The following is a 71,207-nucleotide window of genomic DNA, read 5'->3' as shown; positions in this document are numbered from 1 at the left end:
CCCCAGAACCCCAGGCTCCAGCCCCCCAGGCCTGCACCTCAAGCCTCCAGGCTCTGACCCACTTCCGTGCCAGGCCTTTCCACGTTCCTTCCACCAGCACCTATCAAGAGCCCACAGCATCCACGATATTTGCAAATATATCATTCTATAGAAAACAAAGAACTCTCTCACCCAAAGGAAAGAATGGACATTAAGGTTGATTACGCCCAGCTCCCAGCCAGTCCCAGACTCTGGCCGATCTCCGGAATTCCTTGCCCCAGTCATTTAAAAGATAACCACTATGAACAACCTTGGAGAAGAACAGGCCCCCTTAAGACAACAGCTTTCCACATATATGCCTGTGTATACGTACTCTTTCCTTGGGTCAGTGCTGCTGCTGCTGCTGCTGCTTCTGCTGAGTCGCCTCAGTCGCATCCGACTCCGTGCGGCCCCGTAGACGGCAGCCCACCAGGCTCCCCCGCCCCTGGGACTCTCCAGGCAGGAGCACTGGAGTGGGCGCCGTTTCCTCCTCCACTGGGTCGGTGCTGCAGCTCACTAATCTGACTGCTGCCGCTTCTCGCCTCATTGAAAGTGATCTGTTCTGTAAAGTGCCAGTCTTGTTCTTTCTCCAAACCTCGCTTCCCCTAATTCCCTTACCCTGCCATCTCTACAGCACTTTACAAGGAACTTCGCTAAACTTGCAGTGACTTGCCGATGGCCTGGAAAGCACACAGCTGCCAACCACGCCCATGTCCCTAGGCCTCGAGCCTGGCTGGCACCTCCCTCCAGCCCCCCAGAGGTAGCCCAGGGCTTGGCCAGGTCAGGGGAGTGTGTGTTTGGGGGACCCTCTGCCCCCACCTCCAGCCGTCCTACTGGGAGCCGACCCACTAAGCAAAATGACCTGTTTGCATCTAAGCAGAGTGCCAGGGACAACGCTGTGCACGGTAGCCGCTGTTTCAGGCAACGGCCTTCAAGAAAAAGCCATTTCCAACAGGCCTGTCCTGCTGCCATCCACCATCACCTCAGCTGACTCAGCCCTGTGACTCTGACAGGGGCCCGGGGACACAGCCTGCTGCACGCGATACAAGCTGCTTCAATGATGAGATCGCAGTTCAGAACTCACAGGAGAACAGCCATCGTTGCCCTTAAATGTGAACAAGATGATGCCCCGTGGCTGAAGGAAGTGACCACCCGCCGGGGGCTTTCAAGCCACCACGGGACCCACCTGCGTCTGCTCGGGATGCCGGTGAGAGATCCCCACGAGGCTGGAGCCTGGAAGGCCCGGCAGGCTCCGTGTCCAAGGGGAGCTCTTTCTGGATCACAGACGTGGCCTCAGGGAGGAGTTGGGGGGCCAGCGGCAGGGGCTCTCTGAGTCTTTACAGAGGACCACGACCTCACCGTGGGGGCTCCACCCTCCCGACCCCATCACCTCCCGGAGGCCCACCTCTGGACACCATCCCCCGAGGTTTGGTTTCAGCAGGTGAATCTGGGGGACACAGGCCTTCAGCCCTCGGCGTGCAGAGCTGTGTGCAGAGCCGCTGACGTCCAGAGCTGCCCTGTAGGGAGAGGGAAGCGGAGCTCTGCTGGCGTGTGAAGACAGGTCAGTACACGTGATCATAAAAGGTTGTGGCTGCGAGCCATGAACTGCGCTGGGATTCGTGGCCCCCAGGGGAGAGGAATTCGATCCGGGACCAGAGAGGAGGCTTGATCACTAGGAGGTTTGCATGGCAGAGTTTGATTAAAGTGCAAAAGAGATAGAGAAAGCTTCTGACAGAGACATCACAAGGAGACAGAAAGAGTGCCCCCTTGCTAGTTTTTAGCAAGGCGTTGAATACCTGTTGGCAAGCTGCTAATCAGATAAAAGAAACACCTCAAGACTGAGAGAGTTGCACCAGGCGCCTCTCCCACAATATGCATTTAGAGATAGAATGGCAGAAGCGGACTCATCTCCGGCCAGAAAACAATTGACAGGAGTCTTGAAGAAAGAAAGGTTTCCAAGCAAATACACAGTTTCATTGACATAGCTTAAGAAAATATTTCCATAAGAAAAGCGCACTGGTTAGCTCAAGGTCTGAGATAAAGGTAAGTTCAGGTAGAACCAGGTGTCGTCATGACAACGCAGGATTAAAGCTGGCTCCTTTAATTTTGTGCAGGGAAGTAAAAAACGTCTGCCCCTTGGAATTTATTTCCTCCTGCCTCTTGAGGACCTCTGGCCTCCCTGCCGAGCCTGTTAACCTTCTCAGCCACACAGGGCGGCCGACCTGAGACGGTGAGAGTGGCTTTGCTGGACACAGCCAGACACCCCACCCAGCTGTGAACCCAATGCCTTCAGGCCCCATCTCCCAAGGCCTTTTCTCCACTCTGCCATCCTAAACCTTCCGTATTTATGAGCATGAATTACTTTTATAACAGAAAATGGTAAACCATTTTTAAAATAAGTTACAATCGTCAAGAAAAAATCAGCTTCATAAAGTCTAGTTGTCTAATCAAATGGTAAGTTTCTTGCCAAAAAAAAGCCAGTTTGAGCTTTTGTGCAAGAGATTCCCCTTCCAATGTTAATATTGTGAAATCCCAACATACTTGATCTCCCATAATCAGAAGACTCCACGATCCTTACAAGACACTACTGTGCAAATTAGGATGATCATTTCTGAGCCATGGAAAAATCAACTGGGGACATCATTTTTTAACATTTGTTGTTAATCTGGGATATAAATGCCTTTAATTTGGGATTTCTCTTCCAGCAGCTAATTTTAGATTAGCTGTTAGAGTGAGCGCTTCCACATGGAGAGAGTTTATGTTTATACCAGCTGACAGGAAGCTTCATCTCAGAGCCAGGAGGGGCCAGAGCTGATGTGAACGTTCGGAGCCATTTTTAACGCAGGGGTGTCTGTTATTCTTAACAGAAAGGAGCATACTTCAAATAGTAACACCAAAATCCCCAACGTGAACATTTTCTCTTCAGGATTTGCGGCATTTGTCTTGGCCTCTAAAGAAGGCCCTGACTTCCTCTTTCAAATCCCATTTCATTTCCCGCTTTTCCCCCGACACTATTATGTTTTCAGAGTAAACTCTCTAAGGTTTCTGGCCACACAAGTGAAGAAACCAGTGTGACTGACTGGTCGTCCTTGAGAAACATGTAGACCCCAGCTTCCTGAACAGAGTCCCCAAATGCTGCGTTTCCGAGATGTCAAAGGTGACATGAGGGGGCAGGGACGGGGGTGGGACTGTTAGGGGAAGCACCCTGAGACCACCCACCCTGGCCAGGCACCACAGTAGCCATTTGCAAGAGTTGTTTCATGACAGGAGATCCTGGTAAGGAACACGGAACTAATAAGCCACCACCAACTGGAAGAGTTTGGGAAAGGTAGAAAGGAGACACCACATGTCTGACCACCTCCCAGAATCCTCTCTGGCATCCATCTTGGCTGATCAGGGCGTGCACCACCAGGAAGGACTCTGAGTCAGAATGATTGGCTAAAGACAACCCGAAAACGAATCCCATCACCATAAAACAGAGCAGCTCTCCTGGGTTCCCTTACCCTCCAGCTCTCCCCCTGGGCGCCCCTTCCCAATAAAGTCTCTGACTTTGTCAGCACGTGTGTCTCCTTGGGCAATTCATTTCTGAGTGTCAGACAAGAGCCCAGTTTTGGGCCCTGGAAAGGATCCCCTTCCTGCAACAGGGAGGGGTGGGGCAGGTCCTGTGGTTCAAGGAATTTTCCCTTGTTTCTTGTTAACGGACGCTTCGCACATGTGTCCCACATGCTGGCGTCCATACAGCGATGTGTTGCTTCATTATTTACTCCTTGACCCCCTGCTGGAGACTCACCCTCCGCAGTCCCTCTCGGGAAGTCTGCGGTCAACAAGCGCTTTGTTTTTAGCCCAGTTTTTCCAAGTGCACTGTGATCCGTTGACTCTAAGTAGCCACTGATTGAAAACGTAGCACGTTTGCGCACTAAGGAAGTAGGAGAGCAGCAGGCGCGGTTGAGTAAGCTACGCCACCACCGCTGTGCGGTACCGGACGCTGCTGTTGTTGTGTTGCTCAGTCACCGAGCTGCGTCTGGCTCTTTACCACCCTATAGCCTTCAGCAGCCCAGCCCTCCCTGTCCTTCACCATCTCCGAGTTTGCTCAGATCCCTTGTGGCTCAGCTGGTAAAGAATCCACCTGCAATGAGGGAGACCTGGGTTCGATCCCCAGGTTGGGAAGATCCCCTGGAGAAGGGAAAGGCTCCCCACACCAGTCTTCTGGCCTAGAGAATTCCAGGGACTATACAGTCCCTGGGGTCACAAAGAGTCGGACATGACTGAGCGACTTTCACTGTCTCATGTCCAGGAGACATTGTGACTGTAAACTGTTACAATGCTCTAACGACCATATTAGGGTCTGGTGACCTCTGCTCCCCCTCCAGGCACATCGGTTACCTGCAGCACCGGGCACACCCCCCCAAAGTCAGCGGTGTGAATGGGCCTCTGTATTTGCTCAGACTCCAGAGTCTGCACTGTGGGCCTGGGGTGGGGGGTTCCCTTGCCCACTCCAGGGCCCTTCTCTGAGCCACCAACACGAGCGGCCGTGAATATGGCTGGTCACAGACCGTGCTCCCTCATGTGTCTGCTGGGCTGCCTGGGGGAGGTGCGCTCAGGGCCCTTCCCAGTGGTCTCAGGGCTCCGAGCCATCAGACGATGGAGGCCTGGGTGTGCCGTGAGAGCCAGAATGAAAGGCACCACGCCTGAAGGATGTCCAGGGCCACTAGAGGTCAGGGGCCTGGAGGGAGAGCAGCTTGGGGAGTCCCCAGACCTGAGTCTAGCTCCTCAGCCCCTTGGTGACCCCTGAACTGCACTGAACTCCCCTGGAGGAGCCCAAGGGCAGGAGAGGAGGGATCCTGGAGACTGAAGGGCTGAGTGGATGGCCTCCGCCCTGGACCCTGGAGTGTGGTGCCTGAGTCTCTCCAGGCTCAAGGCAGGGGGCTGACTCTCCACTGAGATGCTGGCAGAAACATGACTCACAGCCAAGAGCCAAGGGGAAACTGAAATAGATCCGTCCTAACCGGCAGTGAAGCCAGCCCCCACGAGCTCAAGACCCTCCAGCACGCAGCCCAGAACTTCTGAGGGCGTTGGGGGAAGCCAGCTCCAGGAGGTGTCCGTCACAAGGCCAGGGACACAAGCAGAAACAGGAACACTGGCTCACAGCTAAAGGTCAGTCAATAGGAGGAGACCCACCAATGAGTCAGAGCCTAGCCAGTAAAGGGGCATTAAAATAGCTATGAAACACGTGCTAAAGAGTCTGCAGGTAACAGACACACACAAAGAGCAGGAACTTGCAGAAGAGATTTAGAAACTTTTCTAGAAAGATATTCTAGACATGAAAAATATAGTATTTAAAGTAAAAAAAATCATTGATTGGGATCAACATTAGATTAAACACATCAAACTAAAATACTTGCGAATGTGAAAGCAGGTCAATAAAAAAAAGATTTATTAAAAAGTGAAGAAAACCCAAATGACCTGTGGACAATATCACATGGTTTACACATGTGCAGTTAGAGTCCCAGAAAGACAGAGCAAGAGAAGGGTGGTACATAAAAATTACTTAAAACAAGTGGTGAAAAAAAGGATGTTTAATGAAACTTGCTAAAGATGGTGAGGTGAGGGTCTGCCCAGAGGAGCGAACAAGGACCCTCTCCAACGGACAGCTCCCCTGCCCAGGAGGCCAGCAGAGGAGCGTTTAAAGGGCACCTTTATCTTAGACTTTCCCCCATTTCCGGGACAGTCTTTGCTATTCTGCCGCTGTGACAACACCCAAACTCTGGGTTCCTTTTGTCTACTAAGCAGGTCTCTCATGCACAACCCAAGTCAGGACACACCAGTGGACCCCTCTCCCATTTTCCCGCAGTGAGTCACTGGGCTTGGCCATCACTCACCCGTGTTACTCACCTGCCACTCACCCATGCACACAGCTGTCCTTCCGAACTGACTCAGAACAAGGCTCACGTGTATTCAGCTCTCACCCTGTGCCAGGAACTGTGCTAAACATTCCACATGGAAGGTGAATAAATTCATTAAACCTGCCAGCCCTCCACGCACGGGCACCATCACAGCCTCTGTGCCAAGTGGAAGGAGCCCAACCAGGCCAGGAGGGGCCCCTGGTCTAAACACCGTCTAAATCCACCCTTCCTGCAACATCCAAGTGCTGGAGCAAATAGAAAACAGGCTGAAGCAACCGTGCCCCTAATTCCCCCAGGCCTGCTTCGCTTTAGGAAGGTGACAGGAGCGGGTTATGTGTCCAGTGGTGTCAGAAAGACAGAAACACGGGACGGGGGCCGGGACCACGGCGTGAGGTGTTCTGTGGGGAGTCATGTGAGACGCCCCATCACAGAGGCACAACTGTGCGCCCCAGCTAGCAGCTGCCCTCAGAGAAGACACTTGAGGAACCCCTCGGGGCCTTCTAGGAACCTGCCCCCCGGCTTCCCGTCTCTTTTCCATTCCTTCTGCGTTTCAGGCTGTTTCTGAAACTCAAATAAAGAAAACTTCTAGAGTCTGAGAGTGTGAGGAAGGGCTCACCCCTTCTGTGGTGAGTGGACCTGGGAGACGCCTCCCCTGGGTGACAAAGAGGGCCCTGTGGAAAGCAGCGAAGGGTCAGTGGCTGAAATCAGGAGGAAAGGTGGCTTCAGAGATCAACACGCCTGAGAGGCCGCGGAGGGACAAGCTCGGGACAAGCTCGCGGCAAGTCGGCTCCAATGACCCCCAGCCCCTCCCCCTCCCGCCACCGCCACCAAGCTCTTGCTCCCACATCCTGGTTTCTGCAGGCGACTGCTCCCCCCACACCCCACTGGAGCCTCACGGGAAACTCTGTGAGATGGCTGCTTTTCCATCCTTTACATAATAGGAGGGGCTGGATTAGAAGTAAAATGATCGCCCCTTACAGGGCTAAAGCAGGATTTGACATCCCAAACAAGTGTAAAGGAAGTCTGGAACAATATCCGCTCATAAATCCCAGATTATTTGCATATGAATAAATGCAGAATTAATTCAGAAGAAAAGAGGTTCTAATATTGATAAAGAAAACTTCGGTCATCCAATTATTTATAACAGAACAGACGAGGTAGAAGGCCCTTTCAGAAGCCTTGGACGCCAAGTCTGTGATGAGCCTGTGATGAGAGGAGGTTGTCCTGTAACACTGAGAAGGAAGGTGGGGCAGACCGGCTTCTGATGAACAGTCGTTAATAAAGCCGAGTGACCCCAGAGATCACTCTCCCAGAGAAACTCTCACTGTCACCCAGACTTTGGGGAATTTCCAGGATGGCCCCCTAAGAGCCCATGGAGCCTCTATAAATCCTGCAAGGGAGAGAATGCACTCCCACACACGTTACTGCAAAACAGCAGGAGAGAAGGCTGCCTGGGCCGAAAGAGGGCAGCAGGGACGCCCTTGGGCCCGACTCCCACCGTCAGTGGCAAGGGCGGCATTTTCCCTCCCTGCGCCCCCTTCCCACCCTCAACAGCGCTGGGCGGGAGGGTGAGGTTGTCACAGATTCCACGCTAAGGACCCTGCAGTCAGCTTGGGACTGCCTTGCACCTAAATTGAGGCAATCTGGGCACAGAAGTTTCCACCTGGCCTGAGAGGCTGGTGAATGGGATTTGGGGAGAGAGCCTGCTGGTCTGGTTTGACTCTTTGCTGGAGGCGCCCTCCTTTAACTTTTGCTTTTCCTCTGACGCCCTCTTCAGGGTGTTTGTGAAAAGTGCCCCGAATCTAAGGCCTCTGGGTGAGCTGTGCTCAGTCTCTGGGCTATTGACATGGAGCTGGGGCAGCTGCCAGACCTGGGGTGACGGGGGGACGCGCACTGGCCGCCTCAGCCGGCCCAGAGCTGGGTCTCAGGGAACTGTGGCCACCCCAGAGGACAGACAGGTCCCCGTCGGAGCCTGAGTCCCCTGTGCGGTTTGCCTCCGTGGGGCGGGCACCGCTGTGGGTGAGCTTGCTGGAGCCCCTCCTTTAAGTTATGGGAAGGAAAGAGGCACCGAGCGTGTGCAGGTCCAGTGAGAGGCCCCTTGTGAGACCCAGAGCGCCGTGCTCATACCAGGAGAGGCCTGGCTCCCCGCCTGGCGGGACTGGTCAGTCACTGAGGGGCCCCTGGCCTCTGCCCAGGGCGGCCTGTGGTCCTGCGTGTGGAAGCCTGGCTGGACTTCCCTCAGGGGGAAGGGCTGAGCTCGCCTTTCAGCAAGTCTCCCTCAGGCCTCCGAGGGTGGCACAGCACTCAGCTTGTCCTGGACCCACAGGTGCTGGTCTTGTGAGGCGTCTGAACAAACACAGGCTTTCAGAGTCAGCAGGAGGCTCAGCCCCTCTGCGCTGAGTTCAGTGTCTCAGACTTCATATGGGGACAGTCGCTGAAGGCCAGGCCCACAGGACTCAGCAGGAAAGTCTCCGACGGCCAGGACCAGCCCAGAGGACGTGGGAGCAGTCCTCAGTGTGGCGAGAGCTGCCACACTTTATGGGTGAACGTTTGTATGCTTACACACTTTATGGGTGAACGTTTGTATGCTTACACATTTTATGGGTAAACGTTTTTACAAGAGGCGAGGGGACCTGTGGAGCTGGAAGTGGTTACTGAACAGGTTTGGGGGGCTGGGATTTGGATATGTGTATGTCACCCAGCCCAGACTGTCCCAAGCTTTCTGGGCAGGTTGGCCAAGGAGCTGATGGGAGCAGACAAGCCACATGGCTGTGTCTGAGCAATACGATGCTCTGAGCGGTGCCCTGGCCTTGCTCTCTGGACACCAGCAGCCACTGGAGGCAGGAGCCAGACTCTGGCTGGGGGTCCCGGAGCCCCGGTGAGCAGGAAAGGACGGCTGTGTCTGGGTCTCCAGTTGGCAAGGGGTGAGGTGATGCCATTGATTTCTCAGATGACAGGCACAGACGTGCCCCTGAGCTGCGGTGCTTGTTGTGTGCTGACGTTTCTGGAATCAAGGTACATCTCAGAACCAACACCAGAGGAAATCAAGCAGACACACGCTCACACTCCTAGCCCAGCCCTGTGGCCTGGCGCAGCTCCCTGCCTCTGTCACCACACACCGCGAAACCATAACTTCAGTTTCAGTCCCTAATTATGACTTCAAATAGTTTCAAAACCCCTTCAGTCTGAAGCATTAAAATAAAAAGTTAGTGGCATACCACTGACTGTGAGCTGACGGCCGAATGGCAGGGAAGCCCAGAGCCCAGGCCTTCCAGCCCACCGTCCCCTTCCCACCCCCTTGTCTGCCCTGTGTACAAAGGCTAAGGAAGCAGATGGGATGTGCGCTTCTCTCGATGCCGGGAGCCTGACACTGGCTGGGCTGAGGTCCCAGGCGATGCCGGGAGCCTGACACTGGCTGGGCTGAGGTCCCAGGCGATGCCGGGAGCCTGACACTGGCTGGGCTGAGGGTCCCAGGTAGGGCCGTGCCTCCCGCACAGGGACAGGCCGTCCCTGACCTGCAGCAGGCACACTTCTGGCTTCCTCGTGGGCACAGCGCACTTCTGAACGTGAGTGGATTGTAGGGCGTGCCCACCAGTGCAGATGGCACAGATGCTCCTGTGAGAACCGAGGGACGTCGCCCCGCACCTGGACAGATTAGCCAGCTGTTAGCGGCTCTGTTCCTTCGCTGCAGACTGAAATCTTAGCAAAGGGCCAGCTGGCTTGCAAAGCACAGGATGGATCACGGAAAACAGATTTGTGCAACCCACCAGAGCTTCCAAAAAACAGCTCGAAGGGCAGATAGTGCAGAGAACAGGCCAGGAGTTTCTTTTATACATGATAGGCTTGAGCATTATGGGACGGGTCATATTCTTGATTTTATTTAAGAATAATTATGCTTCACTAAGCCTTAAAGCTACCTCTAGATTATCTGACGCTCTATTTCTAATGAAAATAAGAGAAGTGCAATTTCAATATACCCCTTATGTGGCTCATTTAAAAACCCAGACATTGGGAAACATCTTCAGATTTTACTTTGCATCCTCAAAGTTACCTCCTAAAATCACCCCAAAAAACACACCAAGAAGAACTCAGTGTCCACTAGAATGGAGTCCTTGGAGCAGAATGTCCCACTAGAATGGGGTCTTTAAGGTAGAATGTCCCACTAGAATGGAGGCCTTGGTTAGAATGTCCCACTAGAATGCAACCCTTGGGTAGAATGTACCACTAGAATGGAGGCCTTGAAGTAAAATGTCTCACTAGAATGGAGCCCTTCAGTAGAATGTCCACTAGAATGGAGCCTTTGGGTAGAATGTCCCACTAGAATGGAGTATTTATCTAGAATCTCCCACTAAAATGAAGTCTTTGGGTAGAATGTTCAAAGGAATGGAGCCCTTGGGTAGAATGTCCCACAAGATAGAGCCCTTGGGGTAAAATGTCCCACTAAAATGAAGCCTATGGGGTAGGATGTCCCACTAGAACGGAGCCCTTGGATCAGAATGTCCCACTGGACTGGAGCCCTCAGTTAGGATGTCCTGCTAGAATGGAGCCCTTGGGTAGAATACCCCACTAGAATGGAGCCCTTGGGTAGAATGTCCCACTAGAATGGAGTCCTCAGTTAGAATATCCCACTAGAACAGAGCCCTTGGTGTAGACTGTCACACTATAATGGAGCCCTTGGGTAGAATATCCCACTAGAACGGAGTCCTTGGGTAGAATGCCCCACTAGAATGGAGCCGTTGGCCTAGAATGTCCCACTAGAGAGGAGGCCTTCAGTAGAATGTCCCACTGGAATGAACCCTTGGGTAGAATGTCCTGTTAGAATGGAGGCCTTTGTGCAGTAACACAGAGCTAGTAACCTAGTTGTTAGTTCTTGCAGAGCAGGGTGTGGGCCTAAAATGTTGCAGAAAGGCAGGCACCGTCTCTGGGTCTTGCAGGAAATGTTGGTCAGGTTCGGTGCTACTGAGGTGCTGACCCTCTCCGTGGACAGACCAAACATGTCTTTGGGACAACAAGGAAGCATAGCAAGAGGCAGAATTTTCATCCTGACTGGATAAAAATATCTCATAAAAAAGACAATGGTATAGTCACATGCAAAAGAATGATACTGGGTCCCTATCTACTTCACACTATGCACAAAAATTGACCCAGAATGGATCAAAGAACTAAATTTAAGAGCTAAAACTAGAATATGCTTAAAAGCATACAGTAAGTCTGCAATTTCTTGTCAGGCAAAGCCTCTTAGACATAACACCACAAGCAGAAGCAACGAAAGGGAAAAAACTGGATATCATCAAAATTAGAAAATTGTGTTACAAAGTAAACCATCAAGAAAGTGAAAAGACAACCAACAAAATTAGAGGAAATATTCGTAAATCATATATTTGATAAGAGACATATCTAAAAATATATGAAAAACACTAGTCAACAATTTCAAAGATAAATTGCCCCACTTAAAAATGGTGGAACATTCTGCATAAACTTTTCTGTAAAGGGCCGATATGTGTGAATGGCTAATAAGCACATGAGAAAATGCTCAACATCACTGGTCTCTCAGTTCAGTTCAGTCGCTCAGTCGTGTCTGACTCTTTGCAACCCCATGAATTGCAGCACGCCAGGCCTCCCTGTCCGTCACCAGCTCTCACACTGAGACACCAGTGCGCACATGGGTTATAATCAGAACATCAGACGGTGAGTGTTGGCAAGGATTCCACCCCAAGATGTGTACCCAAGTGAAATGAAAACACACAAAAACCAGCACACAAATACTCCCAGGAGCACAGCAGCCCCAAACTGGAAACAATGCGAATGTCCAGATGATGAATAAATAAAATGTGGTAGATCCATACAACTGAATAAAAAGAAATGGAGTGCTGATACACGGAAGAATCTTGTGAACATCATCATGGAAGTGAAAGAATCCAGTCATAAAAGGCCACATATTATATGCGATTCCATTTGTGTGAAATATCCAGAATGGGCAAGTCTACAGAGACATGAAGTAGTTCAGTGTCCATCCTGGGCTGGTGGGACTGGGGACCATGGGGAGAGACTGCTGTTGGACAACTGGGCACGAGGTTTCTTTCTGCAGATGCAGGAATGTTCTAAAGCGGGGCTTACAGCACGCTCACCCTGAGCTGTGCTGGGCCTGCGGCACAGGGGGTCTGCACTGCAGCGCACGGCTCTCCACTTGTGCAGAGCGGCCTCAGGAGCTCTGTGGCATGTGGGGTCTCAGTTCTCAGGTGAGGGATGGTGTCCTCCTCCCCTGCACTGGAAGGTGGAGTTTTAGCGCTGGACCACCAGGCAAGTCCCAACTCTGTGGTTTTAATACCGAAGTCATTGAACTGCACACTTAAATGGGTGAACTGTATGTGAACTGTATCTCATAAAGTTGTTTAAAAAGTAAGAAAAAAAGACACAGGAAAGAAATCCAGCAATATTGAAGATATTTGCCTCTGGATGGTCCAAATACAATTATCTTTTTATTTACTTAGTTTATTTGTAAATCTTTATTATCTTTTTAACTACAGAACAGTGTGAGATTATTTATTTGTTGAAAAACTGGATATGTATCTCCAGCTCTTGGTGAGTCCTTGATGTGTGACAGGTTATATCTTCATTCAAGTAAAACTGTGAGCAAGAACCAGTAATACTGTATTGTGTTGAGTCCAAGCTCACTCTGTTCGCTGCACGACAGGCCCGTGAATCCGAGAGATGAGGTGTTGAGGCAAGGAAGAGACTTTAGTCGGGGAGCTGGCGGACCAACAGGATGGCAGGCTAGCACCTCAAAATGACCATCTTATTGGGGTCTGGATGCCAGGCTCTTTTACAGATCAGAGAGAAAAGAGCAATGAGAAACTAGAGTCAAAAGGCAGAGTAGAGAGGGAAAGGCAGTGGGGAAGTCAAGCAAAAGGGTCTTTCAGCTCAGTTCAGTCGCTCAGTCGTGTCCGATTCTTTGCGACCCCTTTAATCGCAGCTCGCCAGGCCTTCCTGTCCATCACCAACTCCCGGAGTTCACTCAAACTCATGTCCATCGAGTCGGTGATGCCATCCAGCCATCTTATCCTCTGTTGTCCCCTTCTCTTCCTGCCCCCAATCCCTCCCAGCATCAGGGTTTTTTCAAACAACTCAGTTCTTCACATTAGGTAGCCAAAGGGTCTTTAGTCTTGCAAAACGTTTCCAAGGGAATGTCCAGCCTTCGGAAGAGGTCTGTTAACCTCTTCTATTCACAGGTGGGCAGGGATGAACTATCTCTCCTTGAGCTGAACAAGGCACTTTAGTTTACAGTCGAACAGAGGGGCAGGGTCCTGCAGGCAAGCCATTGAGTATGATTGTAATAATAAAAACAAGCCAAAGAAACAGTTTCCAACATGGAGTCAGAATTGGCTTCCTCCTTCAACTATAAGATGATACCACCATATTTAAGAGAATTCTTCTCTTCTAACCACTGTACACAAATTGAAGAATCCTGACAGATTTAGAGCTTCAGCTCGGCCCTGCTCACACAGCCTGAGGACTGGGCTCTACGGGGAGGCGGCTGCTGACCCAGAGGGTGGAGCCACTCCAGGGCTTAGGGAGGTGCAAGGGGCGGTTCCGCGAACATTTGCAAATGTTGGGCATAGACGCAGGGCTCAGAGCAGCTCTCTGCTCTGCTTTGCTATGTCTGTCATTTCAGACCTGTCACTTCCTGGGTTTTGACACCACACCACACAACACATTGCTTCCCCAGACCGATCACACGGAAGGAGCAAAACCCTCAGCAGGCGCAGGCAACTGTCCAGAGGACAGAGCCCAAACCCGCAGACCAGACCCTGGACCAGTCTTGTTTACTGTTTCCTGTCTTGATTGCTTTTCCTCAAATCTCTTAAATGTAAAAAAGGAACACAAGATTACAAATAGCTAGATATAGAAGCCAAATTACATTTAGGTACTTTAGTCCATTCAGGAAAAAAAGATGAATGGAGGGCTGAACACTTCCGAAGTGAAGCTTTCACACTGAAGCAGTGATGCTGACCAGGTTCTCTCTGCAAGAGATCCCTCCAGCGGCCCCCACTCCCTGGAGCTCATGCACAAGTGGGCAGAGACCCCGAGGCTGACACGGAGCAGCCAGAGGGCAAAGGAGGCTGAAGCTCCAATACTGCGGCCACCTGATGCGAAGAGCCAACTCACTGGAAAAGACCCTGATGCTGGGAAAGACTGAAGGGAGGAGAGGGGGGCGACAGAGGATGAGACGGTTGGACGGCATCACCGACGCAACGGACCTGAGCGTGAGCAAGCTCAGGGAGATGGTGAAGGACAGGGAAGCCTGGAGTGCTGCCATCCCTGGGGTCACAGAGAGCTAGAGATGACTGAGTGACCGAACAGCAGCAGGAGGCTTCCAGAGACAGGACCAGGGGAGGCCCCAGAGAGGAAGTGGCTCTGAGCTGGCCACAGCAAGGGCCACACAAGCAGGCGCAGCAGGGCACAGGGCTCTAGGAGGACCCTGGGCAGCTGAGGGGTTTACGAGAAACTCGGAGAACATCGGCCAGGGGGCCCCGGGAGCCTGTGTTCTCTGCCAGCTCCCAGTTCTGGCTTTAACCCTCCTGTCGCTGGCACAAAGCAGCAGCTGCTTGTGGCCCAGAGAGGAGAACAGACCCCTCCCCGTGCTGACCGCTCACCTGTCACCATGTCAGTGATACTGGGTGTGGGCAGAGGCCATCAGCCCAGGGCTCTCCCGCCCCGAAACTGCTAGGATAACTGTATAGACAAGAGAACTTATACACTCAACAGCATCTTTACACAAAGCTAACTGTTAACACGAAAGCATAAAGCAAACGTGCCTCAGCAGACATTCCAACACTTCCAGTAGAAGCCGCCCAAGAAAGTCCTAAGAAAACACAGTGGGAGGTCATCTCATGGGAGTCAGGTCTTTAATTTAAACCAGTGAATATATCATTTTATATAAGACTAAGAAAAGTGTTCATTAAAGTACATTTTCATTTGGAGTGTTTAAAAATCTAATAATAAATTTTACAAAGCTGTTTTGAAAACGAGTAGAAATATCGTTCGAAAACAGTGTCCGTATGGCTCTCTGTGACCTTTGGAGTTTAGTATACACTAAAAGGTTTGCTGTTTCCATTCAAAAATAGTGATTTATTTATGGCGTATTAAGTTTGAAAGATGAATTCTGTACAGACACACGCCTTCTATCGATACAAATGTCCATGCGTCCGCTGTAAGCTTGGAGCCACCGCACAACTTCACCTCGGGGTCCCGCCACCTACAGGGCTTCCCGCAGCAGCAGCCGCAGCCTCTGCAGCTCGTCACTGGCCGGGGCTGCCCACTCCCGCCGCAGGTACTGGACCTCCATGCTGCCAGAGGCTCTGGCCAGCACCAGAGCCAGGAAGCCGCCGCGGGTCTTCTCTGCTTCCCCTACAGCGGTCATGGCCACCAACCTGAAATCAAGAAGCACATGCTGTGTGATCCGGGGTCACCTGATTACCCACCTCCCCCGGGGGCAGCAGGAGGGACAGAAACGCTGAGAACACAGCGGGCAGCTCCCTGACATCAGTCTGGGCATGGCTTTCTGGATCTGACTCCAAAAGGAAACAGGTGGGATGACTGAGAAGGTAGAAGAAGCCAAAAACAAGCAGGAAGGGCCACCTAGAGATGGAGAAGACACCTGCCGATCCTGCGTCTGTTAAAGGGTTAATATCGAAAAGATACAAAGACTCATACAACTAAACAGCAAAAAACCCCACCAGTAACCCAATTACAAAGTGGACAGAAGACCTGAACAGACATTCTTCTAAAAAAGACACACAGATGGCAAACAGACATGTGAAAAGATGCTGAACATCACTAATCAACAGGGAGATGCAAATAAAAACTACACGGAGATATCGACATCAGAATGGCCATCATCAAAAAGATACGAAATAACAAATGTTGGTGAGGACAGAGAGAGAGGGGAGCCCTGGGTCACTGCAGATTGGTGAAGACACAATGGAAAACAATATGGAGGCTTCTCAAGATTTAAACACAGAACTAACACAGATCCCTGTATGCAGGTCAGGAAGCAACAGTTAGAACTGGACATGGAACAACAGACTGCTTCCAAATAGGAAAAGGAGTACATCAAGGCTGTATATTGTCACCCTGCTTATTTAACTTCTGTGCAGAGTACATCATGAGAAACGCTGGACTGGAAGAAACACAAGCTGGAATCAAGATTGCCAGGAGAAATATCAATAATCACAGATATGCAGATGACACCACCCTTATGGCAGAAAGTGAAGAGGAGCTAAAAAGCTTCCTGATGAAAGTGAAAGTGGAGAGTGAAAAAGTTGGCTTAAAGCCCAACATTCAGAAAATGAAGATCATGGCATCCGGTCCCATCACTTCATGGGAAATAGATGGGGAAACAGTGGAAATAGTGTCAGACTTTATTTTGGGGGGCTCCAAAATCACTGCAGATGGTGATTGCAGCCATGAAATTAAAAGACGCTTACTCCTTGGAAGAAAAGTTATGACCAACCTAGATAGCATATTCAAAAGCAGGGACATTACTTTGCCGACTAAGGTCTGTCTAGTCAAGGCTATGGTTTTTCCTGTGGTCATGTATGGATGTGAGAGTTGGACTGTGAAGAAGGCTGAGCACTGAAGAATTGATGCTTTTAAACTGTGGTGCTGGAGAAGACTCTTGAGAGTCCCTTGGACTGCAAGGAGATCCAACCAGTCCATTCTGAAAGAGGTCAGCCCTGGGATTTCTTTGGAAGGAATGATGCTAAAGCTGAAGCTCCAGTACTTTGGCCACCTCATGCGAAGAGCTGACTCATTGGAAAAGACTCTGATGCTGGGAGGGATTGGGGGCAGGAGGAGAAGGGGACAACTGAGGATGAGATGGCTGGATGGCATCACGGACTCGATGGACGTGAGTCTGAGTGAACTCCAGGAGTTGGTGATGGACAGGGAGGCCCGGCGTGCTGCGATTCATGGGGTCGCAAAGAGTCGGACACGACTGAGCGACTGAACTGAACTGAACATAGATCCAGCAATTGCACTCCTGGGTATTTATCCAAAGAAAATGAAGTCAGTATCTCAAAGAGATATCCACATCCCCATGTCCACTGCAGCACTGCTCACAACAGCAGGACCTGGAAACAACCTGAGTGTTGGGGCAACCCCAGGGGCACAGGAGGATTCATACTGGGAAAGTCTCCCTCACGTGGGCCACAGCATCCTCAGCACCAACTCTGGCCCCAACACCAACAAGGCTCAGCTGTGAGTCAGTGTGCAGCCACGGGAAGGGGTCTGGCTCCCGCAGCTCCTCTGTCAGCCATTGGTGACAACACAGACGGACCCTGAGGGCATCACTCGAAGTGAAATCGGTCAGAGGACAGACACTGTGTGATCTCACTCACACGTGAGCCTCCCCCATCTAAACAAGCTCAGCTCCCAGAGAACTGACTGGCGGCCAAGCGAAGGGGTGGGGCGGGCCAAACGGGTGAAGGCACACAAGCTTCTAGTCGTTAAACAGCAAGTCACGGGAAGCAGTGCACATGAGAAATGCACTTAGTAACCACTGCAAATCTGAAGGTTGCTGAGAGAGCAAACACTAAAAGTTCTCATCACAAGAAAAGAATTCTGAAACTACTGGGGTGACAGATGTAGTCCTTTGAAAATATATGCAAATATAAAACCATTATATTGTACACTTGAGACTTGCATATTTTACATCAATTATACCTCAGTATAAATGAAAACCAATAGATAATAATTCTTTAATCCTGAGACTATTTTGGGCTATTATGAAATAAACCCATTTAAAAGTGGCTTTTTCAGGACTTAAATATAAAAATAATATTTAAATTTAATATATAAATAAAAGTAAATATAAGGCTGGAGAAGGAAACAGCAACCTACTCCAGGATTCTTGCCTGAAGAATCCCATGGACAGAGAAGCCTGGTGGGCTACAGTCCATGGGGTCACAGAGTCAGACACGACTGAGAGATTAACACAACACAACAACAACAATAAAGCACGGTGGTCTCATACATAAACCAAGATAGAAGACAGTCAGTCATGCGTCTGCAGAAAGTCACCTGTGGCGTCTCACCCTGGCTTTCCCAGACTCACCTGTCTGGACGGATGGGCTGCCTGGCCACAGGCCCCAGATCGCTCTCCAGGAGGTCCCACACGTACACGCAGGATGTATCGTCCTGCACCAGAAACACGGCCGGCCTCGTCAGGGACCACTGCAGGCCAGTGACGGCGCGGCCGGAGGTGCTGTGGTCCCACTGCAGGAGCGGGCGCTCTGCCGTCAGCCGGTGCAGCCTGATGCTGCCGTCAGAACAGCCGGCCTGGGGGAGGCAGGGAAAGCGCATCACAGTTCTCTCTCTCTCAAACCAAGCGGCCAAGGAAAATTCTCAGAACATGAGCTTTCACACTTACCCAGCAAAAACATTTGGTTTATTCTTTTGTTTCCCCAAACATAAAATTGTAACATTCTATCTTGTTCTCACAAATTATACAGGTGGGGCATTTGGAGATCCTGACACACTCTGTACCTCCTCCCCTCCAAAGAGGGCTAATAATCAGTGAATTCAGTGAGTATATAAATAGGTGTTTACTTTTTAACAAAGCTGAATACCATTGATTCAAACATAGGACATTAAGACTGGAAAGACTGACTTTAAAAAAAAAACCCACATACATTTGTACCAATAATATGGCTTTATATTCCTGTTCAATTGAATTCCCCATAAAACAAAACTTAGCTGGTCTAGCAAAAGAATAAATTTTAGCCTACTAAAATTAATTCCTTTTTATTCAATATATTTAACTCTTCACATATTTAATCTTTCCAAGAAAGCGAAGGCAAGAGACAGCAATCACAAAAGGTTCTGTGAATCCCAAAATGGAGGAAATAGACTTAGTACAGGTAACAGGAACCGGGTTTGCACTGCTGGGAGGGCGGGGAGCCCGGAGGCCAGCCTGGGACCGGGGCGTGAGATGAGAGGACACCTTGACAATGTCCTGTACAGCGAGCACTCTGACTGCCCAGGCCTGGCATCTAGGTGTCTTCCTCCTAACAGGAGCCAAGACTCCTTGGAGGAATGGCTGACCCCAAGGGTTCCTGTACCAGAAAGCAAGAGGCGCTCACAGATCCAGTGCCCTTGCTCCAGGGGGACTATCTGAGAGCACAGTAAACACAGCCAGTGACTCTGAACCCACAGAGGACACTGAAATCAAGCCCTGTGTCCATGTTAAGAAAAAAAAATACACAAGGAGGAAAGGAAGTCTTCCGACCAGGGTGGCTCACATGGACTAAACAACAAGGTGAGAGAACCTGTGGGGACAGATCTGCCCTGGGGACAGAACCTCCCTGGGACAGAACCTCCCTGGGAACAGAATCGCCCTGGGGACAGAACCTCCCTGGGGACAGAGCTGCCCTGGGGACAGAACCTCCCTGGGACAGAACCTCCCTGGGACAGAACTTCCCTGGGAACAGAATCACCCTGGGGACAGAACCGCCCTGGGGACAGAACCTCCCTGGGACAGAACCTCCCTGGGAACAGAATCGCCCTGGGGACAGAACCTCCCTGGGGACAGATCCGCCCTGGGGACAGAACCTCCCTGGGACAGAACCTCCCTGGGAACAGAATCACCCTGGGGACAGAACCTCCCTGGGGACAGAACCTCCCTGGGGACATAACCTCCCTGGGGACAGACCCTCCCTGGGGACAGACCCTCCCTGGGGACAGAACCTCCCTGGGGACAGAATCGCCCTGGGGACAGAACCTCCCTGGGGACAGAACCTCCCTGGGGACAGATACTCCCTGGGGACAGATCTGCCCTGGGGACAGACCCTCCCTGGGGACAGAATCGCCCTGGGGACAGAACCTCCCTGGGGACAGAACCTCCCTGGGGACAGATACTCCCTGGGGACAGATCCGCCCTGGGGACAGAACCTCCCTGGGGACAGATCCGCCCTGGGGACAGACCCTCCCTGGGGACAGATCCGCCCTGGGGACAGACCCTCCCTGGGGACAGACCCGCCCTGGGCACAGAACCTCCCTGGGACAGAACCTCCCTGGGAACAGAATCACCCTGGGGACAGAACCTCCCTGGGGACAGAACCTCCCTGGGGACAGAACCATCCTGGGGACAGATCCGCCCTGGGGACAGAACCTCCCTGGGGACAGATCCGCCCTGGGGACAGAACCTCCCTGGGGACAGATCCTCCTTGTGAATAGAATCGCCCTGGGGACAGATCCGCCCTGGGGACAGAACCTCCCTGGGGACAGAACCACTCTGGGGACAGAACCTCCCTGGGGACAGATCTGCCCTAGGAACAGCACGAGCTCAGTCCAGGCGTCCCCCCACCCAGCCCTGGCTGATCAGATGGGGAAAGAGGAGCCCACGGTCAGGACAAGGCCTGCCTCTAACCACGAGGAGACACCCCCAGCCTCGGGGCGTCAGGTGCCCAGGCCCTCTATGAGGTGCTGAGGCTGTTCCCAGGCGAAGGCAGTGAGGATGGGACACAGTAAGCGGACAGGACTCCTGACCGGGGCCACGATCCCGCTCACAAAGGACACTGGTGGGGCAGTCACGGGGCTGCAGTCAGACCTGCAGAGAGCAGGCCCGACAGACTGAGCTGTGAGCACAGGAGATGGCCATGCAGACCCTGGGGGGAGCGCCCTGGCCACACGCAGGCCACCACACGGGGAGTGCTCTGCGCCGGCCCTGTAACTTCTCTGCAGACTTACACTGGTCAGAATAGAAGCTGTGAAGAGGACCCACACAACAGCGCAGTGGAATGAACCGTACTGACCACGCAGATGGGCACTGACCACGCACACGGGACTTCAGGAAGCCAGGAGGCAACGCATCCAGACCCAAGGCTGGAGATAACAGCAGATGCTGCCAAGGCGTCAGAGCTTACAAACAGGCGTCCTTACCAGGAATACAGGCTCCTCAAATGGTGAGAAGTCAATCACGGTCACTTTCACGGGCCTCGGGCCCTGCTGCTGGGGCCGGAACAGCCTGGGAGACACTCTGATGTCCCGTCTGCTGCCATGGCTGATGAGGCCCTGGGTGGGGGATGAGGCAGGGTGGGAACCAGGCAGGGTAAGGCTCGTATTCTCGGAACTATTTAAACAACATTTTGATTAGAGCAAACAGGAAGCTAAGCTCCAATGAAGATACTTATTAAGCCACTGTAGTTATAGAAAAAGGTCTAGACAGTTACTCACCACGTCTGTGCCGACAACAAAGTGATTAGGGTCCGAAGGCAGAAATTTAACGTTCAGTGTCTGCACAGACCCCCAGGATTCGTAACCTTTACGAGAAAGGCTGGAACACAAAGGCAGAGATGAATAGATGGGCAGTCTTGAAACCATCAGGGCAGAGGTGACACCACCGCCGCCTGCCGCCCGCCGCTCGATGCGCCTCCACTGCCATCTCCAAGCTCCAGGCAGTCCCTTCACCCATCCTGTCACTCACTCACTCGCTCGCCCACACTCCACGTGTCGCCTCCAGCACGCCCCGTGTGTGCCATGCCACGGGGACAAGGGGACGGGCCACCAGGACCCCTCAGCAGAGGCCCTGCAGCCCCAGGGTTCCCTCCACCCCAGGGATGCTCACATTCAAGGACTGACGGAGGGAGCTGAGGCTGGCAATGTGGCTATGAGCTCCAGGGTGGGGCAGCTCCCTGTCCCCCTCCTGCCAGACGCCAGCCTGTGGGCTGCAGTGGCCACAGGTCACTGGTCTGCACTTAGGGGCCCCTAAGGGGAGAGGCGCCATGGAGCAGCTGACGGGGCACCCTCCATGTGGCCAGCGTGTGGACGAGGTCTGAGGGGATGTTTGCTGCATCTGGACAGGGGGTGCGCGTTCTACAGGGGAGATCCAACATCAGCTCCAGGTGACACTTTCTTTAAAGCAGGTGAAGATCAATGCAATGCAAGGCACAAAGTGACAAGGCCCTAACGGAGACAAGAACAGTCTCACGGTAATTCCACGAGGGGCTGGGACTGGAGTCTGCAGTTTATTAGGTGGGTTTTTGCAAACGTTAACAGATTCCTCGTTATACTGAAAGCAATGGCAGGTAATGTCTAACCACAAAGCACGCATGGACTCATTAACACAACCCAGGGGTGCTCCAACTGACGGCAGCAGGGAGGCTAACATCAGGACTCGCCTGGCCAATCGCAGGCTGGGAGCCAGCCCAGCTGCAGTGCGTGACAGGAAGAGACAGCTCTGGGAGACAAGTTAACATGATACATAAATACACACAACATTCATATAGCCAGTAAGGTTTTTGCATCACAGTAAGTTATTTGAGTAAAAACAGAAAACTGATCTCTGAATAAAACTTTCATGTCAATGTTTCCAGTTTCTCAACCTCATCTATTTAATTTCAGGGCTATATTAAAACTGGATGAAAACCAGTCAAATAGTACCAATTCATAAGATAAAAAATATTTTGATCCAAGAGAAAATGTTAGCTGTAACACCTGGCAATTGCATCTGTTACACTGACTCGTTAATAGCAGATGAGTTAGCAAATAAACTACTCAGCAGAACTACAGTGTGGGACGCCAGCATTCTCCAGTGCCAGTCTGGCCATGATTTACTACCTAAGGCTGTTTCCTCCTGTGGGAAACAGGGCTTTATGGGCACAGACCTACCTGTCACTCAGCTGGATCGCAGCGCTGTGTACCAGTTTTATCCGTCCTCCAGGTATTAAACCTACAGACAGAGTAAGGCACCTCTTAGTACAAGTTACACCATAACCCAAGTAATCAGGAATAAAGGCACCTCTTAGTACAAGTTACACCAGAACCCAAGCATTCTGGAATTCCTTTTCAGTGTTTAAGGTCAGTGCTGGAGGAACATCAAAGGCAGGGCGGTGAGGACTACTCCCCCCTCACGCAGGGGAGGGCCCTGCAGGTGCCTCAGATGAATTAGGAGCTGGCAGCTGAGGGCCTGGCAGGAAGAGGGCTGCTGGAATTAAAAAGCCTTTCCATTTTTAGATTTGATTTTAAAGGGGCAATATACTTCTAAAAGCAAAAAGTCAATATTCAACAATCTTCCAGTTCCCCACAGAAACCCTCCTCTGGAAATCTCCTCCCACAGGTCTGGGTTACCTGTGCTGGCGGGGATGTCCCTCAAGCCCCATCCCGCCCCAATGTCCCCTCATGCAGCCCTGCTCACACAGCCCTGCTCACGGCCCAGGGAACAGAGCGGACTGCATGAGGGGTGGAAAAAATGGCCCCTTGGGAGTGAAAGGTTGTTGTTGAGTCATGAAAGATGCTGGGATACTTGGCCGCCAGAGATGAGGCTTGATCGCTCAGAGCTTTTGTGTGATAAAGATTTATTAAAGTATAAAAGAGACAGAGACAGCTTCTGACACAGACATCAGAAGGGGGCAGAAAGAGTGTCTCCCACACCCCGCTGGCCTTCAGCAGTGTCTTATATTCCTATCAGCAGGCTGCTAAGTAGAGAAAGGCAATGTCTCAAAACTCAGAGTGGTACCATGCCCCTCACCCACAACATGCACTTTGAGATAACATTGGCACCAGGTGAGTCGTTCCGGGCCGTAAGACCAGTGACATGAATCTTGAAGAAAGGCAGGTTTCCGCGCAGAGACACAGTCTCTCCTTAACACATAGCTTAGGAGAACACTCGCGTGAGTAAAACCTACTGGTTTGTCAAGTCAGTTCTGAGTCTCAGGCAGAACTGGCTTGAAGAAAGACAGAGTCTAGGGTAAATACACAGTACATTAACATAGCTTAAGACAAACATTTCCATAAGAAAAATGCACTGGTTGGCTCACAGTTTGAGAAAAGTTAAGTTCGGGTGGAATCAGGTGTCATTATGGCAACACAGAATTTTAACAGAAACCTCTTTTAAAATTTGTACAGGAAAGGGGAAAAAATATAACACTGGTTTCCTCCCGCTGCTTACCAGAGAGGTGAAAACGTCTGCCACTTGCAGCCTGTTTCCACCGTTTGGAGACCCCTGGCCTCCCTGCCTGTTACCCTCTCAGGAGGGACCCCCGCAAGGCCCCGCGGCAGCACCGGGCTCCCAGCAGGGGCCCTGCTTGCAGGAGACACCCCTCCTTCATTTCTAGAAGTCAGAGGCAGTCAGAGTGGCTCTGGTCCTAGTTTTTGGCCGGATCTGTGGGCGGATCAGGCGCCTGCAGCCTGGTCACTAAACAACCAACTGGGGCTCTGAGAAGCGCAGGCTGGGCCTCCTCAGTGCCTGAGCCCTGGGCATCAGGACAGCGAACTACCAGCCAATCCCCTCACCACCACCTGGGGCTGGGGCTGCGGCCTCAGAGGCCTCGGGGGCCAAACCAAGGGCTCCGCAGACACTGCAGTCACAGGGATGCCCTGGGGGATGAGAAGCAGATGCCGCACAGGCACAGAGAGGACACACGTCCTCCTGCGACAAGGGCGTCAGGCCCAGGCAACAGCCGGCAGGTGGTGAAATACACTGCTTAATCTCCATTTTCCATGCAGCTAGTTACTGATTCTTCAAAGTGATTCTGGGTATCCCTAATCTTTACTGATTCTAGCAAACGCGGACTGAAGTCAGTTTTTATTTTCAGTTACCTAAGTCACTTATAGAACCTGCAGCATCCGCCTTCTGTAATTCAACCACCACCTGAAACAGAGCATCAGAGAGGAGGGTCGGCACACAGGACGACCAGGACGCAGTCCAAGAAAGCACAGCTCTGATCAGGACAGCACTTCACACAGCACGCTGAGGACACAGTCGCTCCAGGAGGAAGACTGACGTCTGCCTGTTATAAACCCCGGGCTGTGACCTGCTTCTTTCCGCCCGTGACAGGCCCCGAAGCTGTCCCCTTCCATTCCTCGTTCCCTCGCGAGTTCCCTGCAAGCTGCCTTGTCCTGGTTCCCTGGCTGAGAGCTCAGCCACCCTCACATACACGTCGCCCCCTGCCCTTCCCCACCCCCGCATGCATCACCTCCTGTCCCCCGCCACCGACCACGCGCCCGACTCACCCACACGTTGAGAAGCCCGCTTTCGTCCAAGGAAGCGACGAGGAAGGACAGGCCTGCCATCTCTGGTGAGGGCACAAGTGGGGAAGGCCTGGCTCGTAACCAGAAGCCACACCTCATCACTGGAGCTCAGATTTACAGAAGCGAAGGACACGTACCTTCTTGAGTAGAAAAGGGTGAAAGCACACAGCTCTGCCTCTTGCAGACAGACCCCGCGATGGGCTCTATTGCCTGGAGGCGGCTGCGGTGGTTCACGGACGCCAGGACGCCGTCTGCGGGCAGAGCACGGGCAGCGTGTGCGCACGGCAAGCCACGGGGCGCAGCCGCCTGCACAGGCACGCGCGAGTCCCCCAGCGCCCGGGCACGCGTGTCACCGTGGACCACAGGCCACATCTGCCTGGGACAAGAAGGCGAGCGGAGTCCCTCAAGCCCCGTGTCTGCACAGCTGCAGGTGCAAGGATAGACACCGGAGGGGGGGGGCACTCTCCACAGCAGGAGGGGGTCCCAGAGCCAGCGGAAAGTGCTTCCCAGGCTGGGGCCCCAGCGGCCCCCAGCTTCAGGAGGAGACGGAGGCTCGTGGCCAGAGCAGAAGCAGCTTCACAGCCCAACAGAACAGAGCTCCTCTGACCTGGCAAACCCACCTACAAAGTGCCCCCTAGCAGAGAAAGACAAAGCGCACACAACGCTACCACAGAAACGACAGAAAATGCAAAGGAAAGCGTTTCAACCCGAGAAGGTTCTCCCTCCAAAAAGGAGCATGAAACCGAAGGCCAAAGTCCAGCACCCGAACGACATCACGTGCCACCAAAAACCACTCAGAAATCCATTTAACAAACAAAGACAGACCTCGGAATCAGAAACCTAGACCAAAAACGGATTTAAACACATCAGAAAGAAAGTAAGAGTTAGGGTTGGGATGGAAGAAAAGACAAAGTGCTCTTCGGGATGGAGAATGACAGGCTTCAGACTCATCGAACTGGAGGCCCCTGGGGAGGCGTTGTCCGACTCAAAGTCACTAGAACTCTGAAGGTTTTAGTGACAATGTTTACATAGCAAAAAAAAAAAAAAAATGAAGGAAGCATTTTAATGGAATATTAAGTTTCAAATCCTAAGCATTTTGGTGTTTTGAACATGGTGGTGAATTCAAAGGTTAATTAGTAATAGCACCAGCAGTTAAAAAATACATGTTCTTAAAAGATACCTTTTCCTATAGCATCAGATCTATAGTGAAGTGAAGTCACTCAGTCGTGTCCAATTTTTTGCGACCCTGCGGACTGTAGCCAACCAGGCTTTTCCGTCCATGGGATTCTCCAGGCAAGAATACTGGAGTGGGTTGCCATTTCCTCCTCCAGGGGATCTTCCCAAGCCAGGGATAGAACTCAGGTCTCCTGCATTGCAGGCAGATGCTTTACCGTCTGAGCCACCAGGGAAGCCCTTATCTGATCTATAAGGTACCTATAAACACACACATTCTCAACAGTGGCAATTTCACCCCCAAAGGGGCAAAGATCAAGTTGTTGGGGCACAAAAGAAACCTTGCCCTTTTATGCGTAAAACACAGACAAACTCACAGTACGTAAACAGGGGTGCAGTATATGAACGGAGTTCCCCAGAGGGGCCCAGGAATGGAAAGTTGAGGGCTGGCCTGGTGAAGGGCTGGAGACAGCACAGACAAGTCTACACGGCACGGCACTGAGAACACAAGGGCTCTTAAAGCACAGCAGTCAGCAGCAGCACGTCGATCCACTTGCGTGCGGAAGGCCCGCACAGATACCCCGTTGAAGAGACACTCGGCACCCTGCGTCCTCAGGGATGCCTGCTGGAGCAGAAAGGATGCCGGCCCGCAGCGAGGACCTGTGGCTGTGGTGCCCACGGTGCAGATGCCTGTCCTGACTGCCGACAGAGGGAACTGACCAGAAGCAGCCGACCACTGGGCGGGTAAAGCCACGCGGCGCCCACGGGGGCCCTGCCCAGTGGAGGAGTGACGTCCTGACCCCGCACACCTGCAGGCACTTTGAGAGAAGGAAAGCAGACTCCCAGGTCTGGACACCACAGAGTCTCGCCCTCACCATGGGAGAAGACAGAGACAAAACCTCGTGGGGATGGAGAGGGTGAGGGACGCAAAGTCAGCGGGGTAGCGGGGGCAGTGCCATTCTGGGCAGGAAGGTGGAAGTACTGGAGGCGATCTGGGTGCTGGTCCCGTGTGGCCAGTGTAACCACGGACAAGCCTCCCATCTCCCTGAGCACCGGGAGGGGCCCAGACGGGCCTGCATGGGACACGGCCACACAACATGGGGAAAAACCCAGACACAGTGCCTGGCGGGGGCGGGGGCGGGGAGGTCACGCCTGTCCTCATTTGAGGTTGTGGTTTCGGTTGTGCAACCATGGTTGGGCTTAGACTGCAATCGGCTATGGTTGTAACTGGGGTTGTGGTTGTGACCAGCTGTGGTTGTGACTGGCTATTGCTGTAACTGTGGTCGTGGTCGTGGTTGGTTGTGATTGGCTGTGGCAGCAGCAGCCTGGCATGAAGTATGCATCTGAGTCTAACTCGGGGTCCTGATGGGCCCACTGGCTCTGGGTCCTTCCAACCCCGAGGGGCACTACCTCTCCTGTCCTCCAGCCTGGGCTGTAGGCGCACACAGACCAACGACCCTAGGCTGAGCAGGCCCGGCGCCCCTTCGCTGAGGACCTGGAGCCCCCGAGCCGACAGGACAAGCAGCCCACCACTGCCCAGAAAGATGCTGTTCCCCCAGCTGGCGCAGGCTTCCTGTGCCCTTAGGTCAGGGCGTCCTCTGGGGCCACCTGCATGGAGGACGCAAAGCGGCCCCACAGCTGCTCTGGGGACCCGCGCCGGTGGGCAGCGTCACTGACCCGTGGAGAAGGTGGGGGTCCTGAACGTCCAGGAGCACCCGCTCAGCGTCAGGCGGAGATGGATCCTGGGGTCCTCCCTCAGGTCCCACACGACCACCGAGCCGTGCAGGGTCCCCGCAAACAGCAGGCAGGCTTTCACGGGGCTGAAGCAGCAGCACGTGACCTAGAGAGCCGCACAGAGAGCACGGCTGGGGGGACGCGGTGAGGAGCCAGGGCAGGGGGGTGGGGGGAGGCGGGGCCATGTGGGAGGCGGGGCTGAGTGGGAGGAGGGGCTGAGTGGGAGGAGGGGCTGAGTGGGGGGGGGCAGGGACCGGGAGGCGGGGCCGTGTGGGAGGCGGGGCCGTGTGGGAGGCGGGGCCGTGTGGGAGGCGGGGCCGTGTGGGAGGCGGGGCCGTGTGGGAGGCGGGGCCGTGTGGGAGGCGGGGCCGTGTGGGGCGGGGCCGAGTGGGGGCGGGGCCGAGTGGGGGCGGGGCCGAGTGGGGGCGGGGCCGAGTGGGGGCGGGGCCGAGTGGGGGGCAGGGACTGGGAGCCAGGCCAAGGATGGGAGCTGGGCCCAGTGCTGGGCAGGGCTGGGTAGGGGGCAGAGACGGGGAGCACCATCCCCGTGGACTCTCCATCCGGACACGGCGGGGGGACCGCGGCAAGCGGCTGGTGCCTCTGAGGGTGCCCTCCTCGGGACACAGGGATGGTGGCCACAGGGTGTCCAGCACAGCAGAATGGCCGGTCATTCATAGTAAACTATTTTCAAGCCCCCAGCACCAACAAGCAGTGGAATGGAAATCAAATGGTTCTGAAGTCAAGAACCACAAGACCAGAAACAGCTCTCCCCTGCACCCTGCGGTCACCACGCCACAGCCCCGCTCACCAGGGGCCAAGAAACACACGCGCTAAGGACTCGGAAAATCCCAGGCACGGGAAGAAACCTCTAAGGCACCCATAACCCAAACCAAGCAAGCTGGGAAGCTTGCTTCTGCGACCCCAAGGACGCCAGGCTGGTGCTTCCACTAACCCACAGCCGGGATGATGCCCACCCTCGGGGCCCTGGGGACTGTGGTCCTTCCTGTAAAGAGCTCCTGAGCCTGTCACCCTGCACATGGCAGCCAGGATGGAAAGCCATGACCCTGGACTCCCCTCCCTGGGGCCCACCCTCTCAAAGTCACACCCACAGCCCCCCCAAGCTGTACCTTCGACTCACACACCAGGACCTTCTGCGGCCCCGATGGCTGCCGGACATCCCACACGCAGAGCACGTGTCTGTGGTCCAGCAGGGGCACCAAGGCCTTCCCCGGCAGCCCGTGCACGGACACCACCATGCGCCTCTGAGCCTGACACGCGTGCAGGCAGGACACTCTCCGGTCTGAGGACAAGACAAGAAAAATGCTGCAGAACCCACATTACATTAACACACAGGACTACTCCAATATGTTTCAGCTTAATGAAGAAGACGTGGTCTTTCAAAGATACCCTTGCCTGAAATCGGAGTTTTGATGAGTGGCCAAGCTCAACTCGAAAACATCCAGGTGGCCGCATTTGCAAGAAGCCACCCTCCTCCACAGGCAGCACAGCACTGCCCAGGACCCCACCATCCACCATCTACTCCCACGGGCCGGGGATGCGGAGGGGACCTGGGGGAGTGGGGGATGGGGGGTATCATGTCTGCCCCATCAGGCGCCCCTTCTCCACCTGCAGCGGGGCCCCAGCTGGCCTCCTCCCAACACCTGCCCTCGGATGCACCGTCCAGTGCCCTTGTTCATCCTGTGTTGCAGGGTTTCTGTCTATCCACTGGGGCTCCAAGGCCCGGGACCTGCCCATGCGCCTGAGTGTCTGTGGGGTCCACAGAAGGACAAGCGGGTGGCCGGTGCTGGACAGCCCGCTGACACTGAGAGGGCCCACCGCTCCCTCCAAGCTCAGGTCCAGGACAGGACCCAGGCTCAGGTCATGGGCACCTGCATCCCAACTTCCCTCTTTACCTCAAAACTCACTTTACTAAAACAGACATGAGAAAAACCTCCGCTCTGCACACAGCTGGAACTAAGGGGCAAGTCCCGGACAACACACCTGCCCCATCCTTCTCTGAGGACGTGTTCTGGGCGAGTGTGGCCTTCCCCCCCCGCCACCCGCTTTCCCCACCTCCCACCTCCCCATACCACGCCCCCCCCAATCCCTGCCCCAATCCAGGGCTCTTTGATCCCTCCTCAGCTGAGGAAAGCACTTCTTAAACTCCTGTTTCCTGGGGTGCGGAGGGAGGTAGGTTTGTGGGCTTCTGTGTTTTCAATGCTACAATCTATTGCTTTTCTAATAGGATAACACAACTTTTAAAAACAAAAACATGCTCAAATAACACATGCTTGTTAACTTCATGCCATTGGTGCTAACGGTCAGTGCAGAGGGCTGGACGTGAATCTGAATCTCCATAGAAACTTCTAGAACAAGTGGCAGTCACACACCAGGTCCCACTGGCCCAGAGGCGCCCTGCAAAGCCGACCGCAGGGCCAAGCACGGCCCGCCCTCCTGCACTCAGACCAGGACCCTGGCCCCACCCAGGCCCTCAGCAGCCGGCAAGGCAGAGACTCACTGAAGAACTGGACACACACAGTTTGCTCAGCTTATGGTCACAGGCAGCTACACACCGTATGTGCAGACACAGGCTTTACCGGGGTAGCATTTGTGCTGTGGCCACGGATCAGCTCAGATCTCACCACACGACTCCCACCTGGACTGCCCGCAGATCCCACCACCCCTCTACCGAGAAACCAAAAGAAATTAAGAGACGCAGGACTGAAAACAAATGTCCCCTTAAATCACTGAACATCCCTCCCATGAGGACCGTGACACACACGCTCGAGGCTGCAGAAGCCGAACCTCTGCTCTGTTCAACAAACCCCTCCCAGGATGCATCCGTGAGGATCACCATCTCGGGGTCCACGCCCACCCTGAGGGCCACGTACCCTGCAGGAAGGGCAGGCTGGTGCCCAGCCGCACACAGCTGTCGCTGAAAGGCAGGGTGCAGTCCTGCGCCTGGGACGCCCAGCCCGGCTCCGCGGCCGCCCGGTCCTCTTCAAGCAGAACTGCTATCACCTGCAGCAGACACACAGGCAGGCCTCCATCAACGCTCAGATGGGCTCATTTTCAAAGAAAAAGCAAAACCCACAAAGCACCACCTAAACTCACCCATCCCTTAAGTTAACCAAGTCCCAGACTCATGGAAATGAACAGAAGGAAGCTATACTGTCCCCTCTGCACAGCAGCAGAGACTAGCAAGTAAAGCCCCCTCTGTAAACCCCAGACACATTACCCACAGCAACGCAGCCTGCCCGCTGGGCTGCGGTGAGGACCAGCGTGACGCCAAGTCCTGCCACTGCCTTTGTGGGTGGTGGGTTACACTCAGGACGACCATAGGGAGGGAAGGCAGTGGTCACTGGGACCCTGAAGTACACGGGACCACGTGTGCCCTCTGACCTTTGTATGGACTTTGAAAATTCCCATAACCAGTCTTCAAAGTCACGAGTTTACTAGTTTTAAAAACCCTAGACCTGTGCTCGCCTTGCCAATTTAGTTATGTCTGTTCTTCTGTCTATATTTATTCTAAAATGCAGGCAATCAGTATTACTGTTCAGAATCCAAACAGCATGTGCAGCACTGGGTTCCCTGTCCCCAGTGGAGCACACCTGGCAGGCCGCCCGCAGGAAGCTGGACAGACGGGGTGTGTCGACCTTCGGGACGATGGCAGCATCTCTGGGGCCACTCCGCTCACTCCCTGAAAAACAGGTCACATCAACCCCTGCTGAGGGGAAACCCACCGGGTGGGCTCCCAGCCAAGGCTGCACACCCAGAAGGGCATGCCTGAGAACCAAGACCCCTAGAAGGAGAAGCCAGGAGGTCATGTCTCATTCTCCAGAGGTCAGCTCCTCCTCATTCCTCACAGGAAACTGCTCACAGAAAGTCTGTAAGCAGAGTCCTATGCAAAGCATCATTTTACTGTGGACGTGTTACGTTTAGGATCTTGGTTCATTCCCAAGGCAAACCATTCAACGTCACAGTAATCCAAGTCAATGCCCCATCCACCAATGCCACGTTGACCAGTTCTATGAGACCTACAACACCTTCTAGAACTAACACCAAAAAAAAGATGTCCTTTTCATCATAGGGAACTGGAATGCAAAAGTAGGAAGTCAAGAGATACCCAGAATAACAGGCAACTTTGACCTTGGAGTACAGAATGAAGCAGGGCAAAAACTAGTTCTGCCAAGAGAACACACTGGTGATAACAAACAGCCTCTTCCAACAACACAAGAGAAGATTCTACACATGGACATCACCAGATGATCATTACTGAAATCAGATTATACTCTTTGCAAAGAGCCTCTTCCAACAACACAAGAGAAGATTCTACATGTGGACATCACCAGATGATCATTACTGAAATCAGATTATACTCTTTGCAAAGAGCCTCTTCCAACAACACAAGAGAAGATTCTAAACGTGGACATCACCAGATGATCAATACCGAAATCAGATTATACTCTTTGCAGCCAAAGATGGAGAAGCTCTATACAGTCAGCAAAAACAAGACCTGGAACTAACTGTGGCTCAAATAATGAACTCCTTATTACAAAATTCAGACTTACATTGAAGAAAATAGGGAAAACGACTAGGCCATTCAGGTCCGACCTAAATCAAACCCCATACGATTATACAGTGGAGGTGACAAATAGATTCAAGGGCTTAGATCCAGTAGACAGACTGCCTGAAGAACTGTGGACAGAGGTTTTTAACACTGCACAGGAGGCAGTGGCCAAAACCACCCCAAAGAAAAAGAAATGCAAGAGGGAAAAATGGTTGTCTGAGGAGGCCTTACAAATAGTTGAGAAAAGAAAAGAAGCACAAGGCAAAGGAGAAAAGGAAAGATATACCCATTTGAATGCAGAGTTCCAGAGAATAGCAAAAATAGATAAGGCCTTCTTGAGTGAACAATGCAAAGAAATAGAGGAAAACAATTCAGCACCACCAAACCAGCTATTCAACAAATGGGAAAGGATCTTCTCTGGACAGAAAACACAGAAAAGGTTTATAAACTTGAACCCAAAACAACAAAGTAAATGGCAATGGGATCACACTTATCAATAATTTCCTTAAATGTAAATGGGTTGAATGCCCCAATCAAAAGACAAAGACTGGCTGAATGGATACAAAGACAAGACCCCTACATATGCTGTCTACAAGAGACCCACATCAAAACAAGGGATACATACAGACTGAAAGTGAAGAGCTGGAAAAAGATATTTCACACAAATGTGGACCAAAAGAAAGCAGAAATAGCAACATTCATATCAGATAAAACAGACTTTAAAATAAAGGCTGTAAAAAGAGACAAAGAAGGCCACTACATAATGATCAAAGGATCCATCCAAGAAGAAGGTATCAGTTCAGTTCAGTCGCTCAGTCGTGTCCGACTCTTTGTAACCCCATGAATCGCAGCCCGCCAGGCCTCCCTGTCCATCACCAACTCCCGGAGTTCACTCAGACTCATGCCCATCGAGTCCGTGATGCCATCCAGCCATCTCATCCTCGGTCGTCCCCTTCTCCTCCTGCCCTCAATCCCTCCCAGCATCAGAGTCTTTTCCAATGAGTCAACTCTTCCCATGAGGTGGCCAAAGTACTGGAGCTTCAGCTTTAGCATCATTCCTTCCAAAGAAATCCCAGGGTTGATCTCCTTCAGAATGGACTGGTTGGATCTCCTTGCAGTCCAAGGGACTCTCAAGAGTCTTCCCCAACACCACAGTTCAAAAGCATCCATTCTTTGGCATGACCACTGCAAAAACCATAGCCTTGACTAGACAGACCTTAGTCGGCAAAGTAATGTCTCTGCTTTTGAATATACTATCTAGGTTGGTCATAACTTTTCTTCCAAGGAGTAAGCATCTTTTAATTTCATACAACAATTATAAATATATATGTACCCAACATAGAAGCACCACAATACATAAGGCAAATGCTAAAAAGTATGAAAGGGGAAATTAACAGTAACACAATAATAATGGGAGACTGTAATGCCCCACTCACGCCTATGGACAGATCAACTAAACAGAAATTGGCAAGGAAGCACAAGCTCTAAATGATACAATGGGCCAGTTAGACCTAACTGGTATCTACAGGACATTTCACCCCAAAACAATGAATCTCACCTTTTTCTCAAGTGCACACGGAACATTCTCCAGGATACATCACATCTTGGGCCATAAATCTAGCTTTGGTAAATTCAAAAAAATTGAAATCATTTCAAGCATCTTTTCTGATCACAATGCAGCAAGATTAGATGTCAACTACAGGAAAAAAGCTACTAAAAATATAAACATAAGGAGGCTAAACAACACGCTTCTGAATAAACAACAAATCCAAGAAGAAATTTAAAAAGAAATCGAAATATGCATAAAAATGAATGAAAATGAAAACACAAGAACCCAAAACCTATGGGATTCAGTAAAGGGAGTGCTAAGGAGAAGGTTCATAGCAATACAAGCTTACCTCAAGAAACAAGAGCAAAATCAAATGAAGAACCCCAGGGTTAGTAGAAGGAAAGAAATCATAAAAATTAGGGCAGAAATAAATGAAAAAGAAACAACAGAGACCATAGCAAAAATCAACAAAACAAAAAGCTGGTTCTTTGAGAAGATAAATAAAAGAGACAAACCATTAGCCAGACTCATCAAGAAACAAAGGGAGAAAAATCAAATCAACAAAATTAGAAATGAAAATGGAGAGATCACAACAGACAGCACAGAAATACAAGGTCGTAAGAAACTACCATCAGCAACTATATGCCAATAAAATGGACAACGTGGAAGAAATGGACAAATTCTCAGAAAAGTATAACCTTCCAAAACTGAACCAGGAAGAAATAGAAAATCTTAATGGAAATCAAAACTGTAATCAAAAATCTTCCAAAAAACAAAAGCCCAGGACCAGATGGCTTCACAGGTGACTTCTACCAAAAATTTAGAGAAGAGCCAACACCTGTCCCACTCAGACTCTGGCAGATTGTTGCAGAGGAAGGTAGACTTCCATACGCATTCCATGAGGCCACCATCACCCTAATACCAAAACCAGACAAAGACGCCGCAGAAAAAGAACTACAGGCCAATATCACTGATGAACATAGATACCTCTTGAGAAATCTGTATGCAGGTCAGGAAGCAACAGATAGAACTGGACATGGAACAACAGACTGATTCCAAATAGGAAAAGGAATACGTCAAGGCTGTATATTGTCACCCTGCTTATTTAACTTATATGCAGAGTACATCATGCAAAACACTGGGCTGGAAGAAGCACAAGCTGGAATCAAGATTGCTGGGAGAAATATCAATCACCTCAGATATGCAGATGATACCACCCTTATGGCAGAAAGTGAAGGGGAACTAAAAAGCCTCTTGATGAAAGTAAAAGAGGAGAGTGAAAAAGTTGGCTTAAAGCTCAACATTCAGAAAACGAAGATCATGGCATCCGGTCCCATCACTCCATGGGAAATAGATGGGGAAACAGTGGAAATAGTGTCAGACTTTATTTTGGGGGGCTCCAAAATCACTGCAGATGGTGATTGCAGCCATGAAATTAAAAGACGCTTACTCTTTGGAAGAAAAGTTATGACCAACCTAGATAGTATATTCAAAAGCAGAGACATTACTTTGCCGACTAAGGTCCGTCTAGTCAAGGCTATGGTTTTTCCTGTGGTCATGTATGGATGTGAGAGTTGGACTGTGAAGAAGGCTGAGTGCCGAAGAATTGATGCTTTTGAACTGTGGTGTTGGAGAAGACTCTTGAGAGTCCCTTGGACTGCAAGGAGATCCAACCAATCCATTCTGAAAGAGGTCAGCCCTGGGATTTCTTTGGAAGGAATGATGCTAAAGCTGAAGCTCCAGTACTTTGGACACCTCATGGGAAGAGTTGACTCATTGGAAAAGACTCTGATGCTGGGAGGGATTGGGCGCAGGAGGAGAAGGGGACGACCAAGGATGAGATGGCTGGATGGCATCACGGACTCGATGGATGCGAGTCTGAGTGAACTCTGGGAGTTGGTGATGGACAGGGAGGCCTGGTGTGCTGCGATTCATGGGGTCGCAAAGAGTCGGACACGACTGAGTGACTGAACTGAACTGAACATAGATGCGAAAATTCTTAACAAAATTTTAGCAAACAGAATCCTACAACATATTAAAAAGATCATACATCATGACCAAGTGGGCTTTATCCCAGGGATGCAAGGATTCTTCAATACTCACAAATCAATCAATGTGATACACCACATTAACAAATTGAAAGATAAAAACTATATGATTATCTGAATAGATGCAGAGAAAGTCTTTGACAAAATTCAACCTCTGTTTATGGTAAAAAAAACCCTCCAGAAAGCAGGAATAGAAGGAACATACCCAACATAATAAAAGCCATATAAGATAAACCCAACGGTGAAAAACTGAAAGCATTTCCCCTAAAGTCAGGAACAAGACAAGGGTGCCCATCCTCACCACTACTATTCAACATAGTTTTGGAAGTTTTAGCCACAGCAATCAGTAAAGAAAAAGAAATAAAAGGAATCCGATTGGAAAAGAAAATGTAAAACTCTCACTATTTGCAGATGACAAGATCCTCTACATAGAAAACCCTAAAGATACCACAAGAAAATTACTAGAGCTAATCAATGAATATAGTAAAGTGGCAGGATATAAAATTAATATGCAGAAATTCCTTGCATTCCTACATACTAACAATGAGAAAACACAAAGAGAAATTAAGGAAACAATTCCATTCAACAAAAAGAATAAAATACTTAGGAATAAATATACCTAAAGAAACAAAAGAACAGAATGGGAAAGACTAGAGATCTCTTCAAGAAAATTAGAGACACCAAGGGAACGTTTCATGCAAAGATGGGCTCGATAAAGGACAGAAATGGTCTGGACCTAACAGAAGCAGAAGATATTAAGAAAAGGTGGCAAGGATACACGGAAGAACTGTACAAAAAAGATCTTCATGACCCAGATAATCACGATGGTGTGATCACTCATCTAGAGCCAGACATCTTGGAATGTGAAGTCAAGTGGGCCTTAGAAAGCATCACTATGAACAAAGCTAGTGGAGGTGATGGCATTCCAGTTGAGCTCTTTCAAATCTGAAAGATGATGCTGTGAAAGTCCTGCACTCAATATGCCAGCAAATTCGGAAAACTCAGCAGTAGCCACAGGACTGGAAAAGGTCAGTTTTCATTCCAATCCCAAAGAAAGACAATGCCAAAGAATGCTCAAACTACCACACAATTGCACTCATCTCACACGCTAGTAAAGTAATGCTCAAAATTCTCCAAGCAAGGCTTCAGCAATACATGAACCGTGAACTTCCAGATGTTCAAGCTGGTTTGAAAAGGCAGAGGAACCAGAGATCAAATTGCCAACATCCACTGGATCATGGAAAATGCAAGAGAGTTCCAGAAAAACATCTATTTCTGCTTTATTGACTATGCCAAAGCCTTTGACTGTGTGGATCACAAGAAACTGTGGAAAATTCTGAGAGAGATGGGAATACCAGACCACCTGACCTGCCTCTTGAGAAACCTGTATGCAGGTCAGGAAGCAACAGTTAGAACTGGACATGGAACAACAGACTGGTTCCACATAGGAAAAGGAGTATGTCAAGGCTGTCTATTGTCACCTGCTTATTTAACTTATATGCAGAGCACATCATGCGAAACACTGGGCTGGAAGAAGCACAAGCTGGAATCAAGATTGCCAGGAGAAATACCAGTAACCTCAGATATGCAGATGACACCACCCTTATGGCAGAAAGTGAAGAGGAACTAAAAACCCTCTTGATGAAAGTAAAAGAGGAGAGTGGAAAAAGTTGGCTTAAAGCTCAACATTCAGAAAATGAAGATCATGGCATCTGGTCCCATCACTTCATGGGAAATAGATGAGGAAATAGTGGAATCAGTGTCAAACTTTATTTTTTGGGGCTCCAAAATCACTGCAGATGGTGAATGCAGCAATGAAATTAAAAGACGCTTACTCCTTGGAAGCAAAGTTATGACCAACCCAGATAGCATATTCAAAAGCAGAGACATTACTTTGCCGACTAAGGTCCGTCTAGTCAAGGCTATGGTTTTTCCTGTGGTCATGTATGGATGTGAGAGTTGGACTATAAAGAAAGCTGAGCACCAAAGAATTGATGCTTGTGAACTGTGGTGTTGGAGAAGACTCTTGAGAGTCCCTTGGACTGCAAGGAGATCCAACCAGTCCATTCTGAAGGATATCAGCCCTGGGATTTCTTTGGAAGGAATGATGCTAAAGCTGAAACTCCAGTACTTTGGCCACCTCATGTGAAGAGTTGACTCATTGGAAAATACTTTGATGCTGGGAGGGATTGGGGTCAGGGCGAGAAGGGGACGACAGAGGATGAAATGGCTGGATGGCATCACTGACTTGATGGACGTGAGTCTAAGTGAACTCCGGGAGTTGGTGATAGACAGAGAGGCCTGGCGTGCTGCGATTCATGGGGTCGCAAAGAGTCGGACACAACTGAGCGACTGAACTGAACTGAACTGAAAGAAACAAAAGACCTCTGTATAGAAAACTATAAAACACTGATGAAAGAAATCAAAGAGGACACTAACAGATGGAGAGATATACCATGTTCATGGATTGGAAGAATCAAAATAGTGAAAATGAGTATACTACCCAAAGCAATCTATAGATTCAATGCAATCCCTATCAAGCCACCAATGGTATTTTTCAGAGAACTAGAACAAATAATGTCACAATTTGTATGGAAATACAAAAACCTCGAATAGCCAAAGCAATCTTGAGAGAGAAGAATGGAACTGGAGGCATCAACCTGCCTGACTTCAGGCTCTACTACAAAACCACAGTCATTAAGACAGTAAAATACTGGCATAAAAACAGACATATAGATCAATGGAACAAAATAGAAAGCCCAGAGATTAATCCACACACCTATGGACACTTTATCTTTGACAAAGGAGGCAAGGATATACAATGGAGAAAAGACAATCTCTTTAACAAGTGGTGCTGGGAAAACTGGTCAACCACTTGTAAAAGCATGATACTAGATCACTTTCTAACACCATACACAAAAATAAACTCAAAATGGATTAAAGATCTAAACGTAAGACCAGAAACTATAAAACTCCTAGAGGAGAAAATAGGCAAAACACTCTGTGACATAAATCATAGCAGGATCCTCTATGACCCACCTCCCAGAGTACCAGAAATAAAAACAAAAATAAACAAATGGGACCTAATTAAACTTAAAAGCTTTTGCACAATGAAGAAAACTATAAGCAAGGTGAAAAGGCAGCTTTCAGAATGGGAGAAAATAACAGCAAATGAAGCAACTGACAAAGAATTAATCTCAAAAATATACAAGCAGCTCATGTAGCTCAATTCCAGCAAAATAAACGACCCAATCAAAAAATGAGCCAAAGAACTAAACAGACATTTCTCCAAAGAAGACATACGGATGGCTAACAAACACATGAAAAGATGCTCAACATCACTCATTATCAGAGAAATGCAAATCAAGACCACAATGAGGTACCACTTCACACCAGTCAGAATGGCTGCAATCCAAAAGTCTGCAAGCAATAAATGCTGGAGAGGGTGTGGAGAAAAGGGAACCCTCTTACACTGATGGTGGGAATGCAAACTAGTACAGCCACTATGGAGAACAGTGTGGAGATTCCTTAAAACACTGGAAACAGAACTGCCTTATGACCCAGCAATCCCACTGCTGGGCAAACACACAGAGGAAACCAGAATTGAAAGAGACACGTGTACCCCAGTGTTCATCGCAGCACTGTTTATAATAGCCAGGAGATGGAAGCAACCTAGATGTCCATCAGCAGATGAATGGATAAGAAAGCTGTGGTACATATACACAATGGAGTATTACTCAGCCATTAAAAAGAATACATTTGAATCAGTTCTAATGAGGTGGATGAAACTGGAGCCTATTATACAGAGTGAAGTAAGCCGGAAAGAAAAATACCAATACAGTATACTAACACATACATATGGAATTTAGAAAGATGGTAATGATAACCCTGTATGCAAGAAGGCAAAAGAGACACAGATGTAAAGAACAGACTTTTGGACTCTGTGGGAGAGGGAGAGGGTGGGATGATTTGGGAGAATGGCACTGAAACGTGTATATTACCATATGTGAGACAGATCGCCAGTCCAGGTTCAATGCATGAGACAGGGCGCTCAGGGCCGGTGCACTGGGATGACCCTGAGGGATAGGATGGGGAGGGTGGAGGGAGGGGGGTTTCAGGACGGGGAACACATGTACCCCCATGGCTGATTCATATCAATATATGGAAAAAACCACTACAATACTGTAAAGTAATTAGCCTCCAAATAAAAAGAAATTTTTAATAAAAAAATAATGATAAAACTTTTAAAATACTAAAAAAAAAGAATCTTGGAAACATCTCAAATGAAACAATAAATCTTATGGTGCAAGAATAAAAAAAAAAAGATAGATTCCTCTCAGCCTTCCATCTATTAACATATATAAACTTTCCTTATTATCTAGCCTGTTTTTAAATTACTAGCATATCTTCCCTATGCAATAATTTTGTCATTTTCTACTTTTTTGACCAATAAACAGTTTTAAATAAAAAAAAAAAAGAAATAGAGGAAAACAACAGAACGGGAAAGACTAGAGATCGCTTCAAGAAAACTGGAGATACTCAAGGGGAGATTTCACGCAAGGACGGGCACGATAAAAACATAGACAGGAAGGACCTAACAGAAGCAGAAGCAATAAGAAGAGGTGGAAAGAATACACAGAAGAGCCATCCAGAAAGCTGTTAATGACCAGAATAACCATGACGGTGGGATCACTCACCTAGAGCCAGACATCTGGGAGTGCGAAGTCACGCGGGCTTTGGGAAGCATCACTATGCACAAAGCTAGTGGAGGTGACAGAACTGCAGCTGAGCTGTTTAAGACCGTGAAAGACGCTGCTGCTACAGTGCTACGTTCAATATGCCAGCAAGTTTGGAAAACTCAGCGATGGCCACAGGACTAGAAAAGGTCAGTTTTCATTCCAATCCCTAAGAAAGGCAATGCAAGGAATGTTCAAACTGCTAGCAAGATTATGCTCAGAATCCTTCAAGCTAGGCTTCAGCAGTATGTGAACCGAGAACTTCCAGATGTACAAGCTGGATTTAGAAAAGGCAGAGGAACCAGAGATCATATTTCAAACATTCACTGGAGCAGAGAAAGCACGGAAATTCCAGAAAAACATGTTTCACTGACTACACAAAAGTCTGTGACTGTGTGGATCACAGCAAACTGTGGAAAATTCTTAAAGAGATGGGAATACTAGACCACTTTACCCATCTCCTGAGAAACCTGTATACAGGACAAAAAGCTACAGTTAGAACTGGACATGGAACAACAGACTGGTTCCAAACTGGAAAATGGGTACGTCAAGGCTGTATATTGTCACACTGCTTATCTAACTTACATGCTGAGTACATCACGTGAAATGCCAGGCTGGATGAATCACAAGCTGGAATCAAGACTGCTGGAAGAAATAAGTCTCAGATATGCAGATGATACCACTCTAATGGTAGAAAGTGAAGAGGAACAAAACAGCCTCTTGATAAGTGTGAAAAAAGGACAGTAAAAAAGCTGGCTTAAAACTCAATGTTCAAAAAACTAAGATTATGACATCCAGGCAAATCACTTCATGGCACATAGAAGGGGAAACAGCAACAGACTTTATTTTCTTGGGCTCCAAAATCACTGTGGATGGTGATTTCAGTCATGAAAATAAAAGACACTTGCTCCTTGGTAGGAAAGCTATGACAAACCTAGACAGCATACGAAAAAGCAAAGATATCACCTCGCTGACAAAGGTCTGTATAGTCAAAGCCATGGTTTTTCCAGTAGTCATGTATGGATGTGAAAACTGGACCATAAAGAAGGCTAAACACCAAAGAATTGAGGGCTTTTGACCTGTGGTGTTGGAGAAGACTCTTGAGAGTCCCTTGGACTGCAAGGAGATCAAACCAGTCAATCCTAAAGAAAATCAATCCTGAATATTCATTAGAAGGACTGATGCTGAAGCTGAAACTCCAATACTTTGGCCACCTGATGTGAAGAACTGACTCATTTGAAAAGACCCTGATGCTGAGAAAGATTGAAGGCAGGAGGAGAAGAGGGCAACAGAGGACGAGATGGTTGGATGGCATCACCGACTCAATGCACATGGGTTTGAGCACACGCCAGGAGATAATGAAGGACAGGGAGGCCTGGCGTGCTGCAGTCCACAGGGTCTCAAAGAGTTGGACATAATTGAGCAACTGAACAACAACGTTTAGGTTTGTCACTTCTTAGGACCAGGCTTCCCTGAGGGATGGGAGTGACAGAGGTCACTCCTCAGAGCAGACAATCACCCAGCAGCCGAACATTCAGCACAGACGCAACTGATAGGAACCAGCGGGAGCAGGACTCGGCATCGTCCAGGGCCTTCCACCTGTCTCGGCGTGACACACCTGGAGAATGCACTTAGAGAAGAGAATTCTCCAAGAATGTGAACCACTGAAGAGCACGGGGTCTCTCAACAGCGCCTCTGCAGGTGCTGGTTTGGAGTCAGGCTCTTTCCTCTGCTCGGGAACGAGTGTCACGAGCCCCGATCAGGGCCCAGACCAGGCCTCCAGGCCGGGGTGGCATCTGCAGACTCACTGGCATCTCCACAGTCAGCTCACACGCAAGCACACACGAGGGCAAGGAAAGAACGAGAGAGGGGACGAGCACAGCCGCCAAGGCCGAGAGCAGAGGCCGTTACCCCCGGACACAGCGGAGCCTTCCCCCGGGTGCTGAGTCCACACTTCCCGAGTCTCCACTTCCTCGGTCTGGATGTCCCGGTCCACGCTGTCGTCATTGCACTGAACGTAGGCCTGAGAAGGAAGGCAGGCTGAGTCAGCCGTGGGTCTCCGCCTCAGACCCATGTCTCATCACTGAAAAGAAAACAACTAAATTTTTTAAGTTAAGGATGACACTGTTCTTGCTTCCGTCAAAATTAAGTATCATGGCATGAATAACAATCATGCAAAGACTGCTTATGTCTTAAACGTTTGAAAAATATGGGCCTAAATTTCAAAAGTATTCTCAAAAGTCACATCAAACAGTTCAGCTCCAGTTTGAAAATACTATGACCCAGAGACTTCCCTCATGGTCCACAGGTTGGGAATCTGCCTTCCAGTGCAAGGGACGTGGGTTCCATCCCTGGTCAAGGAGCTATGATCCCAGCTGCCTCAAGACAACCAAGCCTGCACATTGCATCTGCTGGGCCCAACTACTGAGCCCAGGCGCTCTGGAGCCCACGAACCACAGCTAGAGAGGAGCCCACACACCACAGCTAGGATCCGGTGCAGCCAAAAGCAAATAAACAAAATCTTTACAAACTCTTAGGACCTAGTCTGCCAATACCCTAGTCTCTAACAACATAGCAGCTCTGCAAAACTGGACACAAATTTGTTTCAAAAAGGTACATGCTTCAGTTTTGATACTAACTAACAGCTTTGAAAAATTGATGCTTTTGAACTGTGGTGTTGGAGAAGACTCTTGAGAGTCCCTTGGACAGCAAGGAGGTCCTAAAGAAAATCAGTCCTGAATATTCACTGGAAGGATTGATGCTGAAGCTGAATCTCTTTGGCCACCTGATGTAAAGAACTGACTCATTGGAAAAGACCCTGATGCGGGGAAAGATTGAAGGTGGGAGGAGAAACGGAAGACAGAGGATGAGATGGTTGGATAGCATCACTGACTCGATGGACATGAGCTTGAGCAAACTTCAGGAGATGCTGAAGGACTCGGAAGCCTGGGCGTGCTGCAATCCACGGGGTCACAAAAAGCAGGACACGACTGAGCGACTGAACAATAACGACAAAAAGCTTTGAGATGAGGAAAATAAGCAAAGTTAAAGAGTTTACTCAAGGTCAGAGTGGGTCAGCTGCAAAGCCAGGGTTAATCTGTCAGCTTCTTAAATGTCCGGCTGTGACCCTCTTCCTGTTAAAAGATTATTGACAGACACACCCAAGAGCATGTTGAGGGATGGCTCCATGGGGCAGGAGAGAAACAATGGAGGGACTGCTGACTTCAGGACCTCACCACCCCGGAAGGCCAGCCAGCTCACAGTCAGTGGCCGCAGGTGAGACGGGCAAGGGAAGAGTGGTGTGGGGCAGACTGAGCAGCGCTGGGGTCAGAGAGCGTGCAGGGATAGATCACCTAGTTCACCTGGAGGACAGGCAGTGAACAGAGAGACAGGCAGGCAGATAAGGGACGAGGTGCAGGCAGCATAGGCCAGGTAACAGAGAAAGCCAGGCAGATGAACAAGGGGCCTGCAAGGGGGTGCAGGGGGAGGTGAGGGGCGTCCAGGGACGGGTGAGGGGAGGCTGGTCAGGTGAGGCAGTGCAGGGGCAGGTGATGGAGGAGCATGATAAGGTGAGGGGGATCCAGGGGCAGGTGGGGGAAGCCTGGTCACATGAGGGGGTCCAGGGGCAGGTGATGGGGGAGACTGGTCAGGTGGGGGGGTCCAGGGGCAGGTGATGGGGGAGCCTGGTCAGGTGGGGGGGTCCAGGGGCAGGTGATGGATGGGCCTGATAAGGTGAGGGGGATCCAGGGGCAGGTGGGGGGAGCCTGGTCAGGTGGGGGGTCCAGGGGCAGGTGATGGGGGAGACTGGTCAGGTGGGGGGGTCCAGGGGCAGGTGATGGAGGGGCCTGATAAGGTGAGGGGGATCCAGGGGCAGGTGGGGGGAGCCTGATAAGGTGAGGGGGATCCAGGGGCAGGTGGGGGGAGCCTGATAAGGTGAGGGGGATCCAGGGGCAGGTGGGGGGGGGAGACTGGTCAGGTGAGGGGGTCCAGGGGCAGATGATTGGGGAGACTGGTCTGGTGGGGGGATCTAGGGGCAGGTAGGGGGGACCCAAGGGCATTTACCAGAGGGCCTGGCCAGGGCTGCATTTTCCTGAGTAAGGGCGAGTGGAATGGAACAGGCAGGAGGGACCCTGAGGCAAGTTCAGAAGCTTGGGAGCTCGGGGAGAGGTGGGCAGGGGGCCACTCCAGCCCAAATCTTGGAGCCTTTGCACCTAGGGTCACACACACAAGACGCTGCAGCCCCTTGAGGACGGGAGCAGGTGACACTCGGTGACTTTCAATAAAGCCTCCCTTCCCAGGCGGTCCTCAGAGCCTGCGAGGGAGCCACGTCCATGGCCAGGTGCCTCCAGAGCACAGGCTCCGGGTGAAGAGTGTGCTGGCCGCCCCGCTCGGATGCCGGGGCCGCGCGCGCCACACCTCAGGCCCTGCCACCGCACTGGCCGGGCCCCTGGCGGGCGTGCTGCGCTCACCTGCTTGGTGTCCTTCTTCCCGAAGTTCCGGATGTACATGTCGTACTCGTTCACAGGCGGGAGGGCAAGGAGGGAGAAGGTGAAGGAGAAGTCCATGTCGATGAGCCGGAGCAGCTTTGTGCTGCGCATCCTGGAGGGAAGAGCACGGACGGGAACTGGGGTGGGGGAGGAGACGGGGGCAGGACAGAGGCCGCAGCCTGGGGGGCAGGGACGCTCAGTCACCACGCTGGGGCCCCCTGTGGACAGCGAGGCTGCAGGGCCGAACCCCCACCTCCCACTGCTGTCGGTCCCCCTCTCCCTGCTCTGGGGGTGCGTCCAGCGGGGCGAGCCCCCGCCAGCCTCACCCTGGCTCCCTCTGCTGCAGAGGGCAGGCACTCTTGGGGGAGGCGGGGTGGGGAAGGCTGCTTCCTGCCAGCACAGCTCCCTGGCTGACCAGACACTCTCCCTAAGTCCACTGTGTCCAGCCCGACCTGGTGGACTCCGACATCTATCCCCAGACTGCACTGGGCTTGGCACCGAAGACGTGAGCTGAGAGCCTGTCCTTCACTTTCACAAGCTTCTGGGTTCACAGCAGTCAAGCCTGGACTCTGACGCGGCTGGCCCTGGCTCTTCACCCTTATCTCCACCCTTGCTGGGCAGACCCAGGCCTGCACAGGCAGCCGGCAGCCCACGGAGGACGCTGACATGGGGGCTCAGTGCCCGAGACATAGGACGGCTGGGCGAAGTGGGGCTCCCTCGCTGAGACGAGGGGTGCCGGCTACGAGAGTAGGGCCCACACGGCGGGAGGCACGGGGCGCGGGCGGACTTGGCCCGCTGTCTGCTCTAGCTCCTGCCGCCCGCCTCCAGCCTCCAGAGTGCCTGTGACCCTGCCCGGCCGTGAAGGCGGGGCTCCCTCCCGGGGCCCCCAGAACGGACACAGATGCCAGGCCGAGCTCGCCTACTGCACACCTGCACCAGAGCACAAGCCGGGACCCGGGAATGCAGCGCAAACAAGACCACAGCCTGAGAACAGCAGCGACAAGAAGATAAACGCTAACGTTTACAGGTCCGCTGCAGGAAAGCACAGAAACTGCTAACTCCTGCTGCAGTTTTCCCGGAACACCTACTTTTGCTTAAGGGCCTGAGTCCGATTCTTTTGACGGTGTGAGGCTGTGGCAAAATCCACGAAAATTCCACACAGCGGGGTTTTGGAAGGGGAGCTGTTTGCATCTGCACATAAAAAAAAGCTACTTTTGTGAAACTGAAATATTTCTTTCAAGCAAAAGAAATCAAGAGTAAACCAATTAGATGCATGTAAACCAATCATGTTCACTCAACTAACGACAAATGTCTTCTAGGTGCACTTAGGAACCACTTCTGCTCATTGCATCTAAAACCTGCAGCAAAGCAAAATTTCCCACATCTGTGCCACGCTACTTCCAGAAATAGGTAAGAACACATGTAAGCGCGGTCAGTCCTCCACTCCCACCCCCATGCTCCCCTGCCAGCTCTAAGACCCGTCTTCTCAGGTAAGGGAGTTGAGGTGTGAGTACACAGAGCAGCTGGGAAGCAGAGGCTGGTGCGCGCTGGACAAGCCACTCACTGCAGCAGAAGACAGGAGACGGCGGACCCGAGCTGGGGTTCAGCAGCCAACAGGGTGCAGGCTGGTCGGCCTGGTGACGGGCCTCGATCTTCAGAAGCCCCCACAGGACAGGCCGCTCCAGCCCCTCCCTCTGCGGGGTCCACCTCCGTGGCCTCCGCAGCCCTGTGCCTCGCGTGCACAGACCTGCGTATTTCTCACTTATTCTCACTCTGTCTTCTCGTTCCCCTTGGACGTGTATTTGGACCCAGGCAAAGAGTGCACCCTGTCCTGCCCTCTTGCAGCCTCAGAGGCTGTGAGCACCTCCTGTTTCTCCTGCCTCAGAGCATCGTCCCTCGGGGCTGTCAGGGGCATTCATGGAGAGCACTCTCCTGCCCTGACAAGTAACCTTCGTACACCCAGGTGCCAAGAGCTTTGGAGCAAAGCACATTCCCAGTTTCATAGAGAAAGTCGCCAAGGCTGCGCCCCCCCCCCCAACGGCCGGCCTCCTGCCGATGCCGTCACTTTGTCAGAAGAAATGCAGCCGGGGCCTCGGACGCCGACTGAGCACAAGGCGCGGGGCTGGCCTGCCCCACCGCAGCGCCCTCCCCAAGGAGGGCCTCACCGCGCGCCCCCGGAGCTCCGAGAGCGTCACGGGGGGCTGTCCGCTCACGTACCCGGGCCCGGCCCCCCAGCGCGCGCCGGGCAGCCGTGCTTCTCGAGCAGCTTCGAGGACAGCTCGCCGACCCGCTGGTTCTCCGCGAGGATGGCTTTCTGGATCTCCCGGATCTCCCTCCTCCTGGCCGGAGGCAGCTCCTCTGCCGCCTCTCCCTCTTTGGGCTCGTCCGCCCCGCCGTCTTCGGCCCCGTCACAGACCTCGAAGTCGTCCTCATAGTCCTGCGCGCAGAGCAGACACGCTCGCGGGCGGAGCACGCAGCCAGCAGGAGGCACAGACAGGGCCCGCGTGTGCTTGGGCGCCCTGCAGCTCACAGGTTTCTGTGCAAACCGCTGTGCTGGCTCCTCCGCGTCCGCACACACCCGACACAACTGTGCACTGAGAGCCCCAGGTGAACAATAAAGTGCAGACGCACCTGTGCCGTGAACGGGAGCAGGAGCGCGCGGAGGCCTGTGTACCTATGTGACTTCATGTAGACACACACATGCACACACATGGTGCACACACGTGCGCGCACACACGTCTGACTGCAGTGCACCATCGACAGGCTAAATTGAAAATTTTAATTACACCGCACTGGTCAGCAATGATAAGACATACGGCAAACTTTTTATAGGTACCAGATCTAAATCAGATAGATACGGAGTACTGAGAGCAATAAGAGGAGACGAAAAAAACAGCTGTTTCTGATTTGAGAACAAACTACCCTTAAGATGAGAAAATTTCAAATACCTACTTCAAAATCATCTTCAAAAATGGCTGTGTACTCATCTGTTCCAGCATTTTCTAAATCAAGGTCTTCCTTTTCAATTTCCTACGGGCAGAAATCAAACGTAGAGTTAAAATATTCAATCTCAGGTTCACTCTTGAAAATAGGCTGAAAAATACATGCTTTCTGAGATTCACTTCAGGTTGTTAATTTAGAAATTCAAATAGTTATAAAATTAACATAACATAATCACAGCTCTTAAGTACCCTGACTTGTAAGTATGACCAGAAAAAGGAAACAGTTAACAATCATATTCTTTCTGAGAAAACTCTAAATTCTGAAGGCCAAAGAAAAAAGCAGGTCTCTGGTTACTGAACAAATAAACCAGAGACCCAGCATCGCAGGCTCACCACGTCCCAACAACTCATTGCTCGGCAAACACGCTACGGGCCCCCTAGCCACCCGGGGTGCCTGCCAGGGACAAATGGGAGGAAGGGGACAGGAGAGAGTCCCTGGCCTGCCGCTCCGCCCCGGTTTGGAAAGAACGCCCCAGCACCACCAGCGGCTCCTGCAGGAGCTGGCTGCTCCTCCACCGCTGGCTTGGTGTTTATTTCTGCAAACTTTCTGCTCCCTGGACCGTTCCTCACTGACAAGCCTGGATCGTATCTTTGTGATGCCTCTGTTCACTTTCTTGCATTCTCCCCAAAGCTACTGACTTTCAAGGCAGAGAAACGGCAAGAATGCTGAGGCCGCGTCCAGCTCAAGCTCCTGGGAGCCTACACCGGGGGCGCAGGGCAAACGCACGGCAGCCCCTGCGGCCCAGCCTCCTGAGGGCCCGAGGCGGACACACAGCGCAGACGGATGCGTCCTCTCCTCACCATGGCCGCTTCGCTCCCCTGCCTCTGCTCCAGCTTCCACATCGAGGGGCCCTCCTCGCGGCCGTGCTGGGGGACAGAGCACAGCGCGTCAGCCGGAGGGCGGAGGCAAGGCCCACCCTCCTCCCGCGGGCACCAGGGGCCGGCGCACAGTGGCACCGGCCTCTCCGGGCCTCAGGGTCCTCCTCCGAGAAACGGGAGACTGCGAGCCTTCCTCCAAGGGCCGGTGGGGCGGGGGCACCTGGCTGTCCTGCTGGGGCCATGGCCCCAGGAAGGCATGGCTCTCAGATGCCGCCGCCAGCAACCATCCGATGCAAAGGCGTGGGGATAGCATGGCGCCCCCAAGAGGAGGGGAGCACGTTTCCGCCCAGAAACTTAATCTGGCATAGAGTGGGCTCTCCGGGTAAGTGCTGAGCAACTAGGTCAAGGTAACTCAGGGCTGATGCTATAAAACACGTGGCCAGTTATAAGCCAAGCAGGCTGCCAGCTATCTTCAAGATCACTTCTGGGCTCTCTCAGGGGAAAACACATCTCTCCTATTTTGCTCCCTTAGTGAAAAAAGAACGTAAAATGTCTAATTTTGTACATTGGCTACATGTTGAAAGACTATTTCAGAAATGTTGGATGTTATTAAAACTAGTTTTATGTTTCTTTTTTAAGGTGACCACCAAAAAATAAAAATTACAAATGTGGCTCACATTACAAACGTGGCTCACATTATAATTCTAGTGAACAATGCTAACCCTTACCAAAAAAACTGAGAGACAGAAAGAAAATATTAAAAACTGTATATTTTCATTCACTAATTCCAGTTCAAGAAACGTACTCATGAGAAGTAGGAGGGAGATCTGAATCATTACAGCTAGAGGGGTTTCCACAGAGTCAGGGCAAACAGCACATGCCGCAGGTGTGAGCAAGACAGAAAAAAGGCATCGACCCCTGCCCCCAACACAGACATCAGAAGAGCACAGTGAAAAAGTATACAGAAAAAAGACTACGTGGGAAGAATCACCTATAAGGCTCACTTTTCACTAAGGTGTGGCTATACCTGGACAGGGAGGAATCCAACCACTGCCCAGACTGAACAAAACATCCTCACATCAACCAACACAGCCGCACGACCTGACTTATCAGAAAATACTGTGCTTCTGTGTGTGTGCGTGGAATAAAGACCCATAAAAACCCAGCACCAGATGCTAAAGACACGTCTCTCATAGTCCAGTGTTTCAGATAACTATCAGAGAAAGAAAAAGAGTCTTCTTCCCAGGAAACAAAAGAAAGTAGGTTAAACCATTAGGCCATTTAGCTATGACCTAAATCAAATCCTTTATAATTATACAGGGGAGGTGACAAATAGATTCAAGGGACCAGATCTGGTAAACAGAAAGCCCGAAGAACAATGGACAGAGGCTCATAACATGGTACAGGAGGAGCTTTCCCCTTGATGAAAGTGAAAGAGGAGAGCGAAAACGTTGGCCTAAAGCTCGACATTCAGGAAACGAAGATCATGGCATCCGCTCCCATCACTCCATGGGAAATAGATGGGGAAACAGTGGAAACAGTGTCAGACTTTATTTTGGGGGGCTCCAAAATCACTACAGATGGTGACTGCAGCCATGAAATTAAAAGACGCTTACTCCTTGGAAGAAAAGTTATACCAACCTAGATAGTATATTAAAAAGCAGAGACATTACTTTACCGACTACGGTCCGTCTAGTCAAGGCTATGGTTTTTCTTGTGGTCATGTATGGATGTGAGAGTTGGACTGTGAAGAAGGCTGAGCACCGAAGAATTGATGCTTTTGAACTGTGGTGTTGGAGAAGACTCTTGAGAGTCCCTTGGACTGCAAGGAGATCCAACCAGTCCATTCTGAAGGAGGTCAGCCCTGGGATTTCTTTGGAAGGAATGACGCTGAAGCTGAAACTCCAGTACTTTGGCCACCTCATGCGAAGAGCTGACTCATTGGAAAAGACTCTGATGCTGGGAGGGATTGGGGGCAGGAGGAGAAGGGGACAACAGAGGATGAGATGGCTGGATGGCATCACGGACTCGATGGACATGAGTCTGAGTGAGCTCCGGGAGATGGTGATGGACAGGGAGGCCGGGTGTGCTGCGATTCATGGGGTCGCAAAGAGTCAGACACGACTGAGCGATTGAACTGAACTGAACTGAACAGGAGGTGTGACCAAAACCATCCCAAAGGAAAAGAAATGCAAGAAGGCAAAGTGGTTGTCTGAGGAGGCCTTACAAATAGCTGAGAAAAGAAGAGAAGCAAAAGGCAAAGGAGAAAGGGAAAGATATTCCCAACTGAATGCACAGCTCCAGAGAACAGCTAGGAGAGATAAGAAAGCCTTCTTTAGTGAACAATGCAAAGAAACAAAGGAAAAGAAAGAATGGGAAAGACTAGAGATTTCTTTAAGAAAACTGGAGATACCCAGGGAACATTTCATGTAAAGATGGGTTCAATAAAGGACAAAAACGGAGTGGACCTAACAGAAGCAAAAGATATTAAGAAGAGGCGGCAAGAATACACAGAAGATTTATACAGAAAAGCTCTTCATGACCCAGATAATCACGATGGTGTGATCACTCACCTAGAGCCAGACATCCTGGAATGCAAGGTCAAGTGGGCCCTAGGAAGTATCACGACAAACAAAGCTAGTGGAAGTGATGGAATTCCAGCTGAGCTGTTTCAAATCCTAAAAGATGATGCTGTGAAAGTGCTGCACTCAATATGCCAGCAAATTTGGAAAACTCAGCAGTGACCACAGGACTGGAAAAGGTCAGTTTTCATTCCAATCCCAAAGAAAGGCAATGCCAAAGAATGCTCAAACTACTGTACAACTGCACTCATCTCACATGCCAGCAAGATTATGCTCAAAATCCTTCAAGCTAGGCAGGCTTCAGCAGTACGTGAACCAAGAACTTCCAGATGTACAAGCTGGATTTAGAAAGGCAGAGGAACCAGAGATCAAACTGCCAACATATGCTGGATCATAGAAAAAGTAAGGCAATTCCAAAAAAGTCTACTTTTGCTTCGTTGACTACACTAAAGCCTTTGTGTGGATCACAACAAACTGTGGAAAATTCTTAATGAGATGGCAATACCAGATCACATTACCTGCCTCCTGAGAAACCTGTACACAGGACAAAAGGCAACAGTTAGAACTGGACATGAACTGGTTCCAAATTGAGAAAGGAGTACATCAAGGCTGTGTATTGTCACCCAACTTATTTAACTTACATGCAGAATACATCAGATGAAATTTAGCACAAGCTGCATGAAGCACAAGCTGGAATCAAGATTGCCAGGAGAAATATCAACAACCTCAGATATGTAGATGATACCACTTTAATGGCAGAAAGTGAAGAGGAACTAAAGCACATCTTGATAAATATGAAAGAGGAGAGTGAAAAAGCTGGCTTAAAATTCAACGTTCAAAAAACGGAGATCATGGCATCCAGTTCCATCACTTCATGGCAAATGGAAGGGGGAAAGGTGGGAACTGTGAGATTTCATTTTCTTGGGCTCTGAAATCACTGCAGACAATGACTGCAGCCACGAGATTATAAGACGCTTGCTCCCTGGAAGAACAGCCGTGACAGACCTAGACAGTGTATTAAAAAGCAGGTATCACTTTGCTGACAAAGGTCCATCTAGTCAAAGCTATGGTTTTTTCAGTGGTCATGTATGGATGTGAGAGTTGGACTGTAAAGAAAGCTGAGCACCAAAGAATTGATGCTTTTAAACTGTGGTGTTGGAGAAGACTCTTGAGAGTCCCTTGGATAGCAAACCAATCCATCCCAAAGAAATCAACCCTGATTATTCATTGGAAGGACTGGTGCTGAAACTGAAGCTCCAATACTTTGGCCACCTGATGCAAAGAGCCAACTCACTGGAAAAGACCGTGATGCTGGGAAAAATTAAAGGGAGGAGGAGCAGGGGGCGACAGAGCATGAGATGGCTGGATGGCATCACTGACATGAGTTTAAGCAAGCTCTGGGAGTTGGTGATGGGACAGGGAGGCCTGGGGTGCTGCAGTGCATGGGGTCTCACAGAGTCAGACGCATCTTAGCGACTGAACCACCACCACAGAAGCCAAATCTGCTTGCCACATTACCGACAACAGAGCAAAACCCAGGAAATGGTGTGATGATAATTTAGACACCACAGTACACAATTCTAAAGACATTAAATAATCATTATGAAGATTCTTCTGGTGATAATTATGAAGATGGCATAAAAATGAAGACCAGCATTGTGGTGTCTGAATGGTACCGTGTCACTGGCATGCGCCTCTCCTGTGTACACATGCCTGCATAACCCAGAATGTGAAGGCGCTATTACACCCTATGACTTGCATGTGCTTCCCACGTACACGTCTACACACATGATCCAGGACATGAAGCAACTGTGAAAGGAGAGGAGCCATGAGGGCATCAGTGTTAATAACAAGCGCCTGATAGAACCTGCCAGTCACCCAAGCCTGCGCTGCTTTGTGGAAAGATTTCCAACACTAACCCAACTTTTTTTACTAAGTTGGTCACTCAGTCGGTAAAGAATCTGCCTGCAATGCAAGAGATCTGAGTTCGATCCCTGGGTTGGGAAGATCTCCGGGAGAAGGAAATGACTACTCACTCCAGGATTCTTGCCTGGAGAATTCTGTGAACAGGGGAGCCTCGCGGGCTATAGTCCACGGGGTTGCAAAGAGTAGGACACAACTGAGGGGCAGCATATATGTATACACCCTCAGACTTTTTATTTCTTCTCGAGGCAACGTCACTAACGTCGATCTCCCAGGAATCTCCCTTTTATCTGAATCGTCTAATCTGTTAGCATGAAATGCTGTCATTCTGTTTGTGGAAATGGGAGCTGAAGTCCCAGTCCCTACTGGCTTCTCCATTTCTCCCTCTAATTCTATCTGCCTCTACTTCTTGTATTCTGGGGATCTCTTCTGAGCAGCACGTTCATTTACACTTGTCATGTCTTCCTTGCAAGCGACCTGTCTCATTCTTGTGATGTGTTTCTGGGCCTCTGGTCCAGCCACCCAAGCTCCAGTATAACTGTTGTTTGGTGGCCACCTTGTCCATCTTTTCACTTTAGTCCATTTGAGTCTTTTAATATAAAATGTATCTCTTACGTGCCTCTTGAGTGGAATCACCACTCAAGTAAACCACATGAAAATAGGCCTGCCAGGCTCTGCTCTCCGAGTCTCAGGACCACAGCACCGAGCCCCCGGGAAGGGCCTCACCTTCCTTTTTGAGTCTCTGTCCTTCCCGTTGGCCCTCACTAAGTTCTCCACATGCCTAGAAAGCAAATAGGATCAAAGTCAAATTAACTTTCAACAAAGGCTTGACAATTAAAGCATTTCCATCTCAGTGAAGGCTGCTGTCAGCATCTGATACAAGTAGGTTGGCATATTTGCAAAGCACGCTTTATTAGAACTATTATTAGAACTTTATTAGAACTAAGGCCTTTTTGAAACTATTTTGTTACCTATAGTTTAAACTTTTTAAAACTATTTTTACTGTCTTAGCAGTAGTACAGGATAGGAAATATCTTCAGTAGAGAGAAAAAACTGTGTGTTTTAACAAACTTGTGTTTATAAAATCCATTTCCTTTAAGAGTCCTAGAAAATTCCTACAATTTTATTAGCGAATACATCCCAAATGTTTTAGGTTTAATATAATATTTATATTTCCAAAAGATTTATCTTGAACTATGTTCTATTCTTATAGAACATATTTTGCATGTTTACTTTGGACCTAAAATTAAGGTTTTCAAAATTACAACCTGATTCTCAATATTTGGAACCTAACATTCACACTAATCCAACACAGTGTGTGTTTAAAATCATACAGAACCGAGCAGAAGCTTCACTGCATTTCTAGCAGATCTGCAGCACAAAACCTAGGGATCTGCACCCCAGGCTTAAGTATAACTTTGTGCAAACTTGTAAGATTTAGGGCAAGGTGTTTAACCTAAATCTCCCTAATCTGTGAAAAAGAATCATCAAATATCGCTGCTGTAAAGAATAAATTATAATCTGGAGCTCACATACAAAATGAGGATTTACAGGCAAACTCTAACCTTAATCTTCATAAAACCCACAAAATTTGCCTCATCCAAGCTTCACCAGTAAAGACAGGCTCTGAAAGGCCAGCCACCTCCAGAAAGGGCGGACGCAGCAGTGGGCAGTGCCCACGCCGTGCCTGACCTGCAGTGGGGCAGCGGGTCTGCTGGGCACGTCTGTGCTCAGCGTCCAGGGGTTGCAAACCGGAAGCCCGGAGCCGCTGCAGGTGCCCTCCCCCGCAGAGCGGAGACTCCCGGACACCGGTGCCCGGGGAGGGCTGGTGTCCTGAGGCCACACCAGCCAGTGTGTGAAAGGCCGCGCAGGACTCATAACCCACAGCAAGTTCCCAGCTCCTGGAGGACCCCGAAGACACAACTTGGAGGGTTCGCGTCTGGAGAGCCTGAAGTCTAGCTGTAGTGTACTCTCATCTCCTGGCCATAATCAGGCCCAAGAGGAAAGGTCCATTTGGATGCTTTCTGGGAGAACTGAGCTATAAACACAGCAATCGGCCAAGGGACACATTCACTCACCGGCCGCCCGTGCCATCTCTCCTCAGACTTGTTCCTCGATGTCTGTGCTCCCCAGCCTGTCGGGAAGTCCCACACCCGTTAATGAGCACAGCATAACGAACTCACAATTACTAGGCTCTGAAAAAGAAGCCACGGGCTCAGAACCTAACAACCGCTCTATGCTACAGGCACCTCTTAAAATGACTGTTTCTACCACTTGTCTTAGTAAATAAGGTGCTTGACATAAGGGAGATGAATAAGGCACACTAAAGGTAGTTATCCATCGTCTCAGTGATATTACCTAAGTGAAAGAAACTGACACTTACCAATCCTTCATAATTTTCAGAAAATCTGACTAGATCCTTATACTGTTTAAAATGATAAAACTTTCACACACATGGAATATGGTTGTTTCACAAATCTGCACACCTATGGAAAAAATTTAAAGGCTCTTCTGTTAAATTAAGTGAATTTTTAAAAACAGAATGTAAATCAACACATGAGGGCAGGCTGTTTAAAGGAGAGCTATCTGTTGAGTGGACAGTGCCCGGAAGCACGCAGGAAACGAGGGGCATTAGGCTGTTCCCTGAGGAGGGCCTGGGCCAGAGAGGCCACGCCTCCAGACAGAGGGGCTCCAGACCTGGGGGGCCGGAGGTGAGGGGGAGGCGTGGGGAGAGAGCCAGAAAAAGCACAGAACGGAAGGAAGCTTGGCGTGCAGGGCAATACACAGCAAGTAGCAAACGCCTAATAAAAGTTAACACCATTCAGACACTGTCTCTGACCAGTAAATTCTACTGACCTGCATGTCCAGTATCAGGTCACTTGTAAATAAATGAGGTTATGGCCATGGCAGAATGCCAGGCAGCTAGTTAACGTCGCACCGGTAAAAGAGCAATTCCCAGAACAGCAGCAAAGCCTGACTCCAGCTCTGCATGTTTAGAAAGCTCATTTAGGCGCATTATGTACAAACAGGACTGCAAGGGACTGCATCCTGGCGCTGCTGTTGAGCCGCTCAGCCGGGTCTGACTCTTTGCGGCTCCAGGTACCATAGCCCACCCCGCTCCTTGGTCCATGGGATTTTCCAGACACGAATGCTGGAGTGGGTTGCCATTTCCTTCTCCTAATATATATTACAAAATGGATTAGCTCCAAGTCTAGGATTCAAGGTAACTGTTGTTTCATTCTTATCTTCTTCCTAAGTTAAAAATCTTTCCAAAATCAATTAGAAAAAGCATAATTAACATGTTTAACAGGAAGAACAGTCTGGCATCAGTCTATAAAATAGACTGGAACTGAAGAAACAGAACAAAATCAGCAGTGCCAGGCAGGAAAGCATTATGATTCAACGGCTACCTAGGTATAAAGAATTCTCAAGGAAATCAGTCCTGAGTATTCATTGGAAGAGCTGATGCTAAAGCTGAAACTCCTATACTTTGGCCACCTGATGCAAAGAGCTAACTTATTGGAAAAAACCCTGATATGGGAAAGATTGAAGGCAGGAGGAGAAGGGGATGACCGAGGATGAGATGGTTGGATGGCATCACTGACTTGATGGACATGAGTTTGGATAAGCTTCGGGAGTTGGTGATGGAGAGGCCTAGCATGCTGCAGTCCCTGGGGTCACAAAGAGTCACACACGACTGGGCGACTGAACTGAACTGAACGGACAGAAACACAAAAAACCTTGAACAGCCAAAGCAATCTTGAGAAAAAAGATGGAGCTGGAGGAGTCAGCCTGTCTGGCTTCAGACTCTACTACAAAGCTAGTACAGTCATCAAGACAGTATGGTACTGGCACAAAGACATACATATAGATCAGTGGAACAAAATAGAAAGCCCAGAGATAAAATCCATTCACCTATGGACACCTTATCTTTGACAAAGCAGGGAACAATGTACAATGGAGAAAAAACAATCTCTTTAACAAGTAGTGCTGAGAAAACTGGTCAACCACTTGTTAAAGAATGAAACTAGAATACTTTCTAACACCATACACAAAAATAAACTCAAAATAGATTAAATATCTAAATGTAAGACCAGAAACTATAAAACTCTTACAAGAAAACATAGGCAGAACACTCTCTGACATAAATCACAGCAAAATCCTCTATGACCCACTTCCCAGAGTAATGGAAATAGAAACAAAAATAAACAAATGGGACCTAATTAAACTTAAACACTGTTGCACACCAAAGGAAACTATAAGCAAGGTGAAAAGGCAGCCTTCCAAATGGGAGAAAATAACAGCAAATGAAGCAACTGACAAAGAATTAATCTCAAAAATATACAAGCAGCTCATGTAGCTCAATACCAGAAAAATAAACAACCCAATCAAAAAGTGGGCCAAAGAACTAAGCAGACATTTCTCCAAAGAAGACATATAAATGGCTAACAAACACATGAAAAGATGCTCAACATCACTCATTATCAGAGAAATGCAAATCAAAACCACAATGAGGTACCATCTCACGCTGGTCAGAATGGCTGCTACCCAAAAGTCTACAAGCAATAAATGCTGGAGAGGATGTGGAGAAAAGGGAACCCTCCTACACTGTTGGTGGGAATGCAAACTAGTATAGTCACTATGGAGAACAGTGGGGAGATTCCTCAAAAAACGGGAAATAGAACTGCTATATGACCCAGCAGTCCCACTTCTGGGCATACACACCGAGGAAACCAGGATTCAAAGAGACATGTGTACCCTAATGTTCATCGCAGCACTGTTTACAATAGCCAGGACATGGAAGCAACCTAGATGTCCATCAGCAGACGAATGGATAAGAAAGCTGTGGTACATATACACAATGGAGTATTACTCAGCCGTTAAAAAGAAGCATTTGAATCAGTTCTAATGAGGTGGATGAAACTGGAGCCTATTATACAGAGTGAAGTAAGTCAAAAATAAAAACACCAATACAGTATACTAACACATATGTATGGAATTTAGAAAGATGGTAACGATGACCCTATATGCGAGACAGCAAAAGAGACACAGATGTAAAGAACAGACTGTTGGACTCTGTGGGAGAAGGTGAGAGTGGGATGATTTGAGAGAATAGCATTGAAACGTGTATTACCATATGTGAAATAGACCGCCAGTCCAGGTTCAATGCATGAGACAGGGCACTCAGGGCCGGTGCACTGGGATGACCCTGAGGGATGGGGTGGGGAGGGAGGTGGGAGGGGGGTTCAGGATGGGGGACACATGTACACCCATGGCTGATTCATGTCAATGTATGGCAAAAACCACTACAATATTGTAATTAGCCTCCAGTTAAAATAAATTAAAATACATTTTTTTAAAAACCAGCTTCCTTTTAAATGTTAAATTTCAAAATGTTATGATTAATTTGTGAATATATGGTAAAAGTTCATTCCACTTCACGTCCGCTGGGAGTTCAGCCACGTGCGTACAGTGGTCACGTGATGCTGCCCTGACTCCCGTCTACACCGGGTCACCTTTGGGAAGCAGCCTCTCCCTGTGGGAGCTTGTCCCAGCAGCCGGAAGGCAGGGCGGCGCGGGGCGCGGGGCGCGCGGGGGGCGGGGCGCGCGGGGGGCGGGGCGCGCGGGGGGCGGGGCGCGCGGGGGGCGGGGCGCGCGGGGGGCGGGGCGCGCGGGGGGCGGGGCGCGCGGGGGGCGGGGCGCGCGGGGGGCGGGGCGCGCGGGGCGGGGCGCGCGGGGCGGGGCGCGCGGGGCGGGGCGCGGGGCGGGGCGGGGGCGGGGCGCGGGGCGGGGCGGGGCGCGGGGCGGGGCGCGGGGCGGGGCGCGGGGCGGGGCGCGGGGCGGGGCGCGGGGCGGGGCGCGGGGCGGGGCGCGGGGCGGGGCGCGGGGCGGGGCGCGGGGCGGGGCGCGGGGCGGGGCGCGGGGCGGGGCGCGGGGCGGGGCGGGGGGCGGGGCGGGGGGCGGGGCGCGGCGCGGGGGGCGGGGCGCGGGGCGCGGGGCGGGGCGCGGTACCTTCGGCTCCCTCCTCCTGTGCTCCTCCTTGCGAGCCCGCTCTTTCCTCTCCGCGTGGCCCCGTGGCCTCTCCTCGCCCGCGGGGAAGCCCTCTTTATGGCGCCTCTCCTTATGTCGCGCTTCGCCTTCCTTGTCGGAGAAATAGCTGCCTTTTTCTTTTGAGTTCTTCTCCCTCGTGCTGCTCTTTTCCCGGTGCTTCTTTTCCCGGTCTGGCTCCTTCTGCTTCCTGTGCCGCCTTTCGCCCTCTTCTTTGTACAGCCAGTACTTGAGGGGGTTGTCCTTGCTGTCGCCATACTGCAGCTGTGAAGGCGCCGGGGCCAGACACGGAAGCGTGTGTGAGCAGCACGCGCCGTCGCGTGTTCACACCCCGCAGAGGTGGAGGCGCAGGCCTCCGGCGCGGCCACCCTCCCAGACGCACGTGACAACGAAGGCAGGAGGCGGCAGGGACGCCCCGCCAGCACGCACCCTCACCACGGCCTGGCCCTCGGGGGCCATCGCCCCCGCTCCTCCGCGGGGCGAACCCTCCTGACCCAGCTGCTGTCCCCTCCCCGGCTGCCCGAAACCCGAGCACCCGGCCCGCCAGGCCCGCCAGCGCCGTCCGTGTGAGGCGTCTGGGGGCAGCACACGGCTCCTCTCCTCCCAGCACGGGTCTGCCCCAACCCACAGGGAGACCGCTCCTCTGACCCAGGGGTGCCTGGTGACCCCGGGGGCAGGCACCACAAGGCAGTGAGCGGCTGCAAACTAACACGGCATGACGGATCGTGAGCGTTACCACGACGTCTTAACAGAACACAAACCGCACCATCCTTTCCCTTCACGCAGGGCCTCCCCCATCTCTGCACCCTGTGGGCCCACCTCCGCCACCCCTCTGGGGACAATCCCACCGCCCCCACCCACTCTGCTCACAGCACTGACATATGTGACTCTCAGACAGTTCATCTTCAAAGCACCCTTACTCCCCGCACCAGCAGTAGGCAGACACGCACAGGTGGTAACAAGTAGAAGGGCAACAGACCCTTTCCCAGAATGCCTCTTGTGTCTGAGTCGAATGAGCAAACATTACAAACTAGGGTAATGCCCAGGCACTGCTTAGGACGGGGGGAGTCACACTCGGCCGACGGGAATGACCACGCTCGGTGTGAGGTGACAGGTGAGCCAACACAATGTGATCGAGCAAGTCCGCTTTCAGAAACTGATCATTAGGAAATAATTATGCATAAACGCAAACAGTCTACACCTCGGATGTCCTCCTAATAAAACCTTTAGAATCAAAGTAAACGTTCAAGGAAGCAGATGTGACGTGTCGACATCACTGAATAATGTATTATGCAGCCATTAAAATACTACAGACAGGTGTGATAGCTTAGGAAAAATGCTCAAAATGTATTCAGTTTAAGCGGCTATAAAACAGCAAAGATCCAACTTAAAACGAAGTTTCTGTGTACATATCCAAACACATGCATATATATGAATATATGGACACAAACCTACAGGACATATACACTTAAACATCAGTGATTATCTCTAGGGAGACTGCTGCTGCTGCTGCTGCTGCTGAGTCGCTTCAGTCGTGTCCGACTCTGTGCGACCCCATAGATGGCAGCCCACCAGGCTCCCCCGTCCCTGGGATTCTCCAGGCAAGAACACTGGAGTGGGTTGCCATTTTCTTCTAGGCAGGCACCTACCTTTAATTTTCTTCTTCTTATTTATTTGTATTTTGTAAATTTTCCAGAATAGCCAATGTTGACTCTTGGAGAAACACACTTGCCTAAAGGATCTCAGTGCCTGAGAAGAGTCTCAGGTCTTGGACTCTGTTTTACACTCTTCACCAGAAAAGCTCCCACAGTGCCCGCCTGGGTGTCCTGGGCCCTGCAGCTGAGCCCCGGGGCCGCTCCCCGCATACCTTTCTCTCTCGGTACCTTCTCTCCCGATCCTCATCTCGCTCAGAGTCTTCATCTCTCTGCTCCCTCTCTTCAATTCTTGCTTTACTTCCTACAAAAATAAAACCTTTTTAACATGCCCAGACTTTAACATCCTGCAGCAGTCTCTACAGCACATGTCACTCAGTGTCACATATGTAAACACCTTCTTTAATTAAGAAACATTCTCCAAAAAAAAAAAAAAAAAAAAAAAAAAAAAAAAAAAAAATAAAAGACAAAAAAAAAAAAATCAAAAAAAAAAAAAAGAAACATTCTCCAGTCTCAAGAACGGGAAGTTCCAGAATCTAAACTTAAAATGGAATAAAAAAGGAGGAAACCTGGACTGGAAAGTGTGTCAGAGGAGCCCCGGACGGGCACCAGCCCAAACACAGGCCTTCAGAGCCCCGCTCGCTGGCAGAGACTCAGGGAAGCAAAGTCCAGTCCAGCTGGGCAGGCGTTCCCTCCCCATGCTCAGCCACAGGGAAAAGCCGCCTCAGACAAACTGGGGGACTGCTCCCTCCTGCCCCCAGGTCCCCTGGAGGACACATGAGTGCAGGAGGCCCTGGGATGCAGGGGGCAAGGATGGCCCACTCCAGTGGCCCCAGGTGGAGGCTCCACCCTGTGATCTCTCCCTGCCATGGGGACCCAATACAACCACCTCAATCACCAGTGATGCCCGCAGCCCCGTCCAGGAGCGAAAACCAGACTTTCATTTTTGAATCTGCACAATACTTATTAGGCTTAAAACTACCAAAACCCACATTTTTAAAGGTGAGGACAAAACTCCACATACAGAGATCACTGAAAACAAATTTCTTTCACCACAAAAGTATTCACCAAGCCTGACCACTTTCTAAAAGTCTTGGACAAACGAGAACAGGGGCTTCCCTGGTGGCTCAGATGGGAAAGAATCTGCCTGCAACGTGGGAGACCTGGGCTTGATTCCCGGGCTGGGAAGAACCCCTAGTGTAGGACATGGCAACCTACTGGAGCATTCTTGCCTGGAGAACTCTATGGACAGAGGAGCCTGGCAGGCCACAGTCCACGGGTCACAAAGAGTCAGACATGACTGAGTGACCAAGCGCGCCCATAAGAGATCAAAACACACAGTGGGCCCCCTGGTGGGGGCAACAGGAGTGCAGAGACTGGCTAGGCTCCGAGAGAGAGTGGTGCTCAGGGCGGTTCCCAGGGCTTGTGACATAAGGAAGGAAAGGAGGGTCTGGGGACCCAAGGGAGACACGGAGGAGGCAAGCAAAGGGTGAGAAAATGGCCAGGGGGAGGAGGAAGGCCCATCAGAGGCAGGGTGCACAGACTCCTGAACAACCAGACCAACGCTGCACTGAGAAAACAAGACCAGGCAGTGACCAGAACAACCGGAAAACAAAAAGGACTTCATTACTAAAAACATACCAAGAACATGAAAATGATAATCCTGAAAAGAGGCGATGGATGGCAAGGGAGTCACTGCTTGAGTAGAAATAGCCTACTTAACCTCACCCTGCCCGAACCTTGGGTCCTGGGGCCCAAGCCCCCACACACAGCAACGCCTGCCACCAGATCACGAACTGAGGTCCTGCTTCCATTTCGGTCACAGCCTGAGGATGCTGGAGCCACGATATGCTCTTCTAACACATTCCTTTTTAGTTTATGTTGGCCAGTTTGAATTTTTATAGGAAGAAGATATCATTTGTATAATAAAAAACAATGAAGATACTTAATTCCATTTGGGAAGAAAAAAGTACTTAACCTCTACCTTTAGAATCTCTAGGAATTTGAACCAATATTTAAATATGGCTAAAATAAATCTGATACTTTTGAGAAATTCTTTTTATCAAAGAGCATTATTTTTTAATTTAAAACAGGGGCTGTGAATTATGGCGGGAATAAACCTAAAGTATATTTCAATAGAAAAACTCCAGCCAATAATTAAGTGGCTACTCTTTCTGTTCATTGAAAACAGTGCAAAGTGCGCACACAGGCGCATCGCAGGGGCTCTGACCTCACAGTCAGTCTTTAGAAAAACCACAGGAGAAGACCAGGGGGCTGGGTCGCCTCCACGGAGACACAGACCTGCCCGCCGGCGCTCCGGCCTGTCCTGGTCCCGGTCCCGGTCCCGGTCCCGGCCCCGGTCGCGGTCCCGGGCCAGCAGGTTGTGGTCGCGGTCTCGGTCCCGGTCCCGGTCGCGGTCGCAGTCCCGATCGCGGTATCGATCCCGGTCCCGGTCCCGGTCCCGGGCCAGCAGGTTGTGGTGCCCGGCCGCCTGCCTCAGCTCCTCGCGGCGCGCCCGGTGCTCCTGGTCCCTCTCGCGCTCCTTCCCCCGGCCATGCGGCCTCTCCGCGTCCGGCTCCCGGTGCCTCTCCTTCCGCCGGTCCCGCTCCCTGTCCCCGCGGGGGTGCTCCCGGGCGGCGTGGCCGTCCCGCTCGGCGGCCCGCTCTCTGTGCTTGGCCTCGCGGTCGGGGTCCCTGGGTCGGTGCTCTTTGCCGTCTGCTAGGTCCGCTTCCGACTCCCGCAGCGGTTTCCGGTCTCTGTGCTTCTTCTCCTCCTTGGGACCAGAGGCCTGAGCCGCCTACACGAGGGAAGAAGAGCGAGGTCTGCACCCTGGGGCCAAGCCCACCCAAGGGCCCTGGGCAGCACTGGCTGGAACAGCCGTCGCTCCCTGCAGGCCGGGCCTGCAGCCAGCTCTGCAGCCCGGGGACCAGCCAGGTGCTCACCTCCAGGGACATCGGAGGCTGCCGGCCAGTCAAACCTAAAGGGCCCCTTGAATCCAAAAGAAAGGAAGGGAGCTTGAGGCTGTGCCCGAAAGCCTCAGGACACTGGCCGCTGGGATCCCCCTCAGAGAACAAGGACCATCGCCATAAACTCTCAGGAGGTGTTTTGTGTGTGTGTGACCTCCGAGATCCAACCAGTCCATTCTAAAGGAGATCAGCCCTGGGTGTTCATTGGAAGGACTGATGCTGAAGCTGAAACTCCAGTACTTTGGCCACCTGATGCAAAGAGTTGACTCATTGGAAAAGACCCTGATGCTGGGAGGGATTGGGGGCAGGAGGAGAAGGGGATGACAGAGGATGAGATGGCTGGATGGCATCACCGACTCAATGGACGTGAGTTTGGGGGAACTCCGGGAGTTGGTGATGGACAGGGAGGCCTGGCGTGCTGCGATTCATGGGGTCGCAAAGAGTTGGACACGGCTGAGCGACTGAGCTGAACGACTGACTGACTGACTGACCTCGCAGCATGGCGTGCGGGATCTTAGTTCCTGACCAGCGACAGAACACATGCCCCCTGCAGTGGAAGCCTGGAGTCTTAACCGCTGGACCACCAGGGAAGTCCCTTCTCAGGAGGTCTTGATTGCAACCTTCAGCTCCCCACATATACACACACAGACCACACACACACACACAAGGCCCCAGTTATGAACCCCAACAGGAACCCCACTGGTGGGATGCTGGGCTGAAATAGGCCAGGAAACCGCAGCCAGGACGGTTCCTAAGCAACTAACCATGTGGCTTTATCTCTGCGTCAAAACGCCTCTGAAATGAGCCACATGTAAGCAAAGCTGTGCAGAGCTGAGAACCAGGTAACACTATCCAAGATTACCATCCAGGGTCCACACAGCCCCAAACTCAAAATTTTTTCCCCAAAATCTTTAAAATATACTACCCAAAGGTGTTTTCGGAGGTCATCTGCTTTCCAAGTATCATCTTTGGTTCTTCTCTAAAAAGAAAAGTATAGAGTTAGAATTTAATTTTAGAGTTTAAAACATCTAATTTTTTATGCTCCAGTGAGCTGTTTTCTCATTAGACCATTTTAGTCAATCGCAATCCTTGTAATGCCAGAAATTACTGTCTGTCTATAAGAATAAAAGGTATCATAAACAGATTTTTTTTAAGTTACCCATAAACGATCACAGGCTACCCTGTATTCCTGCTGCTCTGAGGCTCACGCCCAGTGCAGACACCCCGCCCCACCTCCCCAGGCAGACCCACAGCGGAACCCTCGGTGGGAGGTTTGCCAGACAGATGCCTCTTCAGGTGCTGACAGCAACAAGTCCACGACAGAGGGCCCCAGCTGTGAGCCTTGGGTGACAATAGAAACTAGTCAAGGGTGGTTTCCTATAGAGAACAAGATAAACCTATCCCAACTACGTCGTTTGCCTTTGAGAAACTGCCTTAAGAGCATAAATACAGGAGGACCTGGTGTGTTTCAGATTTAAAGCAAATGGAGTGCAAATAAAAGACAAAAACACATTCATGGACCAGCCACCGAAAACCATCCTGGTGATGTGTGAATGAGGAAAGCAGGGGGAAAACTCACAACAGCTCGTAACACTAAGGAGAAGTAAGTAAAAAGCAACAAGGTCAAGAATCCGCCAAAGTGCAAACAGAAAGGGCCTCATTCTCTGCTCTCAGTGGAACACGTACTCTTTTCTGATAAACTGGTCAATTTAACAAAAGGAGGGCGCAGTAAGACATGGTGAGGATGGTGAGCAACAGTTAGCATCACTACAACCTGCAGCTGCTGAACTTTAAAACATTTTCTCTCAAGTTAACTGCTCTTTAGAGAGGTTTAATACATGATCTTTTCCAAACAAATGGCCCAAAGCCAAGAGACAGTGTACTGCTGGTGGAGCAGACAGTGGAGTCCGAGACTTCTACCCATGGGAGGCATCTGCAGGGATCTGATCCAGTGTGGAAAACCCACTGGATCAGGGCTCTTAATGGTTGTAATTATATTACTTACGCCAATAAAATTAAAAAAAAAAAAAAGAACAAGGCAACAAATCAACAGGGACCCCAGGATTTTCTAGCTGCCTCTTACATTTTCACCAACAAAAACCTGGCTTCGGGCCTTACTTCATCCTGAAGCTTTTCTTCCTTTCCTTTTTAAATTTCTCGTTTAAATTCTTTAAACTGTAAAATGACACAGGGCTCTTCATGCCCATCAAAACCCCAGGCATCACCCTACATATGCTTAGCCACTGTGATTCAGACCAGGAGCCCCTGCCTCCTCCTGCCCTCTGCTCCGCCAGAGTCCCATCCTGTTAGGCAGATAAAGGTAAATAAATTAAAACTGAGGCTCCAAGTAGGGAGGCAGTGTTTTCCCCCTTGAGAGGAATAAACCGCAGCCTGAAGACAAAGGAAAACTCCAGAAGAGATGCCTGAACAGCAGAACCTCCAACCTCCTTATGCAAGTGTAACTTATACAAACCAACCCTCCTACTTACATATATTTAGGTATACGCATGCCCACATCGCTCTTTGAGCAGCAAGACTGCGCTCTCTCCCTTGGTCCAAGCACACAACTTAGCTCTGCAGTGAACTCTGTGTGAACTCTGCTTATATAATCACGATATGACAACTGATGACAAGCGGACATTACAATGACGCGACCCCAGTTCAGGCAAACAAAAGGGGTGGCCGCTGAGGGTCCTCAGACACCACCCCACAGCACCGAGCAATGAACTGTCTCTGAACAGCACCACGCCCAAGATCGCCACCAGCGACCAGAACAGCACTTAGCAGCGGCAAGGACCCCAAGCAAGCCCTGATCTCCTCCCAGCTCCAGTGATAATTCTTGACAAACAACTCAAGCAGCTAAATGTAACATTGTAAATTCTTGCCTTTATAAGCCTCCCCCACTTTGCAATCGGGGAACACAGTTCAAGAGCTTGAATCTGTGTCTCCCAAGCTGCAGTCGTAACATACGCCACATAAACACCTTTTAACCTCAATCAAGTCTCCTTTTCTACAATTTTGGTTAACACAACTTTTAAAACTTCCTATAAACAAATCACAGAAAACAAGTTACAGAATAACTTATGAAAATGTAAAGAACCGGTGCAGAAGACGATGGAAGTCGGGAAGTTGATGCTCTAACTTCTAATCGATATTACTAAGATAAAAGTGAACGACAGAAGACAAAAAAAGGGAGGAAAATGCATGCAAAGTAACTCCTCATCTTTTACGGGACAGCTGTTACTGAGTTAGTTACTGAGCACCTTAACGTTTAGAACCTCATCCAGCCCTACTCGTACTGCCCCGATGTATCCGTTGGGAAGTAAGACACGCCGCTAAGGTCCCACAGCGCAGGCCCGGGGCGCCTCCCGCCCCCGAGGAGGAAGCGGCCCCGGCAAGCACGGGCTTGCCCGCGTGGCGTCTGCACCCACCTTCCCCGACTCCATCGCTGCGCGCAGGCCCCGGAGGCCGCGTCGCCCTCCGGCCGGTCAGGCCAGGAAACACGCTCGGGCTCCCGCGCCCCCAGCCGGCGTCCCGCCTCCTAGCAACCTGCAGGCGGGGTAGCCGAGCACCGAGCAACAGCCGGCCCGGCGTGCCCCTCGGCCATCCCCAGCGCGCCTGCGCTTCTCCTCCTCCTAGCAACTGGTAGACGGCGCCGCGGAGCGGCCTCTCCTAACGCGCTTGCGCCGCCATTCCTCCTAGCAACCGACAGCCTGGGCAGTAGAGCACAGAGCGACCGCCGGCCCGGCGTGCCCCGCGGCCTCCCCAGCGCGCCTGCGCCCTCCTGTCTCCTAGCAACCGACAGGCCGGCCCGCGAAGCCTTGAGCGACTGCTGGGCCGGGATTCGCGTGGGGCTGAGGGGAAAGGGGTGCGGAGTGGGGCTGAGCGCGGCCGGAGCTCGGCCCAGCGGCTCTCTGGGCGGGGACGCAGCCGGGCAGAACGGGAGCTGCTGCAGGGAAACGGGCAAACCGCCTTTGAAGCGGAGCGGAACCCAGCCTCGGTCCGGGCGGGCGGCGGAGGGCGCTCTCCTTCCGCGGAGGCGCACACTGCTCGAGTTCGTCTGCCGCTGGTTGCCGTTTGGTTCCGTGTGGGATTGGTAGGAATCACACAGTGTCTGAAAAAGTAATTGTTGAAAGATTCAACTTTTACACAAAGCGAGAGACAAGGGGACTGAGATATTAAGGCACTAGTCTGCAGCTCACGTTTATATTTTATCACAGCTATTTTAAGGTTAACATAAAAGCCAACCTTAAACACGCAAGACTAGAGGGAGGGGTCCTACTCCCGTGATGCACATTATAACTGACATTAAGCTCTGATTCTGCGAAGTGCGCGTCAGTTTAGCCTGCAAGTGTTACTTAGAAAAGATTTAACTTACTGGTAGAGAGAGAGAGGACTCAAATCTTGTGCTAAGGAGCGCATCCGTGAGCGTGTTATTAGGGGGTCTTGTACTTTTGATGTCTTTTTCCATTTTCATACTGTTCATGGGGTTCTCAGGACAAGAATACTGGAGTGGTTTGCCATTCCCTCCTCCTGTGGACCGTGTTTTGTGTTGTCAGAACCTTTTGCTATGACCCATCCATCTTGGGTGGCCTGGCACAGCATGGCTTATAATTTCGTTGAATTGTCTAAGCCCCTTCCCCAGGACAAGGCTGTGATCCATGAAGGGACCATAAAGACGGCTGAACACCAAATAATTGATGTTTTTGTACTGTGGTGTTGGAGAAGACTCTTGAGTCCCTTGGACTGCAAGGAGATCAAACCAGTCAATCTTAAAGAAATTAACCCTGACTACATTGAAAGTACTAATGCTGAAGTTCCAGTACTTTGGCCACCTGATGGGAAGAGCCAGCTCATTGGAAAAGACCCTGATGCTGGGAAAGATTGAAGGCAAAAGAAGAGTGTGGCAGAGGGTGAGATGGTAGGATGGCATCACTGACTCCATGGACTTGAATTTGAGAGAGAGTGAAGGACAGGGAGGCCTGGTGTGCTGGTCATGGGATCACAAAGAGTTGGATGTGACTTAGCAACTGAACAACTTTTGATGTCATGGTTTTGCTGTAGATATGCAATTTTGCAGACGTTGTGTTTTGAGTCACATACTGTTATGGTTTATGGATCTACTTCTCTCCGGATATAAAAGCCATTTTCTTGGCTGCTTGCCTCAGAGGAGTTAGTATCTTCAGATCCAGTCAGCCTTTTATGTTGAATTGTTCTCTGGTTTTGAACTTTGCAGTGCTACCTTTTGCATTATCACTACAGCATTTAGGAAGAACCAAACAGGAAACAAGAATAGGAAAGGTAATTTCAGTGATAGCCTTGATTTACTTAGGGACTGCTCCAAAGGAGGCAGAAAACTGAAAATGTCCGCTTGGTAATTCATTTAATTCTCCTAGTGTTCCTGTGAGACAGGCATGTTACTGTTTTTCAGAGGATGAGCCTGAGGGCCAGAAAGATTAATTTAGTTGCCTGAGCTCAAAGCTAGGCTGGTGGATGATCTGACAGCAGTTAATTCTCTTAACCACTGGGTCAGTCTTTGTCAGCTGAGAAAACAGCTGATACTGGAAAGGCTTCAGCCTTGAGGATAAGGCGGTCAGCTACAGTGTTAGATGAAGTCAAGGACACACCCACCGTATGAATGACCTGGGCCTGGCCCAGGAACTCCTCTCTCCCCTCCCTAGAGTAGGCATACACCCCTGTCGGGATCATCGTGTCTTAACTCTCTTCCTCATCTTTTCCCTCTCCAGCCCTGACCAATCCATCGTCCATTGCAGCCGGCAATCTAACAGGTGACGCGCTTCAACTCCCTGCTTCTGACTCCATCTGGCTCTCACCCAGTTGCACGCTTTGTCACCAAGCAGACTGACTTAGGGTTCCCCAGATGCACCATATTCACAGGTCTTTGCAAGTGCTATCTCCCCTCTCTCACCATTCCCACCATGTGTGCCAAATAAATGTCCATAGAGGAAGTTAGAACAGTTTCTCTCTCCTTGGACCTCTTAGAAGAATTCTTTTCTAAACAATTCATTTGCCAGTCACATTTCATCTTGTGGAATCACATTTATCTTCTATCACTTTATTCACTAGATGTCGCTCTCGTTCATTTGATGACGTGGGAACTCAATGCTGAAGACAGATAAATAAAACACTGCCTGAGAGACGTCCCTGGTGGTCCAGAGGCTAAGACTCTGCACTCTCAATGCAGGGGCCTGGGTTCCATCAGGGAACTAGATCCTACATGTAACAGCAAGATCACAGATCCTGCACACCACAATTAAGACCTGGCAAACCAAGTAAATAAGCGTTTCTTAAAAAACGCTGCCTGGACCTCCAGTTCCTCATAACAGCAAACAACAATTAAACACCATGAAACTGTCAGAGCTACTCATGAAAATACAGTGACTGAGGAGGTGACAAAGTCTGCCTGGAGAAAAGGAATGAGTTTGGGAAGGGCCTCCTTGCAGGTGGACCCTGAAGCACAAACAACCTACAGGCAGAGACGCACAGAGAACCTCTTAGGCAAAAACGGATGTGGGTGCCAGTGCAAAGGAAGGGAGGGAACGGTCTGGAGGGTTTAGGAAATGTAAAAACTTACCTATAGCAGGGTCATTATAAATTATCTAGTAGCCACATTTTACAAAGTGAAAAACAGGTGAAATTAAATATAGTATTTAACCAAGTCTATACCAAATGTTATCATTCTGTCATAGAAAATGTATTTAAAATATTGAGTTGTTTTGTACTTTTTTATAGTGTCTTTGAAATGCAGTGTGTTTTTTATACTGACAGCACATCTCGGTTCAGACTGGCCCTGTTTCCTGGGCTCACAGCCCAGGTGGCCAGTGGCTTCCACACCGGGCAGGGCAGTGCCGGTCTGGAGAACGGGGGGTGTGTGGGGGGGCAGGGGACATGACATGGGTGGATGGCAGGAGATGAGACGGGGGGGGGGGGGGGGGGGGGCGCATTTG

General features: G+C 50.6%; 1 protein-coding gene and 1 long non-coding RNA gene across 18 annotated transcripts; one reads left to right on the top strand and one right to left on the bottom strand.

Annotated features, from left to right (window-relative positions):
- Positions 1 to 14,810: 14,810 nt before the first annotated feature.
- Positions 14,811 to 67,990, bottom strand: DYNC2I1 (dynein 2 intermediate chain 1). Of its 17 annotated transcripts, none has more exons than XR_011256542.1 (27): positions 67,671 to 67,869; positions 65,165 to 65,218; positions 63,575 to 64,070; positions 61,489 to 61,577; positions 59,586 to 59,885; positions 58,708 to 58,782; positions 55,652 to 55,707; positions 54,300 to 54,354; positions 49,051 to 49,116; positions 48,200 to 48,277; positions 47,465 to 47,684; positions 46,336 to 46,438; positions 45,230 to 45,359; positions 42,672 to 42,783; positions 40,026 to 40,100; positions 31,469 to 31,557; positions 30,749 to 30,878; positions 28,985 to 29,157; positions 27,801 to 28,538; positions 25,088 to 25,201; positions 24,933 to 24,994; positions 24,519 to 24,570; positions 22,590 to 22,650; positions 21,156 to 21,255; positions 20,862 to 20,993; positions 18,037 to 18,260; positions 14,811 to 15,352 (listed from the first exon to the last, which is right to left on the bottom strand). XR_011256542.1 is itself a non-coding variant. In XM_069587269.1 (27 exons), exons 1-27 carry the CDS (start codon positions 67,683 to 67,685, stop codon positions 15,178 to 15,180), a joined length of 3,399 nt encoding a protein of 1,132 aa, XP_069443370.1. In that variant the 5' UTR covers positions 67,686 to 67,869; the 3' UTR covers positions 14,811 to 15,177. The 17 variants fall into 17 exon arrangements, 10 of the variants coding, with proteins under 10 accessions (XP_069443370.1, XP_069443373.1, XP_069443372.1 ...); XR_011256541.1 differs by having other exon boundaries at positions 20,862 to 21,051; positions 27,801 to 27,963; XM_069587269.1 differs by having other exon boundaries at positions 27,801 to 27,963.
- Positions 67,991 to 68,031: 41 nt separating this feature from the next.
- LOC138439016 (uncharacterized) lies at positions 68,032 to 70,966 on the top strand. Its single transcript, XR_011256540.1, has 4 exons — positions 68,032 to 68,361; positions 68,873 to 69,160; positions 69,987 to 70,028; positions 70,327 to 70,966. It is a non-coding gene; the product is annotated as an uncharacterized lncRNA (long non-coding RNA).
- The last annotated feature ends 241 nt before the right edge of the window (positions 70,967 to 71,207 follow it).

Source organism: Ovis canadensis, chromosome 4 (genome assembly GCF_042477335.2).
Source record: "Ovis canadensis isolate MfBH-ARS-UI-01 breed Bighorn chromosome 4, ARS-UI_OviCan_v2, whole genome shotgun sequence".
NCBI classification, from domain to species: Eukaryota; Metazoa; Chordata; class Mammalia; order Artiodactyla; family Bovidae; genus Ovis; species Ovis canadensis.
The sequence above is the reverse complement of the archived record's forward strand: the minus strand, read 5'-3'. Positions and strand labels throughout refer to the sequence as shown.

Bases quoted from the DNA above. Each gene is read 5' to 3' on its own strand.
- DYNC2I1 (XM_069587269.1), bottom strand. The intron at 55,708-58,707 runs GTAATACACGTT...ACTTCCCGACAG, and splicing joins GGCGGTCTATTTCACATATG to GCTGGGGAGCACAGACATCG. The intron at 42,784-45,229 runs GTGAGCGCAGCA...CTTCCTTCTCAG, and splicing joins GGAAGAAGGACACCAAGCAG to GCCTACGTTCAGTGCAATGA.